Here is a 56,798-nt window from a genome sequence, read left to right as displayed (position 1 = left end):
ACTTTTAGAAAGCAAAGATAGAGCAGTTGTGTTGAATCGCCCCATGACAGCTGTCAGCAGAGTGGCGCAGCAGAAGCGTGCTGGGCCCATAACCCAGAGGTCGATGGATCGAAACCATCCTCTGCTATGTGCACTTTATGCACGATTGATAAGCACACCATCAGTTTAATGAAGTGCATTAAAACTGTTTTTTTCTCTCGTGTGTATGCAAGCTTTACACTTAAGGTACTCTTTCATCTTTACCAATAGCAGATGCCCAAGTGTATCTTTGGTTGTTCTGCGATCCTTCATAGTTTCCCCAATTCCTTCAAATGAACATCCATATCAAAGCAATTATGTATATATATATTACAATTAAGGTACATATTAAAAATATCAACGCACATTTGTATAATGCTCATTTAATAATGATTGTCAAGGATTGTCAAGTTCTCCAACAAATCTGTGTTCTAATTTTAAAATATTTTTGCTAAGGATACAACGGGTGTATAAATGAATTCTCCCAACAGCCAGTTAAAGAAAAATTCCACACGTGAAGATGGTTTTCTTGGACATTGACTTAGGTACTTAATTGTTTACTTGTTGTAGTTGCACACGAGTAAAACACGAAGATTTCCTGCAACATTCAAGAGGGTTTGCAAAGAAATCCCTTCAATTTTAAGCGGAGATTATGTTTACATCATCACAATCTGAAGCGCATCCCTGAGTGCGTTTGACCCACCAGCCCTTTGTTTAACAGCTGCACAAGGACACATTCCCGTTGCTTTTCACAAATCACTGGCATTTTTTTGCAGCATTTCTTCTGTCCTGAGAAGCAAGATTTGTATTTTATCTTTCAGAAGTTGTATGAATTTCTTGAAGTTCAGAAACAACTTGTTCCAGAAAAGAAATGAACACTTGCTTCAAAGTAAATCAAGACGTATGTGTCTCTTGCTGTATGTGCTCTTATCTGTCCATCTCTCTCTCCTCTTCTCTCACTCTGGCAGTCTGTGCAGAGTATCTGAAGGAGATGTAACACCACTTGGAAAAGAAGAAAAATTCTCAGGAAAAATTCTCAGGAAAATTCTCAGGCAGAATAAAAAATCATTATTCTCTTCTCAGTCAGATTCACAGCTCAGACTCACACTCAGACAGGATCTCAACTCCGTACTGCTCTCTATCCTCACAATCCAGAACCAGAAGATATTCAGACAATCAGTGCTGCTACATGAACAATATCAGACAGAACAGCCTGGACTCATGTCACATTTCCCCCTTTTATCCTTCCTCCCAGCCCTCTAAGAGACATAAAAGAGCTCCTGGTTCTCCTCTCTGTGAACTGGGCTCAGGGGTCACTGATCTGGCAGTTGTGGGCTCTGATCCAAGTCGAAAGCAAGAAGGTTTTATTAATGCTTTCCAGGACTTCCAGCCCTTCAGTATTACTTTCTTTACTGTATGTCAGCCTCCCAAAATGTTTATAAATGTTTTATAATACATATGAGTGTGGAATTATCTTATTATTTATATATAGTATTTATGTAATAAACACCAATAGTGACACTATGATCAGTATATTGATTATTTGTAGCCGATGGCCCGATGGTCGTGTCTACAATAGTGACCATTTGACCAGTCTGTAGCTCTGAGCAGTGGGACTCAGATCACACAGAAGACCTGTCTGTGTGTGATTCCATACCAGCCCTGGGATTCAGCTACTCTCACAAATGTCTCATAGACCGTCTTATTAATTTACAATTAGATGAAGTCATGTAACAGTTTTACAGATAATTTAAATAATCAGAGAGCAGTTTTGGCAGTGGATACATCTCCACATGGGGGAAAGAAACTGAAATATATGTGCTCACTGTAAAGTAGGAAGAGGTGGTCAGACAAGCAAAACAACTTTGCAGATAATGTGAAGTGACATTGTTTTGTGTCAATCAGCTCACAGATTTCACTTCATGTGCCTTAAGCTGTGCAATTTGTATGGTTGTTGAATGAGATTGATTTCTTCACAAGCCCAGTCAATTGCCAGTGGAGAGCTTGCCGACGCACACCTTCATGAAGACTCTCTTTAAGATTTCATTGTCACGTCGCCTCCGTTGCATACAATAGTAGCTCCGACACTAAGAGAAAGGATGAGAAATGGCGTTTATCAAGCGATTGCAGTGTTTGGTTGACTGAGGATCCTTGTGTGCTGAACTGGCCTCTGAAGAAAGTGTAGTGCAGTAAAACAGAAGGTTTGTGTCACTCAAGATTGTTACAGAACAATACAATTACAATACTTTTATGAGAGTAAATATTACTGGTGCATCACAGTTCTTATAATGGTGAAAACAGGAGCACCTTCTCTACATTTTTGACTGAAGTATTTAAACGGAAAGAAATACTATCACTATGCAATTCATAAATGCAATTGAGCTCCTCTAAATGTTCTAGTCTGATGAAACAATGTATAGAATTAGGTGACAATATCGGAATTCATTCAAATGCACAAGATTAATTTTCAGCAACAAAAAAAGTGCTTGGAAATATTTTACAAGAATGAAACCTTACATTCACCTAAATAAACATTCACCCTCTACATTAGCAGAAAACAGTAGGACAGAAGGTTAGTGTCACTGGACACTGCGTCAGAGAGGCCGATCTCTTCTCCCTCATTATGCAGGCTTACCCACTCATGATGAACTGTCCTCCAGCGATACTCAGCTGCCATCATCGACGTTCATGTACATATCATACCTTAATATGGCACTGCGTTACAATAATTTGATCAAAACAACTGGTGAAAAAAAATAATCAAATATTTCTTTCCTTCTTTTAGTAAAGATAAAGACTTTGTCCAAAAAAGAAGCATTTATACCTTTACTCTTCTACCAGCCCTTACAAGTCACCCAGTTTTTAATTTAGAGCTGGATTAAAGCTCTAGTCTCTTTGGGGGTGTGAGTTGGAATCCCACTGCTGCCAAATATCTCCAACTATCTCAGTGTTAAGAAGCAAAAAACACACATTTGCTGCAGAAGTAACAGGATAATTTGTGCCATTCAGCCTTATAGCGTGATGTCATTTTCTCATGCTCATTTTTAGATGTTTGTGATCGAATCTATGATTATTATGAGTGTGCCCTCCATAAAGGTAGCACAGATATAACGTGCCAAGTTTTCAGAGAATCATATTAAATACAGGTCAGAAGAAGGCGACAAAGTGTCTGCTAGGCAGTTCAGCGATTTCAACGGTGTTCTCTGTTGTTTAGGTCCAGAATGACACCCGTTACAACCAGGAAACACACAGTGTCAGGCATCAAAAAGACTTCCCAAAACCCTGATCCTCTCCTTGATCCGGTAATGGCATCCAGACATTTCCTGCAACAAAGCCAGCATACAGTCTTCAACAACACGAGTGAAAGGCTAATTCCCAACCTTTGCAATCCTTTGCAAAGAAGGACCGCATGTGCTCAGTGTTAAATGCACTGTTCATTATTAATAATAATAATAATAATCTTTACATTATATAGTGCCTTTAAAGGTGGCATTTCAAATTGCTTTACAGAATGAAACCAATAAAGTTAAAAAAAATACACAAGATAAGCAGGATGAGAATACACAGTTAGAGGAGACAATAGATGGTGGTATTAAATACAGTAGGAACAGAGGGGTAAAATTTAGTTCATTAAAGGCTCTTCTAAAGAAGAGGGTTTTGAGTCTGGATTTGAAGGAGTTTAGAGAAGGTGACTCTCTGATATCCTTGGGGATAAAGATCCAGAGCTTTGGGGCAAAACAGGAGAAGGCCCTGTCACCCATAGAGTGTAGATGGACTGGGGGACAGATAGGAGACCAGAATTAGAAGAGCAAAGGTTGTGAGGTGGGGAGTAGGGCGATAACCCAGACAGGTACTGAGGTGCCAACCCATGGAGAGCCTTATAGGTGAGCATGAGGATTTTGAAGTTGACAGGAAGCCAGTGCAAGGAGTCCAGGACAGGAGTAATGTGATCACAGTCCAGTGCTAATTTCTTTCTTGTGGCTGCTGGTTCATTTTCAACTGTGGACTCTTAAGAAGTCCTTTATTTGACTTGATCAACACCAATCCCTAGAGGATTTCGAAAGGTTGAATCAAAATGATACATGACTCTGGAGGGACTCGAACCCACAACCTTTTAATGACTTCATTCTATCAAGCCCTAGAAGTCCAATGCACTCTCAGCGCCAAACCTGCTAAATGTTATCCACAACTTCAAACACCTGTTAGAAACGGGCAACTGCACTGTTACGCCTGCTGGCTCAACAGATAATCCTTTTCGAAGTTTAAGGAGAGGATTTCTTTGTTAATTCAATTAAACGTTTCAGAAATGCTGAACGATTGATGTGTTTCGCGCGCAGCACTGGCTCTCCTTTGCTTACAAATATTTTTTTTTACACCAATTTACTCAACTACGATTTTTGCTGAACATTTTGTTTGATTGCTTCCTATTGTATACTGCACTGATTTCTGTATTGTTCAATTTCCCTGTTGATTTTAATTTCTTGTTTTCTAAGACAATCAGACCAGCTGTTCTGACCTTACCTTGCACTGGAGCCACTCTTTTCTTTCCAAAGCCGTGGAGAGAGATGCTACTGCAGGCAACACCCCATGAGAAACATCATGAGCATCTTTAAAAGCTCTCTACCTGCCCGCTCCCCACGCCGATGTGTGTGAGCAGGGATTTAAAAGGACATTCTGAAGTGTAGAAACATTTTATCGTTACGTACTTTTTCTGTGCAGTTAGTTCTCCTTCAACTCCGCCCAACAACAGAGGTCGTTTTTAATACAGGAGTAAAGGCACATTGCACATCAGCAAAACATCACGTACGGGTTTAGGGAGAGCGACATCAGTGATTGGAAGGTTGGAAGTTTCGGGTCACTTTTTTTATTATAGATTCAAGCAGCCCTGAATACCTTTTCAAGAAACATTTCAGAATCCCAGTCACATCCAGTATGATTTCTACACAGGTCTACAGTATACAATCAGAATACTGTTTGTGCGTTATATAAAACACACCGCCCAAAGCATTTCTAAAACAGGAGTTACACGTTTCTGAATGCGCCCTCCTTTATAAATCAAATAAAAGGTCTGAAGCCTGCTCCAAAAAAGAACTATATTCAGAGCTGACAAAGAAGTGATAGGAAACATCTCGGAAAATGAAGGTGCAGTCATTTCCACTTGTCTCACAAGAGCTGAACCCACCCGGCGTTCTCTGAAAAAGTAAGGTGTTGGGAGTGTGGCTGGGTGGTCTAAGGTGCTAGTTTTGTGCTCCAATTTCTTTGCTGGGTTAGGTTTGAATCTCGCCTGTGCTAAGTATTTGTGGGTTAAGACCTTCCTTCTATTGCGAGTTCAATGGGTAAAAGCTTTGCTTGACAGTCTGTCGAGAGACTGAACTAGGTGTTTCAAGATAGTCTTTGTCAGCTTAACATCAAGGCATAAAAAAGCCTAATTTTGTCTTCCCAACAGCAAAGCTCTTTGGTCCCTTCAGCATTATGCAGGGAGCAACATCTGCCGTGATCACTTTTGAGTCAGTGTGAATCGTAGTGTGCCGCAGTTGTTTTTAAAATTGGTTTTGTAGGCATGGTACATTTGTCTGTGAAACTTGGATGCTGTGCTTTTTCACGCCTAATCATCGGCAGGAGCAAAGCTCATTCAATCTTTGCGCACAGCGCTCCATCAGAAATACTTTGTCCAAGTTTTGAAGAGATTGTGGGATTCTCTGCACGCGTTCACATCGCGTACCTCAGACAACACCACCATTCGATGAGAAATTGATTCTGCTTCTTGCAGTTGTTCCTGTGGTTGTGATAGTTACAAAGTTGCACTTTCCTCCACGTTCTGCTATAGTATTCACTGGTTGAGCTTCATCATTTGGCTCAGAAAGGTCAACTGTGCTTCGGAAAAAATCAGCAATCAGTCTTTATTTTGTCGGTGAGTATGGCTGTCTTTTAAAGCACATGAAAATCACGAGTTTGTGGATTTCTCCAAATAGCAATGAATTCAGTTGTGCAGTGCTTTACTGCTTTCAGAGGGTCTTTTATCGCCGCTGCTGTAGTAGAGAAGTGACATAATCACAAACGCAACCATTTGTGCTGGCTGTTTCGCTAAGTATTAAGCTTTTTTAACTATCACATGATTTTAACTAATTTAACATAATCTCCAGGAGAGCACCTCGCACTGCTCACTGAGCTGATGTATGTGCCCATTTCTCAAAAAATTAAATATCATCTGAACTGATTTTTTTCTACTTTAAATGCTTTCCTACTCTTTTAATATTTCAGTTAAATCTTTTATTTTGAAGTACTTTCCATTGATATTCATCCTAGTCCTGATGAATGAATCTGGGACATGGTGCGTCTTGAATAATGTTCTTATAGGTTTCAGTTTGGAAAAGTGCGCTCTTCAGAAGCTACCGAAACCTGTAATGGTCGCACAAAGCTTAATGCAATAGCAACGTTTGGGGTTGAAAAAGAATATAACTTGCTATGAATACGAACACTGTTACAGGAGGCGTGTAAGGACTATTTTAGCTCAGATCATCAATTTATCTTACGTTTCTACTCCATTAATATCGCTATTGAGTGCTAAAGGTAGGTCCTGGCAATACTTCTTGAGATCTTCTTTAGAAAACTTAAAAAAATATATTTCCAGTACTAAACAAAAAGTAAAAAATACCGATTACGTGCAACTGATAAAATCTCTCTTCCAGGGACGTTGTAGCTACATGCAAATTACAATGGAAAACTTTTATCAGCTTTAAAAGTTTCTTTTGCATTTATAAGACGATCAGCATGACACTCAAAACATACTTGTATTCAGTAAGCGCTGAGTCTGCTGGCTGAGCAAGTTGCCTCCTCTACACACAATAGCAGCCCCGACGCTAAGATAAATGAAGCTTTTATTGCTTTTATTGGGCACTTTTCATATCCGATGAGCTTGACATCTCCCAAGGGCGATGGAGTTTTTTTGCGACACTGCTTTTCCCTTTTTTCTTCTTTCTGTACTCTGATGGAAAAAAAAAACTAGAAATCATGTTAGGGAAAAATGTATTTTTTTTCGTGGAGAAAACGTGCACCAGGAAATGTTTTGTTTTGAAGAAGTGATTTAACATGATACATGACCTAATGTACTGGAGTAAATGCTCACACTGCAAGGTCTGCTTTACTACAGGAGAGAAGTAGAGTGAAAGATGTCATAATTTCACTGCGTTGTTGAAGAAAACCTTTTTCTTTGAATTCTAAATCAATCAGAATTTCAAAGTGACACACAAACCCTTTGTCTGTATGAAAGAGATGATATTTTAAAACTGATAAAAATGTAGAAAACACGTTTCTCACTTAGAAATTTTAGATGGGATGGTGTATTACTAGTTGCAGCGCTGAACTCACCATGGTGCAATTCAGTTACATGATTGGCCAGTGGTTTAATGAATAACGCGTCTGATTTTGCATCATGAGATTGTAGGTTCGACTTCTACCGGGTTCGTGTGTTTTTAAATCAGGCTACTCAGAAATAGATGTCCATTATGTGAATGAACCACACCTGAAAGCAAACGTTGGTCGGGTTTCCTTCTTTCCAGCATGAAATAGCAAATCGTTACAAAAAGCACCAGCTAATGTCCAATAGCGTTAGTCGTTTTAATTAACATGAATATACTGTAAGGTCTTGGTACATGGGATTGGATTTCATCCACAATTTAAAAGGGCAAATTATATTTACAGGCTTCAGACACTTTTTAATACAAAAGTGACCTAAAACTCTGTAACTTTCAGGTTAGTTTGAACCTGTAATGAAAAAGGGGCCTGAAACTTCCATTCTGTGATGTACAGATGCAGCCATTCAAAATGCGCGGGCGATACCGCATTATTTTCCAGTACACTGTACGCAGTCTACCGCGAGTTACCGGTAAATACCGCTAGCAAAATAATAGTATCCGGAATTTCCGCAAGGTGGAGCTAATAAAGCTCAACCTCTCATGTTTGAGCTGTAGCTATCAAAGTCTTTAACGAAGATATTACTAATAGTATTAATAATAAATGACCTTGAACAAGCTGTAAACTCAAAGTATTGCCCTGGTCCACATTATTTTTTTCATTGACCGTCTTTGTAAAAGTAACACCACAGCATTTCGCAATCACGCATTTTTTTCCAATCATGCAAAGTACAGTAATTTTTGAGAATCGATTCACCATGCCTTTCACATGCTCATAAAAGAGATTGATTTAAGAACATAAACATATTACCGTATGCAAACTGTACTGTATACAGTATGTATATGTATATTTAATGTCTTAACTGTGCCCGTTTAAGTATTGAATATTTATATGGAATTTTACCACTGAAGGGAAATCTTAGTGCCTGAGCATAAAAAGAATAGGAGCATACTGCAATGCATGTGAAGGCCATAAACGATATTAATTTTGGAACATAAACATACAGTATATGGCTGGTCTCGGTACTTTAAAGAAAACATGCACGAAACATGGTTTCATAATGACCAGAATCGGTCTTGAGATATTTTTAACTTGATTTACAGTATTTGAGAGGTATGTCTTGACACCGATACTACGTAAATACTGCTCACGTATATGTTTCTAGGTTTATATTATGCATTTCATACGGTCAAATTACTTTTGAGCAACTGATAAGAAGCGTGAAACGGTAGGCCCAGGGCGTTTTAGTTTCGTTTTGTGCGGGGACTGCTTTAACTATATCGCCGTGGATTGATTAGAGATATCAAGTACATACAAGTCATTTTTTAAATGTTGTAGTTCGTCTTGTAAAAATGTTACGAGTACATCATCTGTCAACAATTACACAGGTTCTGTTTCCATATTGCGGATTTTGGTTACGTAATATTATTTTCTGATTTCACGTTGTGAATATATGATTTGGGCAAACAGAGCCGCAAAGAAGTACATTATGGGTTGTTGTTTTTTTTTGCAGTTTTATCTAGAACAAGCGATGCTTAAACCTTTGTCTGATTCTTGTGAAACTATCCACACGACAGTTACCTAGGAGTTGACTTCAGTGATGTCACTGATGGGATGTTTCTAAAAATCCATCCACTGTAAAACTTCTCCAGTTATCCTGCATATGTATTCGCTAATGAAGCTGTGTGTTCTGAGCCTGGTTCTCTACATTTCTGTATGAACCAGCTTAGAGGGCTAAAGACAGCTTGTGTTTAAATTGAGTGTAAGGTAATTTATGCTTCTAAAATCATGGTCAGCATTTATTATTGTACTGTGCTGTAAACTTGTTCTGTGCCTAATTACATTATTTTATAGCTTTATCAAATCTGTACATTGTCTGTCGATAATGTTTCTGTAGTGCTTTTTCAGCCTTCAGCATGCGACCGTGCTGGTGGCGCTGTGGGTTAGTTTCCTGACTCCCATGTCACATGGTCTGTGATTGAATCCCATGGAGCTATGACTTTATTTTTTAACAAACATTTCTTTGAAAAAATGAAACGTTTCCCTTGGTCAGAGATTAAATAAAACCTCACTCGCACCAAACAAATTTATATTTCTAAATATCACAACATGATCAAATTTAAGTCTTTTTAATAACAATGAATAGTCACCTATGCGTTACAAAATAAACATTTATATTGATTTGAATCGCGTTTTGATTTAAATCGTAAACGCGTGTTTAAATATATGTGTTTAAAGGCGATATACTGTATAAAAGCGCTGATTCTTATGGAATGTGTTCCGCCGGGGATTCAAAAAATGTATTTTTTTTAATCGCGTATCTAAGGAAAATTGCAGTATAACTTTGTTCATGCACAAACAGTGGCATGTTACATTATAATTTGGGTGTCTCCTCTTGCCAGAAAGCTCTAAATTGCATTTTGAGTGCGGTTTTTGACTTTTTCTAAATTGCAACCCATAAATAAAGCTGATACAGTTTAGACTTACTGTATTCTAAACTGTATTACAACAGCACATTGGACAATGCAACGTAAATTGCAAAAATGCACTTGGAATCTGTCCAAGCCCTACTACGAAAATTATTTAAACTGCGACACTTATCATTCACCTTTAATAAACTTTATTTTATATAGCGTTTTAAGCGAATAGGTAATTAGATTGCTCATAAACCTAATCGCTTTTTCTACATAAACACAGCGTGATTGCTCTCTGAAAATGCTTTTCCTTTATATTTAGGCTCAGATTTCAACTATAGATCGTATTATTATAAACTTTCTTGGAAAAATGTCTTTTATGTAAACCATGTTTGCTATTAATTCATTTAGGGCTAAAATACGTTCATTGTCTTCCAATCGAGTCGAGTTGACATTGGAAGTTTGCCACGCCCGGACTGTTACACCAACGCATGTTAAAGCGATTTCATTGAGGAGCCTAGCTACTAGTTAACACTGTACTTCCTACTTTGAAAATACCTGTGAAACCGGTTTAATTCGTCACAGCCAGCACTCCTGCAGAGAGGGGGGGTTGTACTTGTTAATGTCCGATGACATACAAGTGGAAAGATTACAGATTTTAATCGTCTTTTTTCTGAAACAGGGAAAATCTGATCATGTTTCTCTATAACAATAATAAAAAACTTTATTTTACATATCACCTATAAAAGTGGCATCTCAAAACAATACATTAGATGTAAACCACAGATTACAAGGTAAATACCCAGACAAACGCAAACGCGTTTTTAATAAAATGCTTTTATTCATTCAACAGAGAGAGAGCGTAAAACCTGGGTGTAAAAGCTGTTCCTTTTTCTGATCACTCGCTCTCTGAGATACATGGGAATCCAGGGTTTTTTTATCAACGCTTTCTTTTCCGTATACCAGATCTTATGGAACCACTTCAGAAGGGTGTCAGCCAGTCAGATTCCAGGAATCGGTACTTTAAAGGAAAAATACACACCGGTATTCCATTTCTCCCTAAACATTTTAAGCATCGAAGTATTTAACTAACATGTGAAATAGCGTGTGAAAAAGTGGTAGTTTTAAGCTTTTCTGCTAATATAATATGGAATCGCGTATCTAAAGAATTTAATAACGATATGATTATATTCGTGTACTGCGACAGGGCTGTGTAGGGCTGTTTCACCTCTCTCTTCATGCGACTGTACCAGGAAGAGGATTTCTTTCTATTCGAAACGTGTATTTTAAAAGTTTAAGAAGTAAAAACCTTACAGCGTACACAGATTTCTAAACTGATCAGGATCGTTATCTTTGTCTTATGCATAATAATGTTCACCGCTCTGTCCAGCAAATTAATAATAAACTTTATTTTATATAGCGTTTTAAACGAATAAGTAATTAGATTGCTCATAAACCTAATCACTTGCTTTTTCTTTTTATTTAGGCTCAGATTTCAACTATAGATCGTATTATTAATAACCATAATAACAAACAACCAACAAAAACAACCATATAAACATAATACCAACCAAAAACATAGATAACAACCACAATACAAAATCAAATATATCAAACCATTATACTCTCGCAAATTCCTCCAATTAACATAATCCCGCCCCTTATGCAAAACCAAACCCTCCTCCCATCCCAGTTTATCCTCTTTATCATAAACAAAATCCACCTCAATTTTCAACATAAAGCATTACACAAAATCAATACCTCAACACTCCATACTCAACAACGATAATTCACAAACAGCCAGAACATGTAACTCCACATTCCCAAACAGACCTCATTTCCATAGCCCCGCCCCTTATGCAAAACCAACATCCCTCCCCTGTTCTCTCTCTTCCCTGGCGTTTGTAATAGTTTTTATTTTCAAATAAATTTTAGCAAAGTCATGTATTTTAAAAATCTTAAGAGTTTTATATTTATGTCTTTATTTAGTGGTTTCATTAGTGACAAAGGTTAAACTTTCTTGGAAAAATGTCTTTTATGTAAACCATGTTTGCTATTAATTCATTCAGGGCTAAAATATGTTCATTGTCTTCAAATGAAAGAAGGGTTCCTTTCGCCGTGGTCGGGTTGAAATTAGAAGCTTGCCACGCCCGGACTGTTACACCAACGTATTAGCATGTTAAAGCGATTTCATTGAGGAGCCTAGCCTTTCTTAACTAGAACTGTACTTACTGGGTTTTTGAGGGGGGGGGGGAGGTGTCTTTCGCTGTGAAACCAGTTCAGAAAAAAGACGATTAAATTTAATAAACGATTAAGGGTATTTACCTTGTAATCTGTGGTTTACATCTACTGTATTGTTTTGAGATGCCACTTTTAAAGGTGATATGTAAAATAAAGTTTTTTTATTATTGTTATAGAGAAACATGATCAGATTTTCCCTGGTTCAGAAAAAAGACGATTAAAATCTGTAATCTTTGCACTTGTACAGTATGTCATCGGAAAATACAATCAGTTTCTGCTTTGTGTAAGGATGGTTTCAAAAAGTAATCTAAGTGGTGAGAAAGTTGTGCTCCTCAAAGCGCTTTACAGGATAAAAACAATAACAACAATATTGGCTTGGGAAAACGATTTTTTTTATAGAAATACAAAATGAGATACTGTATAATGATGTGCATGAACAAAGTTATACTGCTATTTTCTTTAGATACGCGATTAAAAAAAAATTTTTTTGAATCCCCAGCGGAACACATTCCATAAGAATCAGCGCTTTTATATATCGCCTTTAAACACATATATTTAAACACGCGTTTACGATTTAAATCAAAACGCGATTCAAATCAATATAAATGTTTATTTTGTAACGCATAGGTGACTATTCATTGTTATTAAAAAGACTTAAATCCGATCATGTTGTGATATGTAGAAATATAAATTTGTTTGGTGCGAGTGAGGTTTTATTTAATCTCTGACCAAGGGAAACGTTTAATTTTTTGATCGTTTATGGCCTTCACACGCGTTACAGTATGCTCCTATTCTTTTTATGCTCAGCTACTAAGATTTCCCTTCAGTGGTAAAATTCAATATCTACAACGGGCACAGCAAAGACGTTTACTGTAAGTCTTTCTACGACAGACCAACGGACCACGAGTGCCCCTGTCGGTCAACCAATCACATACCATGGTACCGCGCGTCATCTTGCGTCACAATGCGCGACGCCACCTGCGGTACGTGTCTGTAACGCGCACTTTGAATGGCTGCATCTGTAACTGTCTCTAAAGTTGGACGTGATGTTTCACGGATGTGCAGTGTGCCTTTTCTCTTGTCATGTTCAAAATGACTTGCTGTGTAATTTCCTGAATGCGTGTCCTGTACTGCTCTGTTATTTCATTTAGATTATCTATGTGGTGTACAGATAAAACCAAACTGCATGGTCTAATTTCTGGGTTCGGCACCAGCTGAACCTGAACATGCATCAGCCGATCTCAACATGATTTGAACACACAACCTTTTGATGTGTTTTCAGATGCACTCCCGTTGCACCACGAGATCACTCCCTATAAGTGCTTTTAATTCCCCCAAGGGGAAAAATCAGCGTCCCTGAAAAAGATTTTTTTTCATTCTCTCCTGTGAGAAGCGCCGCTCTTCCAACGAGGGTCACTTCTTCCCAGACCACAGATTATTCTTCCTGTCCGGCTCTCACGCAGAGAGCAGACACACTGTCTCCACTAATGTGTTTACTACATCTACAGATCTGACCCCCTTACAGCCCTGATATTCCTGGACAGGATCCCATATTGAGCAGTATTTCTCGCGTTCTGAACTTACAGTGTGTACCAATGTACTTTATACACAAAGTAAGTGTTTTCGTAACTCTTGGACGTTTTGTGAAAATGTTACTAGCATGCCAAAATCGCCCCCTCAACTGAACAGTCCCACCCCCCTCAGTTTTGGATAAAAGGTTTGGATAAAAAGCTTTTGAACACTTTCACTTACTTAACTTGAGCCGTAAAAAATAGTTGTACTTTGTCAATGGTCAGATAACTACACTAACCCCGAATTCACAGTTACTACATCAGACTGTTTGATGTGCAGGAGGGCTATCCGTCCAGGAACAGCACGTTACATAGTGTCTATGTTTTGGGGTGTCAACATTATTATGACCTTATTTTCTCAGGTGGACCAATGCCTTGCAGTAGTTTATCCTCATACTTACAATCGTTATATAACTAGGACTGTAGTTATAGAAGTTTGTACTTTCTGTTGGTTTTACAATGATTTCTTAAAGATTCAGAACCTCGTTACCGTTGATGTTGTTGCAAAAATGAACACATATGGTTGATGCCCCAGGCAAAAATAGTCACGTGAGTTCTGATGAACGTGGAACTGTTCTTCATCACTAAATACCAGATTGCTTGTCATTATCTTCTAACATGAAATACTAATCAGTGGCATGCTTGCGAGAATTCACTTGGATGGTTGCAATGGCTCCGTTTAAACCGAAATATCACTGCCCCCCTCAGGATTTCAGACCCCCCCCCCTACAGATCATTCCCCTGGCGCCAGTCCTGGGTATAATGATGAACATAGCTGCCTTGCAAGCAGTGAATCCGGGTGTGATTCCCACCTGACCCATCGACAAACCTTTTCCAATGAATCTTTGATCGATTTAAAAAAGTCTTGAAGCTGGTAGGCTAGGGAAGAAGCACTGTTTGAGTGCACTGAGGAAAATGTGCTACTTTGCTATGCTGCTCCAGTAGCGCAATTGGTCAGGTTGTGGTGCTTTTATAGTGGAGTTATACCGAGGTTGTGAGCTCAATCATCACGTGGAGTAGGTTCCGTTTTCAGCTGCAGAAACGTGCTGTTGAATTTAAGTCGATTCTTGTGTTACTTTTTCCTCTCGATGGAGCTGTATTAATGCAGGCACACCTGCTTCCATGTCAAGTTATTTTATCGTTGCTCACAAAGCAACACACTGCAGACACCTCTGATATTGTCACTGCTTGTGGGCCACATGTTCCTGCTGTCAGCCTACCATGATCATACACCTATAGAAATATTACTGCTGTAGTACAGGAGCGAAGAAACGAAACGAAAGCACACCAAGTTTAAAAAGGTCAAAATGTGTCAAAGCCCTTCCTTGAGGAGGATGGGGTTCGAACCTACTTGTGCAGAGTATAATGTATTAAAAGGTTATTGCCTTAACCACTAGGCCACCTCCATACACACTTTAACCTCCTCCGGACATGAGTTGGCTTCTTTCCCCATACTCAAGGGTAATTTTCCTCTTCCACCTACAATTTCAACATTTACCTTGGGAGATGTCAAACCACAGAGCCTGTGCTGCGCTTCAGTGTTAGCTGTAGTGGACACCCCATTGAACATAAAAAGCATATTGAGCTCCTTGGACATAAGCCATTTCTCGTCACTTGCCCAGCGAGCAGGCTCAGCGCACACTGAATGCAGGTGTCTCAGAGCAATTGAGATGTGTACAAGTGGCTGTAAAAGGGATATTTGATGCCAGTGCCATGGCTTAGTTCTCCGACGGCAGGCGTAGCGGCGCGCCGGTTGGAGTATTCTCGGTTGCATTTAATGGCAACGTCATGGTAACGTCAGCTCAAACCACCAAATGGAGACGGGCGTACCGACAAGCTGACCCTGCTGATGCGGGATTAACATTAGGATGAGAGAATGCTGTGGCTTAAAGTGCTTACCTAGTAAACAGGAGATCCTGGGTTTGAATCCCTGTGGTGTCTGTCTTGCCACACAGTTTATCATTATGGACAGCAACATGCTTCTACATTAAATTTAATGGAAGTGTTCATTTAATTTTTGGAACAACTTGTTTTTTAAAAAATCCATACAAATTGCGAAAGATAAAATACTCATCTTTTTTGTCAGTGCAGAGGAATTACTGCCAGCTGGAAAGGAAAAGAAAACTTTTTTTTTGTCTTTAGCCAAAAACCTGTGATTGTAGAAAAAAGGTGATGTGCGTTAGTTTCTATGGCACAATCAGTCAGTGTATCCTTCAGTTAAACATAACGTTGGTAAATCAAAAGTCCCCCAAGACGCATTTCAAATTAATCCGATCTCAACACCGTCTCCCCTAAATGTGATGGGGTTTCTTTGGATGTCCTTAAGCATCCTGATAGTTGCAGAGATTTCAAACTTTTGGCACAAGTCAAACTACAAGAAGTTAATAGTTGAGCACCTAAGTCAATATCACCGGGAATGTGACTATGTAAACTTAAATAGTATTCAAAATATTGCAATTTTGTTGTAGTTTAAAAATATATTTTAGCTGGGGATCCTCAAATGATGAGGGTAGAAAATAGAACTATTCGACACCATCAGGAGTGCTTAAGGTGTGATAAAAGTGTTTTTTAATCACAAAGTGAAAATAGTGAATTTGTCTTTCACTTAGGCGTTCATCAAAAGCTCGTTAAACGATGAAGGAGAGGCTCGTGTTCCGAATTCTCTTCGTGTCTCATTGTCTTGCTTTGATTTTTAAAATGTACACTGTTGACTATTCACTCTTCCTAACACAATTAAAGAGCCGAGTTTAGTTCAGAGGTAAAGCATCTCATGCATCATATGAAGCTCTGTTTTCTATCACCAGCGTCTCCACTCTGGATTTCTTTTTAAGCGCGATATCTTTTCTGTGATTTCTTTCGTTTGAATTCCCTCATGTGTGAATTTCAGCGCGACACCTGATTACGGCTCAGGAGACTGTAGGATCGTAATGCTCTTAAACCCAGTACCATAACCGTAGTGTGTTCAGTCCTACACAACCTTTCTATCGACTGAATAAGCCTCCTGTTCCATCTCCATCTTCTTCCCGCACATTCCGGCTATTTCAGCACCGTTATTCTTGGACTACAGTCACAGATACGTAAGGGACACTATTCCGAAGAACTGTCTTAAATAAATAACGTTGCAAAAGGTAACAATAATGCTTTCTTAACGTAACCTTACATTTGGCCGTACAATACAATTTTCTTTACCCTCAAATAAAAAAAAATATTACTGCTTTCTCCTGAGAAACACAAGTGTAGTGTTAAATCACAATAAATAATACAACAAATATACTAAATTAACACCCAGATATGACAACACACAGCTATGACAGAACACATTGAAGACTTAAAAGCCCTTTAAATTTTTATTTCCTTAATTTCCATTCTCTTCCCTCCCCAAGATAACTGAAAACTAACTATAATAAAGACTGCATATGCATTACTTGTAATACAGCTACTAATAAAGATATACATGGAACTTAATTATTAATAAATAACATTTTTATTAATAAATACGTGTAATGATAACATTCATTGTGAATGTTTGTGGTGTCTGGAAAGCAAATTTAGTTAAATATAATAATAATTTTCAAGCAAGTGGTGCATAAGCTTGTTACTTAATGAGTACATTATTTCCATTACATTCAAGACAGTTCTAATGTGATCAATTGTTCTGCTTAGTCCGCTACTGAGATGCGGACTGAGCCTATGAAGCCTATGAAGAGGTGGTTTAAGCTAGACTCCTAATGCAGTAACTTCAAATGGGCAGCAGCTGTTATTTTAGGTTTGTTGCAATTGAGAACAGGTTTAGTACAGAGCTGCTGACAAATTTCAGCGGAGTTTATTGTATATAAGTTTATTGCAATTGACCCATTGTAGCTACCAATCAGCAGCAAGGAAAAACAAACTTCACTTGTGCCTTTTAAAAAAAGGGAAACAGAGTAGTAGTTTATGTGGTAATTTCAGGTACAATGTAAGAACTAAAGTTAACTACTCCCATAGTAATGCGTGGGGTCCTATCAATAGAAAAAAAAAATTGTTGTAACCCGAAAACACAACAAACACAAAACAAGACGTCTTCCAGGAACCTAGGTAAATCCCTGTAGTAGTCTAACAACTATGAAAAAAAACCAAACGCAACAACTTCAAAAGAAAAAGAACATTAAAAACAAATCTGGGGAACAACAAAAACACAGAGTCTAATGCGAGAGCTTTTTCAAGTCTTCAGTGCTCCTCTCATCATATTTGTGTACAGGTCAGCTGGAGGTACACAGCTGATGGTAATTTAAGTAGGGAGCTGCGTCAGCATGCATGGGCTTCAAAGGAAAAAGTCAAGATTTATTCCATGCTGAAAAGAGAAGGAAACACAATGTTTCAGCTGTGGAGCCTTATTTGATTATGACTCGAAGTAAACCTTTACTTCTTCGTTTGATGTTAATTTATCTCGATCAGATACCTAAGAGTATCTAAACTCGAAAGTTGCTTTCAGTAGCTAAAGACACTGCTCCCGCTGAGGCTCAAACTCACAACCTCGGTATAACTCCACTCTACACTGTTGTATAAGTATCGCGCGCTGACCGATTGCGCCACTGGAGGTGTGCAAGATAGGCTCCTCATACAGACTGACGCTGCAGAAACACAGGGTGAAACCGGTTTCGGTTGTGGAACCATCTATACATGGGGAACACTAAAATAGCAAGGAAAATACAAGAAAAGAAACTGAAATAATTGTGCTAACAGCAAAGGGGGACGGACAAGTAAATCATCCTGGCAGATTATTTGTATCGACATTTTTTGAGTCAATCAGCAAACAGATTTCTCTTCATGTGCCTTAAACTGTGCAGTTTGTATCTTCATTGTAGATAGGTTTCTTCAGAAGTCCAGTAAACTGACAATAATGGAGAACTAGCTGACGCACCCCGTCGTGAAGACCCTCTGTAAGGTGATTACACGTTTCATTTTCAAGTCGCCTCCTTTACACGCAATTGCAGCCAGGACACTGAGAGAAAGCATGAGAAATTGCTTCAATTTCAATGTGAAAGCGCAGTACAGGTTCGATGGCTTCACATCTCCCATCAAAAAATGGGAAAGATGATTATTTTGAGCGTGCCTCCCAGGGTCTGCTACGAGGCTGAAGTTGGCTTCTTATTCGCCAGCTTCTTATGCGTGTTTTTCGTTCCACCTTAAATGCTGCTGCTGTGATGTTATGTCTCCTTTCGCCTGTAGATGGCTCTCTTCGATCAGTACTAATCCGGCTGGAATACTGTAGACATCTTCACTGAAAGGGAATATCCAAATAAATAGCGACTGTCCAAATTATATTTTTGTATGGAATATATTTCAGAAAATCGCAAACCAATTTTGAAAACTCACCATAACACGGACTTACACTGGGAAAAGGTGAATGCACTTTCTGCTTATTGCTACGGCCTTCCCCCCCGATTATGAAAATGTCTCACAGTTCTGACACCGACGTGTGAAAGACAATGTAACAGACTATCAAAATCCTGAAGTACAAGAAATTTTAATGCACCAGTTTTTTAAATATGACCCTCTGATCCTGGCATGTCAGAATACATTTCGAAAAAGTATGGCACGAATTGCACGAATTGCAATGGCACAAATTGTTGAGAATATCACTGACTTTGCCGATATTTGCAGCGGATACGAATGTTTTGCACATGTTGAACTACAACACGTAAAAATTGAGCTTCTTAGTCAATATCACCGGGAATGTCCAATAATGACGAACATCAGTAGCTTCAAGGAAACTTAGACTCGCACATGGAGTTTTATCTTCGAATGGAGGGTGGGAGAATTCATTTGTACTCTCGTTGCTCATTAGCTAAACTATTTTAAAAATATGACACAGATTTGTTCGAGAAACTTGTAATCGCCTTAAAGAGAGTCTTCTTGAAGATGTGCACCAGCTAGCTCTCCACTGTCAATTGACAGGACTTTAGAAGAAACTGTTCTCATACAACCAACATACAAATTACACATCTTAAGGAACAAATCCGTGTACTAAATAACATAAAACTGTCGCTGCAAATTATCACCAAGCTGTTTTATGTGTCTAACCACCTCTTTCCTACTTTGCAGCGAGCACAAATCTTTCTGTTTCTTCATCGCTATTTTACTGTCTCTTTCCCCCATGTGGAGATGGATCCACAGCCGAAACTTAAGGTCAGTTCCTGTTACTCTGTCTGATTGAAAGAGCTGTATTAAAGGCACTCCCATCTCTGCAGGAAAGTTATTGCTGCTCTCAACACAATATACTGCAGCCAAATATAGCGATACTGTCACTGCCTGTGGGCCACGTGTTCCTGCTGTCAGTCTATTATGTCATGTTCATCCACACCCAGAAACATTACTGCTGTAGCACAAGAGTTATATAGTCGCAATCCATAGAGCAAGAATCTCTTAATCTCAGAACTGTGGGTTCAGCCCCCACATTGGGTCCCTCTGTGTCAATTTGATCCCCCAATCCTCCAAGCATGACCTGATGACGTAACACTGATACCCAATACCCAGCGTAATTCAGCTTTCTTTCCACTTGATTCAGATTTTGATCTGAAATCATCGGCCGAACAAGGGTTTGTCTAAATCGAGGGAGATCTGCTCACAAGCAAGTATTAAACACTTCAGCATTTTCTGTTCGAATATCACACTTTGTCAAAACACTGCCGCTTCTTAAGCTAATAAGTAACGGGTTTTGAGCACGCATTGTATTGTTAATGCTTATATTAAAAAAGCATAAATTCACATAATGGAATTTGGACTGAACAAAGTAGTCCAGCCCCTTTACAACATTACATACCCACTGATTAAAGCTTAAAACTACAGCAGCAGGAGTAACAATAATGGCAACAACATGTTTGGAGTTCGGCATTTCATTTATTCTGCGGTAACATCGTATCGGAATGAACTGCCCGAGATAAAAGAGTAATTGCGGCTTCAGATCGTTTTTACAGAGCATTGCGTTGTTCTGTTCATGCTGACTATATGCTTTAAATTTGTCATTTACTGCAAGCGTTGCTTTTCCAGGCTTTTCGGAAATTCCTCGCATTTGAGCCAGCACTAAAATATTTCATTCCCGTCGCTGAATACATCGTGGAAACCTTTTTGTTATTCGGTTCTGAAGTTTGAAAATGAAAATATAACGGGGGTCACTTCATAGGCTTGAAAGAAGTCCAAGCAGCATAAAAACCCGCGAATTCTCACAAAGGCTGCACCTTTCTTCTGCTGCTTTTATAAATCAGCCTTAAACATTTGAATGCATACCTTACTGCTGCTAATCACATTCACGTGTTTACGAAGCTTTTTTCTGTCCGTTATGTCTTTGCTAAGCAGTTTCTCCGTTTTCCTCGTACTGTGATTGTCAGCGAGCACAACAAGACTGAAACAGTGTAAAGGCAGGTAAAAAAAGAGGGTAAAACGCCTGATTGTCGGGAGTGGGATTTGAACCCGTGCCTCTATTTGGAGAGTGAAACACAAAGCTTAAAAGACACGAAGCTGTGAATTTGCTGTTTTAAACAGCTCGACTATCCTGAAAAAATGTATGCTGATTACACCAGTCGCATTCGATTTTCCGTAACTTTAGGACGATTGATACTACTGGACTAACACAAATTGTGGCGTTTAGCATGACATGGAAAACGGTACCGGAGCATTCGGGTCCGGACTACCAGACTCAGAAACAGTTTTTACCCCCGCACTATCAAACTATTAAACTCCCAGCCTCTCTCACTCTCTCCTCACCTCTCACCTATGATCTGAACCTCACAGTGCCTTCTTTCTTACCAAAAACCCAAACACACATTGAAAATCTACCTCTACCATACATGTCAAAAGCTCACTCCCCATCATTTCTATCCCTTTATTTCATTCTTTTGATGCATGTTTTTGCACATAACCTGTTACCTTTTTGTTATTTTGCACACTGCCTATTGTTGTTTTTTGCACATCGGCTGCTGTCTCTGTCTTTCTTTTGTTTTACAATTGTATTGTTGTTGTGATTTTTTCGTTGTACCCAGTGGGCAAAAGACGTATAATATACGTCTATTAAACGCATACCTTAAACGTCTAAATGTGGTCCGCAATTCGTCTAGAATGAAATTCTAACATACGTCTCTTGTTATACGTCAATTATACGTCTATGATTAGATGTTCATTATACGTAAATGGTTAGAGTTCTATTATACGGATAAATTTAGAAGACAATTATACATATATGGTAGGAGTTCCGGATAACTTTAGAGGTCTATTATACGTATATGGGTAGAGGTCTATTATACGGATAACTTTAGAGGTCTATTATACATCAAAGATAGGTTTTACAGGTGTAGAAACTAGTAAATCAACCCAATGATTTGGTTTAGAAATTTATTCTGAAAATACACATTCACACCTGAAAAATATGTATTTCAAATTATACATTGTATACAATCAATCAACAATCAACATACTTGTACATACTTTTGGTGAACAAAAAAAATCGCTCGCATTTCATCTTTCGCAAGCTATATGATTTAAAAAAAACAAGTTGTTCTGCAAAGGAAATGAATAAACGAATAAAACCAAATCAAGACCTCTTTGAGTGTCCCAAATTACATGTTCTGTAAAACAAGACAGGAAAAAAGGTACCGCTGGCATTCGGATCCAGGATCTCCTCTTTATGAAACAGGTGTTTTATCCAGCTTTACCACAGCGCCGGCAGAACACTATTCTTATACAGGTGGAGAATAGAACCCACCCTCAAACCTTTGTTCTCCCGCTACTTTACCTTTGCCTACTGCCCTGTCTCTCTCACACCTGAAGAAGGCTCCACGGCCGAAATGTTGTGTTCTCTTTCTTCTTTTTTTCCAGCATGAAATAAACCTATTACCTATTCTTATACAGCCGCTTGGACACACCGCTCTGAGACATCTGAGGTCGATGGTCGGTGAGCAAAATCATGCCCGGAGGGGTGGCTTGCGTGTGGTTAAGGCGATGGAATGCTAATCCATTGTGCTTTGCATGCGTGGGTTCGAATCCCATTCTTGTCGGTTTATGTCTTCGACTTGTGATCCGTTTCTAAGTGGGACTTGCTTTCTTTAGCTGCTGTAGTAGAGCAGTAATATTTGTAGCGTTGGCTGAACATGGCTTACAGCAGTAGCTGACAGATATAGTCTCTTAATAGGTTAAATTTATGCTTTGTACTGCTTCCACCTGATATTAATAGTAGTCCTGATGAACGATTTAGGGACATGGCGCATCTTGAAAATGTTCTTGTTAATTTCAGTTTGGAAAAAATGCACTCACCAGAAGCAGAAACTGGTCGTATCTGCAAATCTGCATCTGCGCAATGCAATAGCAATGTCTTGCTATGAGTCCTTACCTGTTACAGGAGGCGTTGTAGGACTTTTTAGCTCAGAAAAAGCTATCAATTCATCTTACATTTCTACTCCATCAATATTAGCAATGTTATCTTTACTAAGCTCTAAATATAGCTCTAATTAAATGCAAATTTTAAAATACATTTTAAAATAAATGCTATTCCATATATTGTAACTTTGTGGTATTTAGAATTTTTATCTGAGGATGCAAGGGAAAGTATTATACAAATGTGAAAGAGGCTTGTATTTTAATACAATTTTCGATCAAAACAAAAACCAAAATCCGTATGATATTACCGTCAATATCCCTTGATATCAACGTTCAGTTGAAAGATTTGAAGAAACTCTCAAACAAGCAACTGCAGTAGCAGAGAGTTTTGATTTGAACCGATGCTTGCAGCTCAATACTCCATTCGTCCTTGAAAGAAGCAAAGACAGGGATGTTTTGAGTGTCTCCATGATCCTCTTCTCAATCCAAAAGAAAGGTTTTATATGATCCTGATCCCACTAGAAAAAGGGTCAATTTCCGCCTGCACTGATGTCCCTTCAAACGTTTTACGTTAAGAACTCTGGACGTTTATACAGTGGAAGCCTGGGCCATTTCTTCTTCTGAACGAGACTATGGGAGTGAGTATTTTGATGTCGAACTGGGATTTAAATAAAGAGGAACACTAAACTACATTGGGCTACACGTGTGACAAAGCGTTTACTTTTCGACCTCTCGATAGCTCAGTTACTAGATCTTAAGACTGTAAACAAAAACAACGGGCATTTCTTATGTCCCTGGTTTGAATCCAGCTCGAGGGATGGTGTTTTCTTGTTCCTTAATCAAAAAGTGAAAATTGCGAATTTGTCTTTCACTTTGACGTTCACCCGAAAGCTCAGTATACAAAGAAGTAGAGGCTCCTGTTCTGAATAATCCTCACGTCTGACTGTTTTGCTTAGACCTTTAAAATGTACACTGTGGACTGTTTGCTCTTCATAACACAATTAAAAAGCCGCCGACAAACTTACCGATCGGGAGTTTAGTTCAGTGATAGTGCGCACTTAAGACGCTCCGTTTTCTATCGCCGGCATCTCTGTATTCTTTTTAAACGCGATAACTTTTATTCTTCGTGTGTGAATTTCAGGGAGACTCATAAACTCTTTGTCTGTTTTAAAGATACATTATTTTAAACCAGACATAATGAAAGACGTAGTAACTAGACACACGTACAAAACACATGAATAGTAGCGGCTCTGAACTGAATGTGGTGCTGTATGGGAACACGATGCAATCGCCAATGGCACAATGGATAACGTGTCTGATTACGGATCAGAAGACTTTAGGTTTCTACTCCTTCCTGGTTCATGAAGAAGCTTTTAAACCACGCTACTCAACACTGACATCGTAGTGTGTGCGGTCCTACACAACCTTACTATCGACTAGATGAGTCTTCTGTTCAATCTCCGATTCTTTCCGCACATTCCTGCTATTTCACCACCGTTATTGTAGGATAACAGCCACAGACACGAGAAGATATTCTATTCCGAACAAATGTCTTAAAAAATCACGTTAAAAAGGGTGACAATAAGTTTTTGTTTCTTTAACGTAACCTTACTTTTGCCTGTAAAGTTCACATTATTTTCTGTAGCCGCAAATCCCCAATATTTCTGCTGTCTCCCGAGAAACACAAGCGTGGAGTCAAATCATATTAAATAACACAACACATCTATTAATTTAACACCCAGATGTGACAGAACACATGTAAGACTTACACACAGCTTTTAATATGCTATAGTGAATTTGCAAGTGTCCTGGGGAGGGAAGAGAACTGATATTAAGGAAATACATATTTAAAGGGGATGAAAGTCTTAAATGTGTTTTGTCACATCTGGGTGTTAACTGAATAATTTTTTAGCATTATTTATTGTGTTTTGACTCTATACTTGTGTTTCTCAGGAGACAGCAGAAATATTGATGTTTACATTTACTGTATTTTCACATTCCCAGTGATATTGACTTAGGTACTCAACTATTTACTCGTAGTTTGACTCGTGTCAAAAGTTGAAAATCTCTGCAAACATCAAGATGGCTAAGGACGTGGAAAGAAACTCAATCACATTTAGAGAAGGTAATGTTTAGATCGGATTAATTCGAAGTGTGTCTCTGCGTGCGTTTGATCTACCAACGTTGTGTTTAACTGAAGGACACCCTGAGTGTGGCATAGAAACTAACACATGTCGTATTTTTTCTACATTCACAAATTTTTGGCTAAAGTAAAAACAAATCGTTGTCATTTTCTTGCCAGCTGGCAGTAATTCTTTTGCATTGATAAGAAAGATGAGCACTTTATCTTTCGCAATGTGTGGATTTCTTGAAAAATAAGCTGTGCCAAAAAGGAAATGAACACTTCTTTTAAACATCATGCAGAAGCATGTTGTCTATATCAATAAACGGTGCGAGAAGACAGGAAGAAAGGCAACGCTAGGATTTGAACCCAGGATTTCCTGTTTACTAGACAGGAGCTTTAACCAACTAAGCCACAACGACGGCGAAGCAGTATCCTTTTACAGCCAATTGCACACACCGCTCTGTCACATCTTCGTTCGGTGTGCGGTGAGCCTGCTCGCTGAGCATATTGAGAAAGGATGTGCAATGGCTTTTATCCGGCAATTTCATTACCAAGGAGCTCAATATGCTTTTGATGATCTACAGGGTGTCCAGTGCAACACAGGCGATGGACTGCTAGGATTTGGAGCCAGGATTTCCCGTTAACTAGACAGGTACTTTAACCAACTAAGCCACGGCGCCGGCAGAATTCTCCTCTTTTACTGCCACTTGGACACACCGCTCTGAGACACCTGCGTTCAGTAAGCGCTGAGTCGGCTGGCTGAGCACGTTCCCTCCTTTACATTCAATAGGAGCCCCGACACGAAGAGAAATGGCTTTTATTGTGCACTTTTCATGTCCAATGCGCTTGACATCTCCCAAGGGCGACAGAGTTCATTTACGACACTTTTCCTTTCTTTCTTTCTTCTTTCTGTACTCTTTGATGAAACAAAACGAGAAATCATGTAAGGGAAAATGTCTTTTTTCATGGAGAAAACATGCACCAGGAAATGTTGTGTTTAGAAGAAGTGAGTTAACATGAAAAGTGACCTAATTTACCGGAGCAAATGCTCACCTAGCAAGATCTGCTTTACTACTAGAGAGAAGCAGAGTGAAAGACGTGATCATTTCACGCTGTTGTGGAACAAAACTCTTTTTTCTTGGAATTCTAAATCAATTAGAAATTCAGAGCGACACATAAAGGCTTTGTCTGCTTAAAAGTGATGATTTTTTAAAACTGATAAAAATGTAGAAAACACGTTTCTCACGTAGAAATTTAAGATGGGGGTGGGGTATTACTAGTAGCGGCGCTGAACTCACCATGGTGCAATTGAGTTACGTGACGGGCTAGTGGTTTAATGAATAACGCGTCTGATTTCGATTTATAAGATTGTCGATTCGACTTCTACCGGGGTTGTGTGATTTAAATCAGGCTCCTCAGAAATAGATGTCCGTTATGTAAATGAACCGCACCTGAAAGCAAACGTTGGGTCTGGGTTCCTTTCTTTCCTGCATGAAATAGCAAATAGTTACAAAAAAAACACCAACTAATGTCCAATAGTCCAATAGTTAGTCATTTAAGTAAACATGAATATACTGTAAGGTCTTGGTACATGGGAGTGGATTTCAACCACAATTAAAAAAGGGCAAATTATAATTACAGGCTTCAGACACTTTTTCATACAAAAGTGACCAAACACTCCCTAACTTTCAGGTTTGCTTGAACCTGTAACAAAAAAGCGGTCTGAAACTTGCATTCTCTGATGTCACTTTCTCTAAAGTCAGACGTGATGTTTCGCGGATGTGCAGTGTGCCTTTTCTCTTGTCGTGTTCAAGATGAAACGCTGCATAAGCTCCTGACTGCGTGTTCTGTACTGTTCTGTTATTTCGTTCAGATTACCTATGTGGTGTACAGATAAAACTGAACAGCGTGGTGTAATTTCCGGGTTTGGCACCAGCAGCAAACCCATCAGCTGACCTTGACGTGATTTGAACACGCAACCTTCTGATCTGGAGTCAGACGCGCTACCGTTGCGCCACGAAGTCACTCGCTATCCATGCTTTTAATTCCCTCAAAGAGAAAAATCAGCGTCCCTGAAAAATATATATTTTTTTCATTCTCTCCTGTGTGGAGCGCCTCCGAGGGTCTCTTCTTCCCAGACCACAGATTATTCTTCCCGCCCGGCTCTCTCACAGAGACCAGACACACCGTCTCCACTAATGTGTTTACTACATCTATAGATCTGACCCCCTACAGCCCCGATATTCCTGGACAGGATATTTACCACCCTTTTATCATGAACTTCTCAACTTGACCTCTCCCAGGAGAAGCACAATTAACACAGAATCCTCTCTCCATTTAGCATTTATCAAATTGCGTGGATGCAGACATCACTCAGAATCACCTGTATGATTCTCCAGAATTCAAACTGGCTGTGCTTTAGTGCTTTCAAAAATGTATAGGTGAATAGCTTCCTAACAGTTTTCAACAGCATTTGAAAACAGCTGTCGATGCATTGGGCTTGAACCGACCCCAGCTGTCTTGGGGTCTGTCTTGGAAGACAGCTATGCCCGACACTACACCATCAACGCACACGCCACAGAGTCCCTCAGAACATCATACGATAATGCCACTGATATCGGAAGCTTTCTCCAGCATTTGTGCTGATTCCACATATCGCGAAGGAATCATGATATTGTTCAATACTGTCGCTAGACGTTCGAATGGGTTTCAGGGCCAGGTGGACTGTTTCCTAGAGAGTCACGAACCGCAGTGGTATTGTATTGCAGTGAGACAACACAATGCCTGCTAGACTATTCATGCTATTCGTGCTAAATGCCACAGATTGTGTTTGTCCAGTCGTGTCAGTCATCCTGAAGCTACGGAAAGTCAGACGCAAATGTGCTGTAATACTTTCAGGAAGTTAGGATTTGTTTGTGCAAAATCTGAGAACAGTGCTCTGTTATCTTATATCTTTGCTCTGTCATCTTCATCAAGGCTCTGTCATCTACTGCTGAAAATGAGCAGTGGTTTTCTCAGAATGCCCTATGTATCCAAAGGATGTAAACTATGAAATAGTTAAACCTATGTAAACCTAAAGCTATAAGGGGAAGACAAATGTGAAGCGTTACAGCAATGGCATATCATGAGATGGTTAATCGCAATTTCCATAGGAGCCCCATGGTTGCCTGGCAACCGTCAGCTTTGCGCAGTGGCAGTATCGTCGCCTACGAGGTTTAGCAGAGGCTCAGTTATTGCTAATTGAAAACATTTCCCAATACCCCGCTTCCTCTGATTTGAAATACAATCAGTGGGAGCAATTTTTGACAGTCTCGTGAGAGGCTGAGCAAGGTGTTTAAAGACAAATTTTGTCATTGTATCATCATAGCACAAAGAAGCGTGTTTTTGTCTTCTCAACAGAAATGTTCTTCAGCTCTTTCAGCGTTATGCAGGGAACAACGTCCGTTGAGATCACCTTTGAGTCAGTGCAAATGTTTGTGAGCTGTCAATTAAATTTTAATATTGGTTGTACTGGTGTGCTGCTTGTCTGTGAAAAATTAATCTTCTGCTTCTTCATGCCGAATCATCTGCAAAGGTCGAGTTTATTCAATGTTTGCGCACAGCACTCCATCAGGAATATTTTGTCCTAGTTCAATAAGGACTTACTGCACGCATTCACAAACCTCACAAACCGATAAAACCGGTTTGCTGGTTAAAAGATTTTATTAAATGTGAAAAAAGGTCTGATTGTGAAAAGGTCAAAATGTTAGTGAAAAAATCAGTAACATGAGGAAAAACAAACTGTGGGAGCCCCATGACTCCCCATGTCATGCTGTATTTCTCTCTCATTCTACTGGGAGTGGTGCCGTCGCTTCTGGATAAAGACTCTCAGTAGTCATTCCAGACAGGTCAGGTATGACTGTGCTTTGCCACAAGAACCTCAGAGATTGTAAGCTGGGTAGTTTCAGATCACTATTTTATTAAAGGTTCAAGCAAACCAGAATACTTTTGCAAGAGACATTTCAGAATCCCAGTCAAATCCAGTATGATTGCTGGATCCTTCGAATTCGACTGAACTATAGCACAGATCTGCAGTCCACCATTAGAATACTAGGGTGGTATGGCTTATACTGTTGTATAAGCCATACCACCCAAAATAGTTCTAAAACAGGAGATGCATTCTCATTTAGGAATGTGGTATAAAGTGAAATGGTCTGGGAAGAGTCCTACGTTTGAACAGTTCAAAATAGACGTAAAGGGGTATTTACGGACTCTTTCGAAATGTAAGAACAAGCTGTGCGGACCTTATCTTTATTTACCTTGTGTAATCGTTTTTCATAAAGTGTAATTGTATTATAGCATGTGCCCCTGATGATTTTCTTGATACGTTATATGTGCTCTTGTTTGTATTGTATGTAGTTTTGTTGTTCAAATAAAACGTAAAAGACACAACTTTCCGGATGCGGCTGCTGTAAAAATAAAATGACATCAAGGGTGCTGTACGCAGAGGTCTGAAACCTGCTCCACAGAAGATCTTTATCCAGAGGTGTTAAAGAAGTCGAGATCTCGCCATGAGAGGGGAAGCATCTCAGAAAAAGCAGGTGCAGTCGGTTCCACGGTCATAACGCCACTAAGTCGAGCGACAAGAGCAAAACCCACCCGACCTCCTCCAAGCAAGAACGAGACAAAGTGACAGCGCACAGTGGGTAGCGTGGCTGGGCGGTGTAAGGTGCTGGATTAAGGCTTCAGTCTCTTTGGGGGCTTGGGTTCGAATCCCACCGCTCCCAGGTGCTTCTGTCGAGACCCCCTTTCAGCTCACATCAGACGAAAGGGAGGGAACTGCTTACTTCTTGGCAGTCTCTCGAGAAACTAAGCAAAGTGTTTAAAGATACTTTCTCAGCTTGACATCAAGGCACAAAACAAAAACCTTCTTGCGTCCTCTCAACCCAAAAGCGCTTTGCCACTTTTTGCGTTATGCAGGGAACGACGTCTGCCCAGATCACTTTTGTGTCAATGCAAATCGTAGTGTGCCCTCCGTTTTAATGTTCGCTGTGCTGGCGTGCCGCTTCTGTCTGTGAAACTTGAATGTTCTGCTTCTTCACACCGAATCGTAGGCGGGGGTTGAGCTTGTTAAATCTTTGCGCATAGCGCTCCTTTGGAAGTACTTTGTCCAAGTTCAAAAGCGTTCGTGGGATTTACTTCATGCGTTCAAGAAGCATGCCTCACACGACAGATTTAAATGGGGAATGGAGCCTGCTTCTTGCTGTTTTTCCTGTGGTTGCAGTTACAAAGTTGATCGTGCTTTCACATTCTGTTAACAGTATTCACTGGCTGAGCTTTATCAGTTGGTTTGTAAAGGAATCTCTGCTTCGGTTCCAGAAAAGTCATCTGTAGTGTGTTTTTTTCCGTGCCCATGGCAGTCTTTTAAAGCTGGTAGTAATGGCGGCGAAGTTAATTTTTTATCCTCTTTAAAAGAATAAGGACGGGCTGGGGCGAGCTGCATTTACCACTCTTTCAGCTAACCGCCGAACTCGCAAACTGATTACACTGCAGAGCCACAGGCGCCTCGCTTTTCTCCATTCTCTGGGTTAGGGTGAAAAAAAAACACTGCTGGTATTAGGTGGCCTGCTGGGAGTACCTCTTCTTCACTGATAAGCAAGATTTGTGTTTCATCTTTCGCAAGCTGTATAGATTTCTTTCAAAACAAGTTGTTCCAGAAAGGAAACGAACACTTGCATTCACCTGAATTAAAAGGCATGGGATTTGCCCATAAGGATAAATTCTGTACAGTAAGACAGGAAGAAAGGCACCGCTGGGAATCGGACCCAGGATCTCCTGTTTACTAGACAGGCGCTTTAGCCAACTAAGCCACGGCGCCGGCAAAGTGCCGTCCTTTGACAGCCACTTGGACACGTCTCAACTGCTCTGAGACATCTGCGTTCGGTGTGCACCGAGCCTGCTCGCCTTGCAAGTTGCCTCATTTATATGTGATAGCTCCAGCACTAAGAGAAAGGATGAGAAATGGCTTTTATCTGGCACTTTTCATGTCAGAGGATCTCAATCTGCTTTCCGTGTACAAGAGGATGTCCAACTCATGTAGCTAAAGACGTAGACGACAGTGCTCCACTGAAATCTTGATCTCACAACCCTCGGCATGACTCCGCTGTGTTCTGCTTTAGACAAAGGGGGGAAAAGACTTCTTTCATACACGTTTTGCACTGTTTACGGTGTTTGCAGTGCTTTTTCTTAAATGAAAACCAGGAATCGGCACCATATGAGGTGAGACTAGATAATATTGGAACAAGTAGCCTCGCCATTCCATGCGTGACGTGAGCAAAGTGTAATTCCTGTCTTTATACTGTGCTTGTTAGAGACTTAGCTGGCACCCAGAGCGCTTTAAATCCGGGAGTCAGCAGCCCAAGACAAGAGAGCTTCCTTCGTCTATGTTTTTTGCGTGAAGGGGGGAAACCATGCGTGTGCTGCAAACGATCTTAGTATCGAAGTGCCGTCCCACATAACCGATCCGAACAATCTGCTTTACAGAGGAGCACTGCCGGAGCTTATCGTTGGCAAACTGAAGACCAGGCCACCTCTTCTGTGACTCTTGAACACTGAATCTCAAGGTTGTGAATTCAAGCTCCACGCTGGCGGGAAATTCCATAGGTAATGATCACATTTTCTTGCATGCTAATCAAAAGAAATATAAAGAAACTTTTCCCGATACCAGTTTTTTACAAAAGTAAAGGCACACGGCACATGTGTGCCACATCACGTCCGAGTTTAGTGACAACTACCTCAGAGATTGTAAGCTGGGTAGTTTCAGATCAGATCACTTTTTTTATCAAAGGTTCAAGCAAACCCGTGTAGCGGCAGTGCTTGTTAATAAGACAGAATTAAGTGTTGCGGTGCTTTCCCAAATGAGGCCTCATCTCTCTGTTCATCTCTGTGGTGCAGCCACAGAGAAACTATTCATGCAGGCTTATTTAAAGATATTTTCTCTTGATAAGGGACAGCTCCCAAAGGGGGATGCACTTAGCTAAGCCTGGCTATCATGATCAATGGTCAACCATTGGCGCCTATCTGTCTAGGGAGTGCCAGATGGACATCTGGACTGCATTCCTAAGTGTCAGGAGTAAGTGACTCATATCTCACCTTGATCAACCAATCAGGGACTGGTAGGGCCGAGTAACCCACGTGGGACTCTGATGCCCATGGAACTTTCAGCCAATGAACGAGCTGAAGTTCCTCCAGGTAACAACAGGCAACACAGAGGGCCTGAGAGAATTCTGTGAACTTTTTCGGACAATTCAACTGAGAATTCCAGGGCAGGACGGCCCAGGAGCAGAAGGCTCCCAAGGGAAGGACATTCTCGCAGCGCGCCTCCTGACCATCCTGAGACTCAGCCCGGACAACCACGGAACGGCCAGTGTGTCCGAGTGCCAGAACTTTCCTTTGTTCTAAGAGTCTAGAGCGGAGGTTGCCAGAGAGTAACCAGAGGATCCACCCGAGGTTAGCATCAGCAGTAAGCCTCGTGAACAGGTCGGAACTGAGGACAGCTGAATCACTATTCAGAACTAGTGCTTCATCAGGAACGAACCGGTCCTCTTCCTGACTTGCTGGGACCCACAGTCATCTTTTCTCCTGTGCACAAACTTTGGTAGTTAAAGCCAACACTAACTAGCCAGTCAGTGAACGTCAGCAGCGCACCATCGCAAGCCGCACAGCACAGCCTGGCACGGAGCCAGAGAGCCCGCAGGAGATCTGAATCCCCAGAGATTGGATGAGTATTCAACTTCAACGCATTACAGCTTGAGAATTCAATTGTTATCCCAACCAATTGATATCAATTTAATTCCTAAGAGTTATGTACTTGTTTTGAGTATCCAATGTAGAAGTTATAACCAAGTTCATTTACAAAACGGTCTAAATGAATGATATACTGAACGTATGTCCTCTTGATATATGTAACTCTTCGTAACTGATTGAATATATACCTTTTGTATTCTGTTAACCCTCTCGAGAAGATCTGTTAGGTTTACATGCATATTCTATGTATTAATAAATGTATCCTTGTGTATTTGTACCTGTGTGTGTGCGTTGTTTGAGTTATATCGCATGGTTGGATTCTAAAGCCATTAAAAGAATCATTTTGTGATTTACTGCTACAATTAATAATTGTCCCAGTAAATGCCAAAGCCCTACAGAACTGGTGCCTTCAGAGAGCACACTAAATTTAATTTGGCGTCCCTGGGTGGGCGTGGCAAGACTGAAATGAGTCAACCAAGCAGAATAATTCAATATAAAACGCCGCGGGTTTCATACACGACAATACAGTGTGCTGAAAGCCGAAAGACAAAAAGTTCCCCTTGCCCTTTAAGCAGGGCTTGAGTGTTTTGTGATCTTTTGCGATCTACCGGGTTGATTGCATACTTGATCTTGTGGTTTTCTGTGGTAAAACTGTGATTTCTTACTAGTTTAACGATGGTTGCTAAAACACACATTTCAAGGGTTTATTCATTGCGAATCTCCACCCGTCAGTCAGAAAGATGATCTTAATGCATACAGATGCACAGACCATGAAAATGACTGATATTAGGAGATTCGCGCAGAAAGCCTGGGAGTATGATGTCCAAAGTCGCTCTGAGCAAAAAGCTGTTAAAGCGACTGTATTCGCCGTCAGAGCCAGCAGGGTTAACTCCCTCCTGCTCGAAGGAGCACAGGCTCCTGAGCTGGCTAAGCCCCGTTCCAAAGCAGGCACACAGGACCGCACCCAGCGTCCTAAGTGCCATGAGAACACCGGGGGAGGGAAAGGGCTAGATAAAGCTGAACAGAAGGATTCAGTAGCCACCCGCCTGGCCAGGCTTGAACAAGTTTTATTTGGACAGAGACAACCGCTCCCCAAGGCTGCCGGAAGCATGAATGAGCTGATACTCTCCACTGGAGGAGGCGGAGACCCGCCCCCTCTCCCTCCCTCAGTCTATCTGATTGAGCGGAAGGGTTCCTGCCTGGATGAGGTCAGCCACTCCCAAGCGAGTGCTGACTCCACCCCTGAAGTCACAGAGCAGGCAGTAAAACAGAGAGGAAAAGCAACAAGCTTTTACCTCAAGACTGCCATGGGAGATGTCTTACACAGTGAGACACTGATTGACACTGAGGTTGAAAGGTGTTTGATGTCACACGGCAACCTCAAACGGATAGAAAAAGAAAAGGGCATGCGACTCAGAGTGGAACCTTTGGTGGATCACCAGAAAGGCAAAGTGTGGAAACAGGTCAAGGCTCCTAAGCCTTCTGTACAGAAGGAAAGGGGGGCCAAGAGGGAGACTGTACTCACAGAGTGCCCACCGAACACAGAAGCCCATGTGAAGATTCCTTCTGTTCACTCTGGACAAGAAATAAAAATATTTTATAATAGACCTCTAAAGTTATCCGTATAATAGACCTCTACCCATATACGTATAATAGACCTCTAACCATATACGTATAATAGTCCTCTAAATTTATCCGTATAATAGAACTCCAACCATTTATGTATAATGAACATCTAATCATAGACGTATAACTGACGTATAACAATAGACGTATATTAGAATTTCATTCTAGACGAATTGCGGACCACATTTAGACGTCTAAGGTATGCGTTTAATAGACGTATACTATACGTCTTTTGTTCACTGGGAATGGCAAGATCGTATTTGGAGTCCAGCATTTCTCATTTCTTCTGCAGAGCCATCGACTCGGAAAGCACTGCCGAGCACAATAAGGAATTGTGGCTTCAGATCGCTGTAACTTTTGTTTTCCTGGGGATCAAAGCTGCCTTGGTCTGTTCATGCTGCCTACAAGCTTTGAATTGCTGCCATTTTCTGCAAGCGTTCCATTCTGAGGTTTCATGAAATTCCTTACATTTGAGACAACACTAAAATATTTCATTTGGGTTACCTAATACATAGTGCAAACTGTATCTGCATGGGAATCCTTTGGCTCATGAAGCCGTTTGTTATTCTGTTGTGAGGTGTGAGGGGCAGAATGCAAATCGAGTTGGTGAATAGAAAATGAAACAGGAGTCACTTCTTGAGCTACGAGTTCCAAAAAGTATGAAAACCCATGGATTTTAACAGTGCAGAATACTCACAAATTGCACTGAGTTGCTTGCTTACTTCTGCTGCTTTTACAGTCATTCACTGTCAGCTAGCACTGGAACAATTCAAGAGAGGTAAAAATGGAAGCTGTCAGGAGTGGGATTTGAGCCCACCCCTCCATTTGGAGACCAGAACACCCAAGCCAGCTTGAAAGACGCACATCGTTGAGTTTGGCACCTTAGACCACTCAGCCATCCTGACAAGCAAAAGCAAAAGCTGTGCTGAATGCACCAGTAGTTGACTAAACTGAATTTCTTCCTTTGCTTGTGACGAGCCAAGTTGCCTTGAACGGATCTTGGAAATCAAATATACGGATGGATTCAGAGTGTGCTTTCCAAAGTTTGTGTAACATTTTCCTTTGCTAGGGCGCAGTTGTCTTCCCAATCTTGATTACCTAAAACCGGGTCCCATCAGTGTAAAACAGCTTTTCTTCCTGGGGAACAAAGGTTGTTTTCAATATTTCTAATTTTGGTTTCAAGATCGCAATTTAGTGTGATTTTAAGAAATTATTTAATGTCATACGTGATCTAATTTTCTGGAGCAAATGCGTTTTTCTATTGTAATCTCTTGTGAATGTGTGCATAGGTTTCATGGTTTCAATATAAGACTATAAAATGTCTTCTTTGTATTATTCTGTATTAATTTGTGAAAAGACAATAAAGTTCTTAACAAATCCCATATATTTGATTTCTGCATTCTGTTAAGGCTTTAACAGATAACTTTGCACTACAATTTTGAGACAGAGTAACAAGTAGAGACGTTTTGCAAGTTACTTGATGAGCTAGATAAAATAACATGGCGGTGAATAAGGAAGGCACAGTAGGTTTAAAAGACCAACAGCTTAGCTCTTGGCCACCATCCCATTGCATTCAAAGTCTCAGCCTACTATACTATGTTGAATCAACGCTAGTAATATTACTGTTGTAATAGAGGAGACCTGGCGACCCTTAAGTTCAAGATTGTGGATTCAAGGGTTTTTTGTGTCCTTTCTGAACCCTCTAAGCTTTTAGTTGGACAGTGCAAGCAGGACGTGATAGTGTACAGTGAAACGGTGCCTTATGACCTTTGCCTGATTCAGCTTTCTTTCCATTTTGAGCCTCGATTCAGATATTGCTCTGAAAGCATCGGGCGAGCAAGAGTGTGTCTGAATCGAGGAAGATCTGCTCACAAGTAAGTATTAAATACTTCAGCGTTTACTGTTCGAATACCACACTTTGTTAAAACACGGCTGCTTTTTAAGCTAATGTGTAGCGGTTTTTGAGCACGCATTGTATAGTTAATGCTGTTATTAATAAAACCTTAAATTCACATATTGGAATTTGGACGGCGCAAAGTAGTCTAGCCCCTGTACAACTGTACATGCCCGCTGATTAGAGCTTAAAACTACAGTAGCAGGAGTAGCAATAATGGCAACAACGAGTTCGGCATTTCTCATGTCTTCTGCAGAGCCATCTTATTGGAATGCACTGCCCGAGATAAAAGAGGACTTGTGGCTTTGTTTTTACAGACTGCTGCGTTGCTCTGTTCATGCAGACTACACGCTTTAAATTTATGACATTTACTGCAAGAGTTGATTTTCCAGGTTTTTTTTTAATTCCTCGCATTTGAGCAGGCACTAAAATATTTCATTCAGGAACCGGTATTTCCAACGGAATGCTGTCTTACATGAAACCTTTTTGTTATTCGGTTCTGAAGTTTGAAAATGAAAATGAAAAGGGGTGACTCCCTTCGTAGGCTTGAAAGAAGTCCAAGCAGCATAAAAACCCACAAATTCTCACAAATTGCATTGTGCTGCACCTTTCTTCTGCTGCTTTTATAATTCGGGCTTCAACATTTGAATGCATACCTTACTTCTGCTAATCACATTCAAGCATTCACTAAGCTTTTTCCTGTCCATTATGTTCTTGCTAAGCATTTTCTCCGTTTGCCTCCTATTGTGATTGCCAGCGAGCACAAGAGGACTGGAACAGTGTAAGACAGGGTAAAACTGTCGGGAGTGGGATTTGAACCCAAGCCTCTATTTGGAGAGCGGAACACAAAGCTTAAAAGACACGAACCTATGAATTCATTATTTTAAACCATACGACTATCCTGAAGAAATGTATGCTGAATGCACCAGTTGCATCTGATTTTCCGTAACTTTAGGACGATTGACACGACTGGACGAAAACAATTTGTGGCGTTTAGCATGACATAGTCTTGCAGGCAGACAATGTTTTGTCCCACTACTTTTATAATTTTATCGTTTACTTGTTTAAAGAAAAAAAACACAGTCTTCTCGTTCCTAAGTCAGATTTTAAGTGCTTTCGAACCTTACTTCCAACCTAGACTGACAGCTCACTCGATCTGTTTGTGATCAGACTGTGGAGTGGGTCTATACCAAATGCACGTTCCTTCCCAATGCTGAGGCGATCATTTGGAAGATGGGTGTGAAGAGAGACAGGCTTTGTAGAATAAAAAACAGGGCAGAATATGCAAGAACCCTAATTACTGGCGACAGTTATGTTCTTCTTACTATAGAGACTCCTACATTGCGAGTTTTTTTAAGACTTTGAAACTAAAGGAGAGTGGTGACAAATGAAGCAGACACAGGTGGGGCTTGAACCCACAAACTTGGGTTTATAAAACCAACACCTTACCACTTGGCCACCACACCTTGAAAGATTTTTAACAAGGAGATACATAGCAGCGGTGTGACTCCAACAGATGCTCATGAAGAGACTGGAGCTTTAATCCAGCTCCTTAGAGAGCTCGGCCGCGTTACTCTCGACAGCGGCTCTTCAGCTCTTGTTGTTTGACCTAGTGGTGTTATGACGCATGGAAGCGACTGCAACTTCGTTTTCTGAGATGTGAAACCTCGACTTATTTGGCACCTCTGGATATAGTTCTTTTGTAGAGCAGGCTTTCACACCTCTGCTTATAGCGCCCTTCAAATCATTTTATTTTTATAGAAAGATGCATTCCAAAACAATATCTCCTGTTTTAAAAATGCTTTATGCGGTGTGTTTGATTAAACGGACAGTTTTCTTATTGTAGAATGCAGATCTGTGCAGCAATTGTACTGGATTTGACTGGGATTCTGAAATATTTATTGCAAAGGTATGACTTTCATGAACCTATAACAGACCTGAAACTCCCTAGCTTCCAATCTCTGATGTTACTGTCCTGAAACTCGGACGTGATGTTCTGCAGATATGCAGTGTCTCTTTACTCTCGTTGTTTTCAAAACGACCTCCGTTGTCAGGCGCAGTTGAAGTGGAATTGGCCTGACTGCACAGGAAAGTACAGAATGATAAAATGTTTCTACGGCTCAAAATGTCCCTTTAGACCCTCGTCACGTCTCTGTTAAGAGCGGGCAGGTAGAGAGCTTTTACAGATGCTCATGATTTTTCACACGGGGTGTTACCTGTTGTAGTGTCTCCCCAGTGGGCAAAAGATGTACTGTAGAATATACAGTACGTTGATTAAACGCATACCTTAGACATATAAATGTGGTCTGTAATGGGTCTAGAATGAAATTCTAATATACGTATATCATTATACGTCAATTAGACATCTCTGATTATACAGTATGTCCATTATACATAAATGGTTGGAGTTCTATTATACGGATACATTTAGAGGACTGTTATACCTATGTAGTTAAAGGTCTATTATACATCAAAGATAGGTCTTACAGGTGTAGAAACTAGTAAATCAAGCCAATGATTTGGTTTAGAAATTTATTCTGAAAATATACAATTATTCACACCTGAAAAATATGTAGTTCAAATTATGCATTTTATACAGTATTGTAATAAACATGATAATCATCATAAAAAACACAACTAGTAAACTTCAGCTACAAATTATAGTAACATGGGAATATATTGTAACGCTTACGGCCGACAGGTACTGTGTAAGAGCCGGCGTACCAGAGCAGGTGACGTCACCGCCCTTCCCTGTGATAGCAGGACTACAGCTATCGGGCTGAAAAGAGATCTCTCGTTAGCTCACCGGGCTGGGTCGCTGCAGAGAGACCCGGAAGTCCTGGGTTCGAGCCTCGGTTGGGATGGGGCCGACCTAATGCTGCAAGGGCGCCCGCCTGAGCCCCCGTTGCATTACAATATATAGTAATGACAAACACAAACTAATTACTTTAACATGCTAATATTTAGCTCAAAACCACATTTCGATTCAAATATAAGTTTTAAAAATTACAACTTCTATATTTCCACGAAAATATTATTAATGTAGCACAAACACTACTTTCTAATAAAGACAGAATGAAACTGTTCTGTGTCTCATGGTGATCCTCCTCTCGATACTAATGAAATGTTTAATATGATCCCTCGAGAAAAAAAGGTGTCAATATCCGCCTGGAACGATTGATGCCCCATCAAACATTTTGTAATATCCCTGGAAGTTCATACTGCAGAAACCTGATTCGTGGCTTAAATTCAAGATAAGCAATATTCCCACCCTCCCTTCGATAGCTCAGTTGGCAGAGCGGAGGACTGTAGTGGAAATGGTGAGGCATCCTTAGATCGCTGGTTCGACTCCAGCTTGAAGGAAGGTGCTTTCGTGGACTTTAATCAAAGAGTTAAAACAGCGAATCTTTTTCACTCAGACGTTGATCAAAAGCTCAATAAACCACGAAGCAGAGGCTCTTGTTCCGAATTAAACTCCCGTCTGAATGTCTTGTTTTGGCCAAAATCTGATCTTTGAATTAAGGGACTACTCTGTCGGCTTTGTAATTCAAAAGTATATACAAATGTCACGTTTTTTTTTTGTAGATATAAAGGTGTTCTCTGTTTTCAAAGGAAAGGATATGTACTTAATTGCCTTTATGATTTGGTATTGATTTTGTATCGTTATATTATTAAGTTTGTGTTTTTTGTGTTTTTAACGTATTGTGGACTTATTTTTGAAACAAATGCTTACAAAGGCAAACAAGGCACACATCTGTTTATACCAGCGGTGAATTGTACATTTATATTTACAAGCTACTCTGCACTTTTGGGAGTATAACAGGTTCGATATAAAGTGGGAAAAATATAAAAGGGGAAAATACCCCGGACTGCGTGTAAAGCCCTCGTTGTGACTGTTGTTTTATTGTTAAATACGGCGTACTGTGCACGAAATGTTGCAGAAACACAATCTGATATTTTAATAATTATTATTTTAATAATTTGATAAGTATGAGGCCCCGGATCCAAATATTCAGTTCTGTTTTTTTTTTTAAATTGATATCTTCTCTTCCTCTCGTGGAAATCACAAGATGTGAGCAAATGTTTTTTGTTCTTTTTTTTTCATGTTGCGATCCAAAGAGCCTCAGACGCCCAGTCTGACAGTAACCAAACCAGAATGGATTCTGCTGGGAGCCGGACTGAGCTCATTCTCTGTGCTAAAAACAGAATCAGCTCTTCCCCGAATACCATCTACAGCTGCTGGATGGTGCTCTGCGTCCTGCTGCTCCAGCAATTATTTTGACGAAAGACAGATCACTTGTGCGCTTTTAACCTTCTCGCAGCTACAGGCGAGACTGACGCTGGCGATATGAAGGCACCCGCTGGTACACCTTCTCTAACTTTCACAATCGCGATAAACATTTTTTTAAAAGACCTTTGAAAAACTAGATATAGATAAAACTAGATAAAAAACATGAGCTTTATCGGTTTTTACATTAATCGATTTTGAATCAAATTTGATCTTTTTACATTGCATTTTACATTAAAAAAGCGTGCATACCTAATCCACCAACAGACAGAGCAATATTTTATGTTGCCTTCCGGAGCTTTCAGCGTGTGATGGATTTGTATGAGCGTCTGTATGATACCACTACAGCATTGGCGCAGGTGCAAAATCCACTTTCACAAGACTTTTTCAGTGTCTTCTCCTCTCTCAAATGGACCGAAGCACAGGAGCCAATATAAGAGAAAACGACAGGTGTTTAAACAGAGAATGTCCCAATGTCTGCGACAACGCATTGTGATTTTGTATAAACGCAAATGGTTTATCAATTAAAAGCCAACATCATTCTTTTAATACCCTACCACACATGCGAGCTGTTGTGTGAAAGAAAATTCATCTGTGCATAGGAAGGCAGAATAAAATCCAGAACTGTATTGGTGATATCGATAAACAGGGCTCATGTTCACAATAAAACTTTATTGTATAAAACGTTAAAATTCGTAAATATTTGTTTTAATCATGCAAAGTGTCCGTTAAACCATTCATGAAGGATTCTTAGACAAAAAAAACACACCATTATATGAGAAAATATATTTACTATATGTGCATTTAACTTACTTTTTAACAATTTTAGTTTCAAGGTCAATGAAGATTGTTGCCCTGCTTTTTTGTCATAAATACACAAGCTTGTTATGTCTTGTGTCAGAAATAAACTGCATGAAACAAAACGTAAGTGCGACAAAGAAAACAAACATTTGCGTTTATAGTGCAATGTTATCTCGAGCCTTTAAAATTACTTTAAACGCAATTTGTTTTTCTCTGTAGCTCCAAGGCTTTGTCATTTAGGTGTGCTGTTTTTTTTTACATGTTGTAAAAAAGTCGCTAAATCATACGAAACATAAAAACTCCAATTGTAAACAATTGACCATTCATATTCCTGAATTTTAAACCTATGGAGTATGTATACCTTGTCTTTGTATTTGTGCATATTACAGAGCTCCTTTTCAAAAGCTGTCAGTATAGATTAGTGCTTAGGTTTCCTGTTTTTTTACCCAGGTGGTCCAGATAAGACTCTTGGTATAGGAGCACGTCTGTGTTGCCTTCTGGATTTCAAATGAGCAGCTCAGTGCAGAAAAGAACTCTGTAGATCAGCATGTACATTTGCCTGGACAGTAGATTTTTCAGAAAGTGTAATTGGATTATAGCACGTGCCCCTGACAATGTTGTTGATACGTCATATGTGCTCTTTTTTGTATTATATGTATTTTTGTTGTTCAAATAAAAAAATATAAAAAAAAAACTTTCAGGATGCTTGCTGCTGTAAAAATAAAATGACATCAAGGGCGCTGTACGCAGAGGTCTGAAACCTGCTCCACAGAAGAACTTTTTCCAGAGGTGTTAAAGAAAATTGATTTATTTTCATGACTGCAATGTATGGTGAAGCATAAAATCTAGCTGCATAAATTTCTATTACGTGTCATTTATGAAGGCGTTTCAAATAGCAGCCACTGAAGGATTAACGCTTTTGGAGCATGTATTATATTCTAAATACTCTTATTTAAATAAGCTTAAATTCGCATACTGTTATTTAGACATCGCAAACCAGTCCGACCTCATACAACATTCTGTGCCCGCTGAGTAGATCTTATAGCAGCTACAGCCACAGTAGCAGTAATGGCAACACAGTGCTTGGAGTTCAGCTTTTCTTATTTCTTCTGCAGAACTACTGGTATCGGAATATACTGATCCGCATAAGAAGCGCTACCGGGTTTAGATAGTTTTTATTGAGTGCTGCTCTAAACTTTACATTTGCTTAGACTTGTTTTCCCCATGAAAAAAGACATTTCCCTAATTACATTTAACTTTTTTTCCCTTATCATCAAGTAGAAATAAATAAAACATATCATTCCATTTAAGAGCCACAGGCAAGATGGCTGGTGGTCCAAGGCGCTGCGTTCAGGTTGTAGTTTCCCCTTGAGATGTTTGTTCAAATCCCACTTCTGACAAAGAAGTTAGAGTGGAAACGATAACATCCCTAAGTAGAAAACATCTCACATTTCATGTGTTTAATGTTAAGTGTCTTGGTGGTTGATGGCTCTTCTCTCTTGCAGGGTGATGGCAAAATTCCTGAGAGAGGGAGTCTCCTACGTAAGGCTGCTCTTCGTCAAGAGTGGAGACAACAGGAACAGACTTCAAACCGACATTAATTACTGAGAGCAGGCGAAAACGTCTTTTGAAATGAGGAAATGTCTGCTGACAGCAAACAGAGCTCACGCTGAGCTGTGGACAAGCGCTCCTTGTTAGTACAGTGCTGAGTACCCCTGCTTGTTGCGCGGGAGACCGGGGTACGTTTCTGTGACAGGGCGCTGGTTTTATTTTTTTTAATTGTTGAATCATATTTAAATGTTAAACAACTGATCAGCATATTGCTGTAGACCAGGATGGCCGAGTGGTTAAGGCGTTGGACTTAAGATCCAATGGACCAAAGTCCACGTGGGTTCGATCCCCACTCCTGGTAGTGTTGTAATAAGTTTTAAGTGACAGAACACTTTGATGATTTACACTCTATTTAAATATGAATTTACTCAATTTCAGTTCAGTTCTCTTCACTCCCACTCCCTGGCATAACTGAACTCTCACTATCGCATACTGAAGGCTTTACATCCATTAGCTGTGATACAGCTCCCAATAAAGACGGAATCAAACAGTTTGTTCTGTCTCTCATGATGATCCTCTTCTCGATCCAAATGAAATGTTTAATATGATGCCTCGAGAAAAAAAAGGAGTGAATTTCCGCCTGTAATGATTGATGCCCCATCAAACATTTTGTAACATCCCCGGAAGTTTATACAGTAGAATCCTGGTTTGTGGCTTAAATTCAAGGTAAACAAGACTAAGGAAACGAGTTGGAAACTTGATGTCGAATTAATCACCCGGAATATTTCACTACATTGGGCAATATGTGCCAGAGAGGAGTACTTTAGATCCCTTCGATAGCTCAGTTGGTAGCGTGGCGGACTATATTAGAAACAGTTAGGAATCCTTAAGTCGCTGTTTTCACTCCAGCTCGAAGGAAGGTGCTTTTGTGAACTTTAATCAAAGAGTTAAAATAGCAAATCTTTTTCACTCAGACGTTGATCAAAAGCTCAATAATTGATAATTATTGATAATAATTGATTTTGTATCGTTATATTATTAAGTTTGTGCTTTCTGTGTTTTTTATCATATTGTGAACTTCTTTTTTAAACAAATGCTTACAAAGGCAAACACAGCACACATCTGTTTATACCAGCGATGAATTGTACATTTTTATTAAGTACAATCTACTGTATTTTTAGAAAAAAATGGCGTACTGTGCACGATATGTTGCAGAAACACAACCTGATATTTTCATAATTATTATTTTAATCATTTGACAAGTATGAGGTCCCGGATCCAAATCTTCAGTTCTGATTTTTTTTTGTGATATCTTCTCTTCCTCTCGTGGAAATCACAAGATGTGAGCAAATGTTTTTTGTTCTTTTTTTTTCATGTTGCGATCCAAAGAGCCTCAGACGCACAGTCTGACAGTAACCAAACCAGAATGGATTCTGCTGGGAGCCGGACTGAGCTCATTCTCACTCCCTGTGCTGAAAACAGAATTATCTCTTCCCCGAACATCGTCTACAGCTGCTAGATATTGCTCTGCGTCCTACTGCTCCAGCAATTCCTTTGACCAAAGACAGATCACTTGTGCGCTTTTAACCTTCTTGCAGCTACAGGCTCTTTGATGGTTCATGCTGATCATCCTGTGGATCCAAAAGAAAATTTTAAAGCTGATACATTTTCGATTGTAATTTGCATCTAGCTACAACGTCCCTGGAAAAGAGATTTTATTAGTTGCGTGCAATCGGTATCTTTTACTTGACGTATGGTAGTAGAAATAGTTTGAAAAATGTTTTCTTAAGAAGATTGTATTGCCAGGACCTGCATTTAGCGCTCAGTAGCGATTTTGCTGTTGATATAGATGGAGAAGAAATGTAAGATGAATGGATGATCTAAGCTAAAATAGCCCTAACACCCCTCCTGTAACAGTGTTTGTATTCATAGCAAGTAATATTCTTTTTCAAACCCGACCGTTGCTTTTGCATTAAGTGTTATGTAACCATTAGCGGTTTCGGTAGCTTCTGAAGAGCGCACTTTTCCAAACTGAAGCCTATAAGAACATTATTCAAGATGCACCATGGCCCAGAATCGTGCATCGGGACAAGGATTAACATCAATTGAAAGTACTCCCAAATAAAAGATTTGACCGAAAAATTAAAAGAGTAGGCAAGTATTAAAACAACACCATAACTTCTTGACATAACTTCCAAACTCTTTCCTGGTTCAGGCCATGTAAAATGACATCATCAGTGGTCATGCCGAGGTTGTGAGTTTAAGCCTCACCTGGAGCAGCCTGGTTTTCTGTCTTGACATGTAAACAGTGTTTTGTGTTATTTGCTAAATGGAGAGAGGATTCTGTGTTAATTGTGCTCCTCCTTGAAGAGGTCAAGATGAGATGTTCACGAGGCTGGTGGTAAATATCCTATCCAGGAATATTTTTTGTTCTTTATTGGGGAATATCGAATATCCGGGCTGTACAGATGCAGCCATTCAAAGTGAGCGGTACAGACACGTACCGCAGGTAAGATGACAAGGGGTACCGCGGTGCGTGATTGGTTGACCGACAGGGGCACTCGTGGTCCGTTGGTCTGTCGTAGAAAGACTTACTGTAAACGTCTTTACTGTGCCCGTTGCAGATATTGAATTTTACCACTGAAGGGAAATCTTAGTAGCTGAGCATAAAAAGAATAGGAGCATACTGTAACGCGTGTGAAGGCTATAAACGATATTAATTTTGGAACGTAAACATACAGTATATAGCTGGTCTTGGTACTTTAAAGAAAAAAATACACACCAGTATTCCATTTCTCCCTAAACATTGTAAGCTTCGAAGTCTTTAACTAACGTGATACCGGAGTCAACAAGCATACTTTTAGAATTTGATTAAAAGGGAATATAATATGGAATTGCGTATCTCAAGAATTTAATAACGGTATGATTATATCCGTGTACTGCGGCAGGGCTGTGTAGGGCTGTTTCGCCTGTCTGTTTATGCGAGCTGTCTTGTAGCCTACTGGTCTAGGTGCGTGACTACCAACTGGCAAGTTGTGTGTTCGAATCCAGCTGGTGCTGGACCTTTCAGTTTTATTTATTTATTTTTTAATCGCGTAACATAAACATATTACCGTATTCAAACTGTACTGTATACAATATGTATATGTATATTTAATGTCTTAACTGTGCCCGTTTAAGTATTGAATATTCATATCTAATTTTACCACTGAAGGGAAATCTTAACATAAACATACAGTATATGGCTGGTCTCGGTACTTTAAAGAAAAAAATACAAACCAGTATTCCATTTCTCCCTAAACATTGTAAGCTTCGAAGCCTTTAACTAACGTGATACCGGAGTCAACAAGCATACTTTTAGAATTTGATTAAAAGGGAATATAATATGGAATCGCGTATCTCAAGAAATTAATAACGATATAATTATATTCATGTTGCAAAAGAACTGCAACGGACATAAAAACTCCCTTGCTTTTAACAGAGCGTTCCATAATTTCTAACTACGAAAATGCCAGGTGAAAGGATTTGTAAACATATTTTGTTAAAGCAAGTCAGTTTTTTCCGCACCACATAAAATACATTTTTCCAAGAAAGTTTAGCCTTTGTCACTAATGAAACCACTAAATAAAGACATAAATATAGAAATCTTAAGATTTGTTTTATTTAATGTTGGTAGCAGGATGAACTGTCAGAGTGTATATTTTGTCGCAGAGTTGCTGCAAGATGTTAACAGTGAAAAAGGTATTTAGAAATGAGTTATTTCAAGATTAAAAAGAAAACATACACGAAACATGGTTTCATTACGACCAGAATCGGTCTTGAGATATTTTTAACTTGATTTACAGTATTTGAGAGGTATGTCTTAACACCGATACTACAGTGCTTAAGTACTGCTCACGTATATGTTTCTAGGTTTATATTATGGATTTCATACGGTCAAATTACTTTTGAGCAACTAATAAGAAGCGCGAAACGGTATGCGTTTTAGTTTCGTTTTGTGCTGGGACCCGTGGATTGATTAGAGATATCAAGTACATACAAGTCATTTTTTAAATGTTGTAGTTCGTCTTGAAAAAATGTGACGAGTACATCATCTATCAACAATTACACAGGTTCTGTTTCCATATTGCGGATTTTGGCTAGGTATTATCAAATCTAGTGGCGCTGTGTGTTAGTTTACTGAGTCCCATGTCACGTGATTGAAACCTGTAAAACCGGTTTAATTCGTCACAGCCAGCACTCTTCAGGTGTGAGGGTCTTCTGCTCAGAATGAAACGCTAAAATGTTTGTGTATATTCTAATGGTAGTGGGGGCAGGGTGTGTGGGAACAGGTTTGGTTGAAATTGCATTGGAGATCTATGTTCTTCACACCTGAAACATTTTCTCTGAAAGCATTTTCTTCGCAGTTTAACCGATCTTGTTACAGCATGTTACAGTTTACTATTATTAACCATATTAATTTTAAGTGCTTAATGTAAAATCTTGTAAAAATATATTTTCATTGTTCAAATATACATTCAGTCTGACTATCATATAATAAGTTAAATACAAAACTAAAGAAAAAATAGGGTTAAATATAATTCAAAATATTTTGCTAACAATGTTAACTGTTTATGAATAATAAAATGTATTAACTAAGGAGTAGGATGGCACAGTTGTTAGTATGTTTTTTGTTTTGTTTCTTTTTCATAAATACAACAGTAGTACCTGATGTCTCAGTGGCTTTCAAAATTAAATTATGCATGCAAACCTGTGAACTAGAAAGATAACTAAGATATCCATCCATTATATTCCATAATATCCATGAAATATATGGCGCTGAAATATGTGTGACGCAGTGGTGGCCTGGCACGGTGAGGTGCGCTGGCAGCTGTGTGATGCAATGGTGGTCGGGTATGTAGAGGTGCACTGGCAGCTGTGTGTTGTGACGCAGTGGTGGCCTGGCACGGTGAGGTGCGCTGGCAGCTGTGTGATGCAGTGGTGGCCTGGTACGGTGAGGTGCGCTGGCAGCTGTGTGGTGTGACGCAGTGGTGGCCTGGCACGGTGAGGTGCGCTGACAGCTGTGTGGTGTGACGCAGTGGTGGCCTGGTACGGTGAGGTGCGCTGGCAGCTGTGTGGTGTGACGCTGTGGTGGCCTGGCACGGTGAGGTGCGCTGGCAGCTGTGTGGTGTGATGCAGTGGTGGCCTGGCACGGTGAGGTGCGCTGGCAGCTGTGTGGTGTGACGCAGTGGTGGAAATGTTCACCATGTTTCACCATGCTGAAAATGTTTGTACCAGACTTTTTTGAGGCCTGTTTAATTGTGTCTGAAGTCTGATGTTGTAAATTTTATTGTTAAAAAGATCCATGAAAATGTCACTACTAAAGTTAGCTGGTACTGTAAGTGGCAAGTAGAGCTCATATTTTAGATTTTGTGTAGGGCCACCACTGCGTAACACCACATAGCTGCCAGCGCACCTCACCATGCCAGGCCATCACTGCGTCACACCACACAGCTGCCAGCGCACCTCACCGTACCAGGCCACCACTGCGTCACACCACACAGCTGCCAGCGCACCTCACCGTACCAGGCCACCACTGCGTCACACCACACAGCTGCCAGCGCACCTCACCGTGCCAGGCCACCACTGCGTCACACCACACAGCTGCCAGCGCACCTCACCGTGCCAGGCCACCACTGCGTCACAACACACAGCTGCCAGTGCACCTCTACATACCCGACCACCACTGCATCACACAGCTGCCAGGGCACCTCACCGTGTCAGGCCACCACTGCGTCACACATATTTCAGCGCCATATATTTCATGGATATTATGGAATATAATGGATGGATATCTTAGTTATCTTTCTAGTTCACAGGTTTGCATGCATAATTTAATAATGACTAATAATAATGCATAATTTTAATGACTGATGATTAACATGCTGTAATACACAGTTCAAAATTAAAGGCTCAAATGCTGTACATGAGAGGTTAAGCTCCCCCTGGCGGTTTTACAAGGCGACGCCGGATAGTTAGTCACGTGACACACGTGAACTGCGTGATACCCCGGTGGGCGTGTCGCGGTATGTCGCGAAATACCTCACCCATTTTGAATGGCTGCATCTGTATATCGGGGCTGTAGGGGGTCAGATATATAGATGTAGTAAACACATTAGTGGAGACGGTGTGTCTGCTCTCTGTGAGAGAGACTGGCTGGAAGAATAATCTGTGGTCTGGGAAGAAGAGACCCTCGTTGGAAGAGCGGCGCTCCTCACGGGAGAGAATGAAAAAAATCTTTTTCAGGGACGCTGATTTTTCTCTTTGGGGGAGTTAAAAGCACTTGTGGCGAGTGACTTAGTGGTGCAACGAGTGTCTGACTCCATGATCAGAAAGTTGTGTGTTTAACTCACGTCGAGATCAGCTGATGTGTTTGCAGGTGCTGTGTTGCATGTGTTTGCCGAACCCGGAAATTACACCACGCAGTTGGGTTTTATCTGTACACCACTTAAGTAATCTGAATGAAATAACAGAGCAGTACAAAACACCCAATCAGGAGCTTATGCAGCGAATCATCTTGAACACGACAAGAGAAAAGGCACACTGCACAAAAAGCCTGATTTAAATCACAAAACCCCGGGAGAAGTCGAATCGACAATCTTATAAAACGAAATCAGACGCGTTATCCATTAAACCACTAGCCCGTCACGTAAATGAATTGCACCATGGTGAGTTCTGCGCCGCTACTAGTAATACCCCACCCCCATCTTAAATTCTAAATGAGAAACGTGTTTTCTACATTTTTGTCAGTTTTAAAACTAGGAGTATACGGCACTCTGCACAGTGTACGAAGTAAATTATTTTCGCAGTAATTAATTTATTTATTATATTTATTAATAAAATAATAAAATAAATTTACTTCGTACACTATGCAGAGTGCCGTATACTCCTAGTTCCGGCACACACGATATATACAGTAAAAAGCCTCAGGCACTGTGTTAGATGTGTTTTCGACGTTATATATGCGTTTATTAATGTCGTCAATTTTACGGTTGCAATTCGACGTTGATTATACGTCGCAACGACGTTTATATAGGTATAGCCGTATTTTCGCTGTGAATATACGTATATTCGACGAATCACCGCCCACTGGGAATAGGTTTATTCCATGCTGAAAAGAGAAGAGAGAAAACATAACGTTTCAGCTGTGAAACCTTCTTCAGGTTTGTTTTCTCTCTTCTATTTTCAGCATGGAATAAACCTACAGTATTACTTGTTCCTTTGCAGATTCGAATGCTGACGTAGCTGCCCACCTGAATATATTAAACGTTTCATCTATATGATTAACATAATGTTCTCCTGAATAACTACTCGAAAGAAGCCGCAGCTCAGGTGTTAGAGATATTTGAAATTGGATCAGTGGATTTAGAGTCCAGACTGTGAACTGACAGCTGACACAGGTCTTTTATAGAACCGTTTTGATTTTCTCTACTTTGTCCCCGTAACGTCATTGTCCTGCTCGCAGCCGAGCCCGACACACTGTACCGTCTGGTTTCTGTCGCTGGGCGGGTCTGTGTGGGTTCTAATGCCCCAGTATTATGACGGGGACACTGGACTGTAAACAGGTGCCGTCCTTTGGCTGAGACGTAAAACCGAGGTCCTGACTCTTTTAATTTTCATTAAAAATCCCAGGTCGTCTCTCGAAAGAGTAGGGGTGTAACCCCGGCATCCTGGCCAAATTTCCCATTGACCCTTACCAGTCATGGCCTCCTAATAATCCCCATCTCTGAACTGGCTTCATCACTCTGCTCTCCTCCCCACTAATAGCTGATGTGTGGTGAGTGTTCTGGTGCACTAGGGGAGTCCCCATTACCTCTAAAGCGCTTTGAGTGGAGTGTCCAGAAAAGCGCTATATATGTTTAAACAAATGTAATAAAAATATCATGTTTGATTAATGTAAAAACTGATAAAGCTAATGCTTTTTTCAGGGCTATATCTACTTTTTTTTAAAAAAGAGAAGTCTGTCGCGATTGTGAAATTTGGAGAACATGCACCAGCGGGTGCCTTCACATCTCCAGCTTCAGTCTCGCCTGTAGCTGCAAGAAGGTTAAAAGCGCACAAGTTATCTGTCTTTGGTCAAAGGAATTGCTGGAGCAGTAGGACGCAGAGCAATATCTAGCAGCTGTAGACGATGTTCGGGGAAGAGATAATTCTGTTTTCAGCACAGGGAGTGAGAATGAGCTCAGTCCGGCTCCCAGCAGAATCCATCCTGGTTTGGTTACTGTTGACTGTGCGTCTGAGGCTCTTTGGATCACAACGTGGAAAAAAAAACAATTGTTCACATCGTGTGACTTCCACGAGAGGAAGGGAAGATATCATTTTTAAAAATATCAGGACTGATGATTTGGATCCGGGGCCTCATACTTATCCAATTATTAAAATAATTGTTATTAAAATATCAGATTGTGTTTCTGCAACATTTTGTGCACAGTACGCCGCCTTTATCTAAAAATAAAACAGTCACAACGAGGCCTTTACACGCAGTCTGGGGTATTTTTCCCTTTTATATTTTTGCCACTTTATATCGAACCTGTTATACTCCCAAAAGTGCACAGTAGATTGTACTTAATAAAAATGTACAATTCAGCACTGGTATAAACAGATGTGTGCCTTGTCTGCCTTTGTAAGCATTTGTTTAAAAAATAAGTTCACAATACGATAAAAACACAGAAAGCACAAACTTAATAATACAACGATACAAAATCAATACCAAATCATAAAGCCAATTAAGTAGCTATCCTTTGAAAACAGAGAAAACCTTTATATCTACAAAAAACTTGACATTTGTATGTATTTTTGAATTACAAAGCAGACAGTGTAGTCCCTTAATTGAAAGATCAGATCTTGGCCAAAACAAGACAATCAGACGTGAGCTGAATTCAGAACAGGAGCCTCTGCTTCATTTATTGAGCTTTTGAACAATGTCTGAATGAAACAGATTCGCTATTTTAACTATTTGATTAAAGTACCTTCCTTCGTGCTGGAGTCAAACCAGACATCTAAGGATTCCCAGCTGTTTTTTACTACAGTCCTTCACTCTACTAGCTGAGCTATCGAAGGGATATCAGGTGCTGCTCTCTGTCACATACTGCCCGATGTTGTGCAGTGTTCCGGATGATTTAAATCACAGATCGACATCGTTTCCCACTCGTTTCCTTAGTCTTTCTTACCTTGAATTTAACCCACGAACCAGGATTCTACTGTATAAACTTCCGGGGATATTACAAAATGTTTGATGAGGCATCAATCATTCCAGGCGGAAATGGACTCATTTTTTTTCTCAGGGAATCATATTAAACATTTCATTTGGATCGAGAAGAGGATCATGAGGAACAAAACTAAGTTTCATTATGTGTTTATTAGAAGCTTTATCACAGCTAATGCATGTAAAGCCTTTAGTATGCGACAGTGAAAGTTCAGTTATGCCGGGGAGTGAAGAGAACTGAAATTTAGTAAATTCATATTTAAATAGATTGCAAATCTTCTAAGTGTTCACTGCAAAATTACAGGAGTCTACCAGCTGCCAGACGTGCTTGTTTTGGGACTATTCCCAATAAGTATCACATTAGTAGTTGTGTGTCCTTACTGGTATCTTTTAAACTGTGAGGGACAAACGAGACAGAGACACAGTCATAATCCTATTTTACAGTGTCCTGCATTTTAATGTACTGATCAGATAAATTGAAATGTTCTGATTCAGAACCCCTGCAGTTCGTACTAATTAGAACTCAACAATGCTCCTGAGTCCTGAGCACTACACTGAGCACACGTTCAGCTGGGCTCTGACTTTGTTCAGCATGACATGTTGTTGCATTTGAGCTCAGAGCTGGGGATGATCTCCATATTCTACCACACTAACTAGTCCGAAACTTAGAACACAGTACACACTTTTTAAGTGAAGTCAGGTTGTTAAAAAATTAAACCAGCGCCCTGTCACAGAAACGTACCCCAGTCTCCCGCGCAACAAGCGGGGGTACTCAGCACTGTACTAACGAGGAGCACTTGTTTGCAGCTCAGCGTGAGCTCTGTTTACTGTCGGCAGACATTTCCTCATTTCAAAAGACGTTTTCACCTGCTCTCAGCATTTTATAGACGGTCATAAATGCTCAAGAAGTAATTCATTTCAGTTTGAAGTCTGTTTCTGTTGTCTCCGCGCCTGATGAAGAAAAGCCGGGCGTGTGAGACTCCCTCTCTGAAGACGTTTGCCGTCACCCTGCAAGAGAGAAGATCCATCAATCACCGAGGCAACCACTGAGACAATTAACATTAAACACGTGAAATGAGAGATGTTTTCTACCTAGGGATTTTATCGTTTCTACTCTAACTTCTTTGTCAGAAGTGGAATTTCAACAAACGCCTCAAGGAGAAACTGCAACCTGAATGCAACGCCTTAGACCACCAATTATCCTGCCTGGGGCTTTTATATGGAATTATATTTTATTTCTTTCTACTTGTTGAAAAGAAAAAAGTGAAATCATGTAATTAGGGAAATGTCTTTTGTTCATAGGGAAAACTAGTACGAGCACATGTAAAGTTTAGAGCAGCGCTCAATAAAAACGATCAGAAACCGAAAGCGCTTCTTATGCGGATCAATATATTCCGATACCGCTGGTTCTGCAGAAGAAATAAGAATAGCCGAACTCCAAGCACTGTGTTGCCATTACGGCTACTCTGGCTGCAGCTGCTGTAAGACCTAATCCGTCAGCACAGAAAGTTGTAGGAGGTCAGACTGGTTGGCACTGTCTAAATAACAGTGTGCGAATTTAAGCTTATGTATTACTATATACAATGTAATACATGCTCTAAAAGCGTTAATCCTGCACTGGCTGCTATTTGAAACGCCTTCATGAAAGACGCGAATTAGAGATTTATGCAGCTGGCTTTTATGCTTCACAATACATTGCAATCAGGAAAATAAACCAATTAGAATAATGCAAAACAACGTCTGTTCTTAAAAATGATAGCTGTTTTACACTGACGTCGCTCTTTATGAGATAATCCAGATTGTGAAGACAACTGCATCCTAGCAGATCAAAATATTACACAAAGGCTGTAAAGCACACTCTGAATCGATCCGAAAATTTGATTTCCGCGAACCGTTTAGGCTCCAACAGGGAACTTGGCGCTTCTCCTGCAAAGCATTTACTTTACTGGTGCTTTTAACAGACAGTATTATTTAGCTCGTAAGGATGGCTGAGTGGTCTAAGGTACCAAACTCAAGAGCTCTTGTCTTTCCTTGCTTGGGTGTCCCGGTCCTCTGAATAGACGCGTGGGTTCATATCCCACTCCTTACAGCTACTATCTTGCATGTTTCCCGACTGTTGTGCTCGCTTACACGGAAAAATGGAGAAACCAGTTTGCGGGCACATGAAAGGCAGGGAAATGCTTCGTGAACTCTTCAATGTGATCAGCAGAAAGTCAAATAGGCTTCGAATTCTGCCTTAAGAACTGTTTGGGCTGCCTGTAATCTGGAAAGATTTACTCCAAGGTATGCATTCAAATGTGAAAGACCGCAATAAAAAAAAAACAGAAGAAGATTTATTAAAACATTGTTTTCCTTGCAGTTTCTCCTGTATTTCACTAAATGTGGCATTGTGAAATCAACCTGTAGCCCTACGGAATGCAGTCACTCTCCCAGTGACAGCGGCAGGAGCCGAGACGATTACAGTATATCAGAGCTCGAACAGAATTCGAAAATCTAGGCAAAGTGATTCATAGAACATTTGTATTAAACTTTCCTATGTGCCTGGCCTTACTGAAGTATTTGTAGCTGTATTTCAGCTTCTGTCTATTTCTATACTTTACAGTAGATAGTGTTTAGCCAGAGAAGAGAGATACAAGCGCTATACCCCCACAGTAATCGTCGATTCCAATAACCTTAACTAAAGCAGGAAGATCAGTTTCTGCTCGACACAGCTGTTTTCTGAACTGCAAATCTCCAACACAGACTGGAGGCGCTGTGTGTCTAGGCTGAGCGGTTATATGAGAAAAGACTCAGCGAGCTGCAGGTGCGGCTCATTACTCTGCGCTCCCCATGCGGAATGCGCGCGTCCTCCCTCCTTTATTACCTTCATACACTCCTCTCAAACCACAGCAAACTCGGTGAACATTTGTTGGGTCTTTCTTTCCGAGATCACAGGCAGAAACAATAGACACGCTGAAAACAGGAAGGTATTCCTGATCGCGAATTCCTAGGCGAAGATGCGCAAAAATAAATCCCCTAAAATCCAATAAAGTCCTGTCACGTCCAGGTACTATTCTGATGTATCTGAATAGTTATGGCAATGTTGTTACAAAAAAGAGACAAATTAACTTTTTTATTTCATTCGAGCTGTAAATTTGAAAATGTTTTATTTTCAATTATCTAAATAATACAAAACACAATCACTCATCGCAAGCGTCTGACCATTGATATTCCGGAAGTATAAGCCCGCACACAGGCATTGCGAAATCACACGCTCACAAGCAATTCAACGAATATGATGCCTTTCAGGGGCCGAATATTAGACACGAGTCATCGTGCGGAGTTTTTTCCTCCTCTACCGCAGTCTTTGCTTCGGACCACCCCTCTTGCCGCATGTGCGCTTAATTTTCGATTTTCTGTATAGAACACAGAATAACTTGAAGAAGTCTGGCAAGCGAGGACTGCTGGATTATTGACGTGTAAACATTGGTTCAAAATCAACATCCTCTGCTATTGCCGTTGCTTCTTTGATAGTTTCTTCAAATTCCTGATCTGACTTTCAATATCGAGGGATATTGTGGATAATACCATACTATCTGTAGCTTTCTTTTGATCGCCTGTTTTATTAAAATGCCAGCCTCTTTTACAGTTATTTTAGATGTTTGGCAAGGTGTAATATCCTCCCTCGCATCTTCAGCTAAAATATTTTAAAAGAACAACAAAATTACACTAGGTTAACATTTAGAATTCAAATTAAGGTAAATATACGAAAATATTAAAATATAACTCCGGCGATCTGTCGTTTTTGCTTGTCAAGTTCTCAGATAATTTTAATTATTTTAGCTGAGGATGCAACAGGAGTATAAGTGAATTCTCCCGCCACACATTGGAACATAAATTTCCATGGGTGAATACTATCTGCTTGGAAGTTGCCCTTGTCGGTAATTATTGGAAATTCCCGGTAATGTTGACTCTGTCGCAGTCTTTACCTCTGACCAACCCTCAATTGTTTACTACTGCAAATATCAAAATAGTTAAGGTTTTGCGGACAAATTAAATATCTGTGGTGATGATGTTTACTATGGGAGGAAGTGCTTCCCTGGGTGGGCTCAAAACACCCAACGTTGGGTTAAGATCCGAACACGCCAACCAAATGCACCACAGAAACGCTTACCCGCCGCTTTTTGCCATTTACATACTTTTGGTGAACACAAAATTCGCCCACATTTCATCTTTCGTAAGATATATGATTTAAAAAAGTCCGACAAAGGAAATGAATACATGCATTAAACCAAATCAAGCCTTCTGTGAGTGTCCCAAATGATCTGTTCTGTAAAACAAAACAGGAAGAAAGGTTTCGCTAAGAATTTGAACGCAGAATTTCCTCTTTATTAAACAGGTGCTTTAACCAGCTAAACCACGGCGCTAGCAAAGCGCTATGCTTACAGCCGCGTGGACACACCGCTCTGAGACATCTGCGTTCGGTGTGCGCTGAGCCTG

General features: G+C 40.1%; 5 non-coding genes across 5 annotated transcripts; 3 read left to right on the top strand and 2 right to left on the bottom strand.

Annotated features, from left to right (window-relative positions):
* Window positions 1-27,082: 27,082 nt before the first annotated feature.
* On the bottom strand, window positions 27,083-27,154 carry trnaw-cca (transfer RNA tryptophan (anticodon CCA)). The gene has a single exon. It is a non-coding gene; the product is annotated as a tRNA-Trp (tRNA).
* Window positions 27,155-28,309: 1,155 nt separating this feature from the next.
* On the top strand, window positions 28,310-28,451 carry LOC148825048 (U4 spliceosomal RNA). The gene has a single exon (XR_016093257.1). It is a non-coding gene; the product is annotated as a U4 spliceosomal RNA (small nuclear RNA).
* A 2,462-nt stretch (window positions 28,452-30,913) lies between these two features.
* trnat-agu (transfer RNA threonine (anticodon AGU)) lies at window positions 30,914-30,987 on the bottom strand. Its single transcript has one exon. It is a non-coding gene; the product is annotated as a tRNA-Thr (tRNA).
* Window positions 30,988-39,710: 8,723 nt separating this feature from the next.
* On the top strand, window positions 39,711-39,798 carry trnay-gua (transfer RNA tyrosine (anticodon GUA)). The gene is given in 2 exon segments: window positions 39,711-39,747; window positions 39,763-39,798. It is a non-coding gene; the product is annotated as a tRNA-Tyr (tRNA).
* A 3,555-nt stretch (window positions 39,799-43,353) lies between these two features.
* trnal-uaa (transfer RNA leucine (anticodon UAA)) lies at window positions 43,354-43,436 on the top strand. The gene has a single exon. It is a non-coding gene; the product is annotated as a tRNA-Leu (tRNA).
* The last annotated feature ends 13,362 nt before the right edge of the window (window positions 43,437-56,798 follow it).

This window comes from Atractosteus spatula, chromosome 10, assembly GCF_055471065.1.
Source record: "Atractosteus spatula isolate fAtrSpa1 chromosome 10, fAtrSpa1.hap1, whole genome shotgun sequence".
Taxonomy (NCBI): domain Eukaryota; kingdom Metazoa; phylum Chordata; class Actinopteri; order Semionotiformes; family Lepisosteidae; genus Atractosteus; species Atractosteus spatula.
This window is presented reverse-complemented; position numbering and strand designations above follow the sequence as displayed.